The 72089-nt window shown below is 43.2% G+C and overlaps 1 protein-coding gene across 2 annotated transcripts; it reads right to left on the bottom strand.

Annotated features, from left to right (window-relative positions):
- Positions 1-45087: 45087 nt before the first annotated feature.
- Positions 45088-68639, bottom strand: HIVEP2 (HIVEP zinc finger 2). Of its 2 annotated transcripts, XM_009820848.2 has the most exons (7): positions 63350-68639; positions 62443-62597; positions 57585-57760; positions 54879-54980; positions 53424-54334; positions 49242-49247; positions 45088-46686 (listed from the first exon to the last, which is right to left on the bottom strand). In XM_009820848.2, exons 1-7 carry the CDS (start codon positions 68591-68593, stop codon positions 45868-45870), a joined length of 7413 nt encoding a protein of 2470 aa, XP_009819150.2. In that variant the 5' UTR covers positions 68594-68639; the 3' UTR covers positions 45088-45867. The 2 variants fall into 2 exon arrangements, with proteins under 2 accessions (XP_009819150.2, XP_009819149.2); XM_009820847.2 differs by lacking the exon at positions 49242-49247.
- Between the last annotated feature and the right edge of the window lie 3450 nt (positions 68640-72089).

Here is a 72089-nt window from a genome sequence, read left to right as displayed (position 1 = left end):
AAAAAGGAACTTGGAAGCCCTATTTTTCCCATTTTGATCCAATAGCAGCGAGGGTCGGTGCCTCCTATGTCAGCTTCTTATAATGAAGAGTTACTAAGAGGTTTTTCTACTTGTCAGCTTTCTGACAACTCTTGAATGTGGTAAAGGTGGGCTAAGAGATGATTAGTCACCACCTGCCTCTAACAAACAAGTTCTCTTGAGTAACTCATGTCAAATGTTTAACTATGAATAAACTAATTTAAAGCGCCAGCTCTCCCAAAGGCTATCTGACGGCAATCAGGCCCTGTTCCTCTTCCCAGGAGGTGTCTTGAGCACTGTTCCACAGAGCAGCTCTGCAGCCACATGCTCCAGTCCTGAGTGCCTCTGGATGCCAACGAGGAGAAAGCCAGGGGAAGAGGCATGCAGAGCAGTTTATGCTCAGTGCATAACAAGCATTTTGCATTTTGCTTCATGTCCCATGAGGCATATTTGGACAATACAAGGACACTGGGTGTAAGGACCTGGATACCTTTCCTTGGCCCGGAGCTGCTTCTCCCTGCAAGGGGAGCATGTGCATCCCGACTGCAGTATGACAGCCACAGCTGGGACACTGCCTGCAGCTGTCCTTCAGTGCTACTCCTTACTTCTTGAATGGTGCAAGGAGCTTCAGATGCCCTTCCTGCATGTTTTTGTGCCAGGTGTGTTTCATATATATATATTATGAATAGGAACAACAAAAATAATAATATGGTTTTTTTTATTACTTACTGTTTCCCTTTAATTCCTCCTGTCTTCTACCAACTTAATTGAGTTCCCAGCTTTGTACTTTGAGTCTACTACACTTCTTACCTTTTTTCTCCCATCTCCTTTATTTAGGCTCTTCAGTCCCACGGTATGTGTCAACATCAGCATGTATTTTGCCCCCAAAGCCTAACATTAAATTCATAGAGCACCTGCACATGTACTCACACACACATCTATATGGAAAGGCATAACAAAAAAAACCTTATATCTGAAGAAGACAATGCATGTCTTTAGACTTCACACTTTTCTGGCAGAAAATGGTTCCCTAATTTGTTACAATACTTGTCTAATAGTAGCAGGTAGTCCAAAAGCCAACCCACATAAAACAACACAGTCAGGGCTGCTGGTACCTAAACTAATTCTTATGCATATTGTGCCTTGGGCTGTATTCAAAACTGAGTTTGGCAGCATCCTTTATCATATAATTTGGAGTGTCTCATTCCTTTTCTCTGCTGGACTTGTCTTCTAACACATTTCCTAAATACACTGGACACCAAGGGAAAGTTGGCAATATTCATTCAAAAGATCTGCTTGAAGAGAGAGAGGAAGATGATAATTGATGCCTATGTAAGATGACGAAGAAAAGACCTGAAGAGCAAACATGATGATAAACAAAGGAGTAAGTGGAATTAGCTGTAAAACTCAGAGTTTAATTGCAGTGGTTGAGACATCTAAAGCTCAATGCACCACCCTGCACAGTGATGACATGACAGCTTCCATCCACATCCATCTAAGGATCGAGGTAAACAATACTCTTCCCCCTTTGCTGGCAGGTGGGCTCTGCTCTCTTTGGGGAGGGGGCTATGTTCCTTTCCACATCATCCTGAAGAGTGATTGTGGGCAGCTTGTTATGTTTCTACTTATCTGTTGAAAAATAGGGTTTGTGTAGTGTTTCCCTTTCTAAGGAGCTGTGGGATGAGCTAGCAGGCTGCTAGATAAACACCCAGATGCATACTTGAGAGATCTAAATGGAGGGAGAGACACTATTCTAATTCAGCCATTAAACCAAAGATTGTACACATAGCATTAGCTGTGACATTCTCCCAGGCAAGAGAAACAACTACCCAAGCATAGGTACCATTAAAGCAATTCACATAGTAAGGTAAAAGCAGCACAAGTTTCTGAAGAACACACAGACCAGAACCGACACTGGTGTTGTAATAGACACTCATATCCAGGTGAGTCACAGAGAGTTTTAGACCTTTTTAGAATAAGATATATTTTAGCAAGGCAGATCGACCCATCGAATGTAAGTTTGTTCATCTGACGCTGGGAATGAATGGGTCTGCCCTTTGTCACTCTGAATTTTGGTTCTCTCCCATTCAGTTCTCCCGTATTTTCCTACACGATGCTGAACAGAAAACCACCTTCAAGGTGTTCACATCACAGTTCCCGAGGATCATATGGTTTCATTTAGATAAAAAGGCTAGGTGATTTAGAAGGGACAAGCTAGTATCAAGCACGCTTGTTGCACCAATGCCAATTCCTTTTGAAGCCCAAAATCCCACAGCTGTTGTTCTAAGTTTCCACATCTGCTCCAGGCTGGAAGAGTGTTTTCAGATCATAAGGTAGAGTGAATCAGCTAAAGAATAGCAACTTGCATTCTTTGGTAAAGACTACAGGTGCAGGGTGGGTGGAAGCAGGTGGAAGAGGCAGAAAGTACCATACAAATTTCTCCATCAAGCCTGGGGAGAAGCCTGTTTTTATGCTAGCCCGGTCCCTGGAACACTTCCCCATGGCATCGAGTTTGCCATTCATTTTCTGGGGAGCACACTTCTTTGATTCCCACAGAGCTGTATGCTAAAAACTTGATGGTACAATTTTGCCTTCACATAAAATATCACCTCTCTATATAAAGAATATTTTCAGTACCTTCTGTATTCAGTTGTACTATGGAGTGGGGTCCCTGGCTGCTAAACTGGACTTCGCTGTCCGTGTGTAAATTCTGCAGGATGATTTATTTGTGAACAATCCATGTTGCATCTGTTTCATGCCATGTTGGGGCAATTATTCATTTAAAAGGCTTTTGTTCCAGTTTTGCCCCTAGATAAGCAGACACAGCTGCTATAGAACTGTAAGGGCACAGGAAAATCACATGATCCTGACACCCACTTCCCTGTAATCTAACCCCCGTCATCCGATACAGGACAGTCAAACAATTGTTAAGTCCACTCCAAGATTAATCCACTCTTCTTTTAACAGGGGGAATAGCCTGGGTAGCTTTTTCTGAGACTGGACTTTGTATTTTCTAATACAGGAAAAAGAAAATCCATTCTGTTTATAGAAAGCTGATCAAAGAGATGAAGAAATCTTCCTTGCACTGATTAAAACCTTTTGATCTGCTGATTTGCTGAAAGATTCACAAATACGCTAGATAACATCCAGGGTCATAGTAAGCGTCTACAGAACCATCTCTGAAAATATGCACGAAATAAAACAATGAGGTACCTTCAGTGCTGGTGAGGGAGTATAATTTGTGCTTCTGCAAGCAAGAATAGCTTGCAGAGTGAATGAGGAGCCCAAAGAGAGGAAGGAAGACGTAAATCAAGAAAATCTCAGCTGCACTGAATCCACAAAAGATGTGCAGTTTATGGATATATGATGATTGCTACAGAACTGACAATTATATTCACATTACCAATGATGCTTTCAACGATAAAGCCCTCACCTCAGTCCTGGTGTCAGTGAACTAATTATGACAGAAAGCAAGGAATTTTGTCAACACAAATACAAACTATCACATTCTCCTTCTCTACCAATGATTCCAAGAAACAGAAAAAAAAAACCACAAACAACAATCTGCATAGCATCTTTGCTCTCCTCTGTCACTAAGAGTGAAAACTTTATGGAAGACATAACAAGTCTGCAGGAAACCTTGAAAAATACATGAAATTTAGAATTTCTTTATATTCTGTACATTAATTGAACTAGCTGAAGAGGAAGAATAGATGAAAAGAGTGGGTTTTGTTGAAGGTAAAGGAAGGAAAAACCCTTGCTCTAAAGTAATTATAGTTTTCAGGTCTGAAGTCATCTTCATTTTGATGTTTCTGACCTGAATTGGTACAGCTGGGTTGGTTTACTGAAACCAGTACTACCTCAAGCAGAGCTACAGTCTATTATTATTGTTGTTAATTAATAACTCTTGGTTTAAAAAGTACTTAATGTATTTTCCCTGTTTCTTTACAGTTAGAATATCCAAAGGGATTTCATGTTTCCATTAGAAATTTAATTTTCTTCAAATGCTTTTCATATCTTAAAACGTATTGCAGGAACTTAAATGTAGCCACTAGATGAATCCAGGTGGCACAGCTAATATCTGTGAGCCTAACCCAAAGGCAGAGACTTCAGCAATTTTTGCATCAGGCTGTGTGAAAGGGCAGATCAGGATACAAAAACTCAATGAATATAACTGACTCTACACTTGTATTGCCATACTCAAAATAAAATAATAACGACAAATGTGCTGGAACTCAAAGGTCTCTTTATTCTTCAGCACCCCAATATGTTGTATGCAGTAGACAAAGGTAATGAATCCCTGGTCCTTGATATTAAATGTTTTCAATCTCAGCAGTTAGAAATAACATGCCCACATTAGAAGTGTGCTATTCACCTCAGCACCTCTGAAAATTGCCAGAAAACTGCCCAAAGGTGACAAACATGTAAAAGAGCTAATTTTCTTTTCGCAGAAAGTTTCTGCAAAGCTGATTCAAAGTGGTGTTCTCCTCCATAGGGCCAGTTTGCACAACAAAGTGATCCAAATTACATAATGTGCAATTCCTAAAGTATCCATGTTCCCAAAAGAAAGTTACTTTTTGCCTTTTCTGTTTGGTTGCAGGTATGTTCAGGACGGTGAGGGAAAGATTTCTTGTACCTGTACTAGGAGTAACTGGACCAGAGAAACAAGCCGATGTGTCTGTGCTATGATAAGGCATTTCCATGGTATTTCTTTCACTAAAGAAAGAAGAGGATGGAGAAAAAATATTTTCATTGAAGTATCAGGGTGTCCAAGCCAAGCCAGGTAAGTAGCGATAGACCAAGTGGCAAGCTCTCGGTGGCTTTTGAGAGAGCTTTAAAATCAGCTCAAATTATTATTGTGGACACAGCCTACGCAACTGTAGCAAAAGAGGCATTGTCAGCTCAAAAGCCAGTTTAATGACCCAGGAAAGATCCTTTTAGAGCTGAGTGGCAGGCTAGAGGGAACTGGGGAAAGGGGATTAGTGGAGAGGTCTGCTCTTCCTCCTTCCTTGCTATAGCTGTTTTGTGGATCAATGGAAAATCTGTTTCCAGTTTTGCCAGTTTGTCATTTGTCAACCTAAACAAATAGACCATTTAAAGAAACGTCATTGCATTGCAGGAGCCCAGGACTCATTCTGTTCTGTTAGCTCTTGCCAATGCCAAGATTAACACCTGCGGTAGGAAAAGTAACATAACTGCTAACGCTGCGTGTTGGCATTCTCACCAGCCCAGAACAGGCTCTCACTCAGTATAGCCAGTGCTCTCTCTTCCCCCCCATCTCCTTCTCCCCAGGAAGGAGAGATTTTTAGAGATTCAGAGGTAGATAAAGACCTTTGGCTAGTGCAAACTGGTGTAGCTTCTCTGACTTCTTACACAAGCTAAGGAACTGGTGCCAAGAGCAAAGAGTTATTTTCTGTAGGGAAGCAGGAGAATATAAATTTCATTCTCACACTCTGTTCCACTGAAGCTGGCATGAGCAGCCACTGCTGAGTGACTGCTGTTTACGTGTCCCACTTCCAGCTGGTTTTATGAGCATATGTTATATCTACAGGAGATCTGTGTAGGGAGCGGAAACAAAGACACTATGGAGTGATCTGTCTTCATCGACTGGAGAAATCCTTAAAAAAAGCACTTTTTGCACATGGAATCAGAATGGCGCCAGTGCTGAGGAATGAGTTTTACAGGCAAATGTGGGGACCAAGGGGGCACCACTAGCAGTGAAACTGGAGTAGTTCTTCTGCTAGGGGTGGTGGGGCAGACAATAGGGATGTCCTATCTCTGCCTTGTCAGGAGCCTAGGTCCTTCCGTGGAGATGTCCTCTCCATCACTTCACTAAGGGCAGAAAGGACCAGAAGGTGTGGAGGAGACCTTGAAGCTGCAGGATCTGCCAGGGTGGAGACCTACTACACCCTGTGGCTTGCTGTGGGAGCATGCTGCTCCCAAAGCCCACGCAAGCGTCAGAGCTCGGACAATGGCCTTACGCGACCTCCCTGTGTAGCTGCAGATGGGCCTGGGAGAAAAAGCACTTTCACAGTCTCTGTGATTGTGAGCAGCCAGAAAAGAGAAAGGTATTCTGCCCCTTTCCAAGGTCAAAGCTTGTCTGCAGAAAAAGTCCCAGTCAGATCCTCACGAGTCATATCAGCCATTTTTCTTTCCCAAGCATTTTGTTACACTTACTAATAACAGGATCACTTAACATTTCAAAATGTTTCATGCAGAAAGGAAAACTCTTTTTTTCAATGCTATTTGTCAGCAACCAGTTACTCTTTGCTGTGAGCGTTTGATTTATATTGTGACAGCATGAAGCACTCGATGGAAAATAGGTAACTCACTCAGGACTGGTCATTTTAGATACAAGAGATCCTGCACACCTTGATAAGTCTAGATCGGCAGTTCCCATATTTCTTCAGTTCTTATTCCCCTAAATCAGCTTCACAGGGACACAGAGATAAATCTTAAAGCAGAAAATGGTATTTATGTTGAATTCAAACAGTTGAAGACCACCACTGATAAGCTTTACTGGAATAAGGAGCAAGTCCTGCTATCTGATATCCAGCAGATTTTGGGAAGGAGCTTAGCGAACTTACTACCCCAATGACTGGCTTTAACATTTTTGAACAGGCATATAAAGCACATTTTCACCCCTTCTTCTCCCCCTTACCCCCAGCAGTGCAAATACTTTCAAGCATTTCTCACACAGAGCTAGTTAAGGATTTTGAGGAGAGCTAGTGAAATGATTCATTGGGCAAAAACTCATATGTAAATGCCTTACTTTAGGACAGATTTACAAATGCAGCCAGGGAACAGTATTCGAATTCCCAAATCAGTGCAGAAAAAGAGTGCAAGGCAAAGAGAAGAGGCAGTTGCTGTTTTCTGACCTTGCTTTCCACTTGGGGGAAAAAAAACCCAACGCTTCCAAAAGACATAGAACTCCCACTCTCTATTCAGATGATTAACGTAAGAACAGTTCCGACATATGTAGAGAAAACTTGCCAGATTTATCTTCTGTACCTTTCTAGTAATTGCTTCCAGTTATGTGGCATGGCTGCAGTATCTGGAAAATGAAGTCAAAAGTAGCGATCAATTCAACAAAAATCTTCTCTAGTTTAAATGGTTTGTTACAGAATCTTCTTGCATGAAGATTCACAGGTCCTTTAAAATCAACCAAGATAAATAAAAACCCTGACCTAGGACTTGCTCCAAAGACCTCTGAAATCCTATAGTCAGGCCCTTACAGTCTGAAATGCTTTCCCATACTCAGCGTCTTTTCCTTCTTCTTAGGAACAACTCCAACATTTCTGTCTACACCTGCAATTATCTGAAATAAAGTTCAACATGGAAAACTCATCTGGAGGGGAAGTATGTGTTTAAAATATCTAACTCAGGCCATTCAAACACCAAATTTATATTCTCTAATGTAATTATATAGTCACAGGGGACCAGACTTTTAAGCTACTTTTAGGCATTTACAGGTCAAAAGATCTTTTAGAAAACCCCACTTGGCATCCAAATGCTTCTAAGAATGAACTCTGGCACCTACTTTTCAGTGAGCATGGAGGTGATGCTTTTGCCAAGCAGATGGAGTAACCAGTGACCAAGGACTCGATTTTCTAGTGCCCGTAACTGACTTTTTCCAATGCAATGCATCTGAGCCAGAGGTTTGCAGTGACAGAAACCCGCTGTCCACCTCTGATACATCAGCATTAGACTGTAGCTCAGAAGAACTTAACTCTGAAAGGTGATATATCTGTTAAACATCTTGGCATTTCTGAAAATCAGCTTCTAGGTACTCGTCTGGAGGCTCTTTTAACAGCCTGGGCAGCACTCTGAATATAGCTCATCTTCAATGAGATATGCTCAGATATTCAGGGATCTAATGGCAAGATGTGGACCAAAGGAAAATAACATATCCTGAATTTCTCAGTAATTACTAAGAGGGAAATTTAATTACTTTGGAACTCTGTAGTGTTCATGTACTTCTTCCCTTTTCTTCTTTTTTTCACATACAGCTTGCATGTAAAAATGTGAGCTGATGTTCTCTCATGCTTCAGGATATGAATCACCTATTGATAGACTTGGAAAGAAAGTTCCTCTAACAACAGTTATATGTAAATATCCTCTGTTGGGTTTCTTGGGCTGGGATTCGATGGTCTTATTAAAAAAAGGTGAAGGGGAAAATTCAAATTGTAACTGCTCAGCAGCGGTAATTTGTGACCAAGGTACGATCTGGCATGGAGGGCAAGAAGGCCCAACTGCAGAATGGGTTAAACTGGCTGGAAGCAGGAATGCTAGAGGCAGTATGACTTCTTGTAGGGGACTGAGGTTTCCCTTGGTGCTGAGATAAGAAACAGCCACAGCTTGTCTTGTAGCAGTCCTGGAATGTGAGTGCCGAGGGGCCACCTTTGGGCAGCAGAGCTGGGCTAGGCGATGAATCGAAGGCCGGGCTGAGGCGCCCGTTGCTGATGCTTGCAGGATTGGTGCTGGTGCAAGGTGTCTACTGGTGACACATCTTTGCAGACTCCTTGTAGATCTGCTTATGGCGGTAGGACTCTATCAAATGCATTGTTCATCAAATCTTTGTATTTAAGCAAAAACTTGTGATGAGTTTTCCTCAAAGGAGACAATAGAAATTCCCCAATAGGTGGAGACAAGACTTGTCCAGTTTAACAGCTTACAACTTGCTAGTCAGCCGATGGCCCTCTGACCCAGCAGTGCCCTTCTCTTCACCACCTTGCATACTCTGATGAAAAACTCGTTTTATTTAATGTTTGCATACCTATCTATATTGAAATCATACTCCATTCCAAGTATTTTTATGGTTCTTAGTTTAAGCGTGTAACTGGGAAAAAACTTTCTTGATGAAAAATATGGGGAACTCATTAGGTTATGACCATCAACCCATTTGATTTTCCACACATAAACCACTATATTGCTCATTTCTCCAGAACAGAACTTGAGTTGAGAGCGCTTACATTGGTCACAAGCAACTCGTAGAAGACAGGTGAAATCCTGGTCCTGCAACCTAAGCAAAAACTTACACTGTGTCAGGGAGGCCAGAATGTTACCTATTATTTCAGCTTCCATAGAGCCACCAGTCAACAAGTCTTTCTTTTTGCTCTCTACTGGGGATTTTTAGCCTGGTTTTCAGGACTGTGCCTTTAAAGTTTAGGGCAGAAAATGATACCTAAATACAAGAGAATGAACTAAGTGGAATTTACACTACAATAAAGACTGTATACTCCTTCCCAATGTCACCGCTTTCAAACCCATCCCAGGATGAATTAAATACCACCTAGTTACATATCTCCAGTCTGTGGAAAAGAGCAAGAACCACAGAGGTATGTGTCAAAGAAACTGCACAAGCACCATAAAGGGAGCTACCTAGGATCAGTCAGTAGGAAGCACCAGGCAAGCCTGCTGGTAGAACTTAGGATATCTGAATGTGGCCTTTAGTAGCATTAAGCTAGAAGTTGCCTACTAAACTTTCAAAGGGAGTAAACAAGGGAGACCTAGACTCTAGAAAATTCACAGATCAGCTTGCTTATCTGAATTTTGTGACACAAACAGGCCCTTAGTCTTTCAGAGCTGGAACTAGTGAAACCTCTGTTACCCACGTAGTCACTCCCATCGTCTGTCTGCGCCAGAGTAAAAGGACTCAAATGCCATAATGTATTACATTACTGCAAGATTCCCATCTTGCTATCAAACTTACTATCAAAACTAGATGTACACAGATTGCTTTTGTTTGTCCTTCATTACAGGGAGCTGGGAGAGACCAAAATGAGAAAAGTGTATGTCTTTAGACAATATAAGCTAAAAGCTCAGACTTGCAGTAATTCAGTTGCTTGCAGTCATCTATCCAGGCTCTCGGGTATGATGAGACATTTTATTAAGCCAGGGAAACCCATTACAGTATGCTGGTCATTAAAACAAGTGTCCAGGATATACACTAATGTAATAAAAGACTTAATAACAATTTCATTTACTTTGCTGTACCTTAAATAGTCATTTAAAGAAAGGACACTCCACATCTGCTCTCTGGGTGTGCAGAAGAGCCGACAGGCAGGTGCGTCTGTCCCCAGTGGGACTACTGCTAGTGTAGTGCACATGCATTTTGGAGGTAACAGAAACACAGGTAGGTCAGTATGGTGTTAAAGAGATTTTTAAACACAGATGTATAAAGCCATAAATGAATGATTCAGAAGTGATTCAGGCCAAGTATCTCAAACCTTTGGAGAAGGCCATCCCCTGAGCATTTTCTGTATGTGAAAGTATAATTTTGATTGAATCCTTTACATGAAGGTAACATCTTAAGCCTATCACTTGCAACTATCTGCTGGTGACTCTGTTGCCTCTGTTGCCATGACCATATCTTCATTGCAGAATCAAACCATTTGCCTTGCAGTTAATGACTTTTGGGCTAGCCTGGCTGGAGTGAGAGCACACAGTGAAATAACACCTGTACTACACACACAGACTGGCTTGCCATGCACAGTGATTGGATTAGTAGGTGGGGAGCTGAGCTAATAAACTGTAGCTAATGTTCCCTTGCAAGCCCACTAATTTCAGTTAAAAATGCCACCCTGCTTGAATTAAGGGGCTTGTGTGTAGAAGGGATTTGCAATGGTAGCAACACACAGGTTATAACAGCACAAAATTCTGACAGTTACTATGACCTTTGAAGCTCTGAGAAAAAATATGATTAATAAATGATATAAGCTTATAAAATGACCTAAACTAGAGATGATGTGATATGCTTCTCTGAGTCACTCAGAGCCAAGGAGAAGTAAGGAGGAAGTATCTTTACACTGTTGTTAGACCTCTCCAGATGTGCAGCCGGCTTGGGAAAGAAAGGGGGCTTGGCAATCTCTGTCAGTGAGGCACATCCCCATCTGCACCAGCATCTCTGCCCCAAACACCACAGAGCTGTGGTGACAGCCACTGCTTCCTTCTTACATGCCTCAGACATGAGAAGCCTGAAGATGAGAGCCACAGGATTACCCTTCTGGCCTTTTCCTGCCTTAGAAACCCTACCCTTATACACAAGCACAAAGAGGCTTTTCCAAAAGCCTGTTTCAACATCGAAGTCTCCTTGTATGCAGCAAAGCCAATTTTTAATACTGTTCTCTATAAATGTGGCCAGAAATACTTCTGTCTTCCAGGACCAGAAGTGAATGCCAGAAGTCACTAAGAGTTGCACCTCTGGGATGCATTGACAATCCAAGTTTCGCTTTATGTTAAACCAGCAGACAAAGTCCCGTAGGACTAGTCAAGCCTACAGAGCACAATAATACACAGTATGTAGAGCCCTGAATTGGTGCCAACTGAGTCCACAACAGAAGTGGAACAGGGTACTTGTGGCAGCCAGCCCCAATCCCCAACTGACAGTGCAGTGCTGCACTAGCACAACAGCTTCCAGACCCAACCTAGCACTCGCCCCACCACTTCGGGCCAGGATCAGGGTGCAAAGGATGCAAAGGATGCAGGATCAAGCCCACTGTTTGGGCCACTTTCAGATTGCTGTACCTGAAATGTTTCTTATAATTTCTGAATAGATTGTTTTTTCTCCAGATATGGTATCTTGCTGACCTGGTATTGATACTGCATCTGCCTGCAGTTAGAGGGTATGGTGCAAAACTACAGGTTTTATAGAATTAAGCCATGTAGGGAATGCATTTATGATCTTGAGTGGGGCCTAAGTTGTTTCTATGTTATGATTAATGCACAAAACAGTCTAGGAACAGGAAAAAGGCCAGATATCTTGCTGTGTCTACCCTTCTTTCACTTAGATTTCTATTGCAATTACTTGTTTTTTGCCATATCCCTCACCTCATCTTTTGTCCAGAAATAAATCTAGGTGACTCTTAAGCTTGTTTATGCTCCTTGCTTCAATTTCCTTTCTTGGTAATTTATTCCAAATGTCAACTGAAATTTTTGAATTATAAAGTTCGCAACTTTTTGGAGCAATTTATAAATCCTAGGTGTGGCCACAGTAGTGGAAGTCTCACCTGAAAAATGAAAGCAGGATCTGATATCAAACCCTCAAAGTATGTTTTTCAATTTGCCCTGCTTCCCTTTTCTCCAACAAATGAAACTTTTTGTAGTAGCTATTGCCTATGATGAGCCTATGGCTTTTTTTAAAACCACATGACTCTTCAGAGGGAAAAAAAACAATTTGGTAATGAAAGATGTTATGTAGATACCAGCCTCACATTTGTCATTACAGGCGCAGTCTTGGGATATTGTCCATGTTTCCAAGAGTAAAATGTAGGTGCTGCTAACAGTTTCTCAAGGAACTGTATATTGTTAAATCAACATAATTTAGAGGCAGCTTCGTCTAAAGGGAATGCAAGATTAGCATTTGCAGATCTCCTCACTTTCCATGCCTCCAGGTCTAATCTCTTAAGGTAAAGTTGGCTTTTGGGTTCTCAATAAAGCTAATCCAAATATTTTCAGTCATATTTTTTATTTCCAGAATTGCGATTCTGCCAAACCTAGAATGTTTTGTTAATCAAAAAGGTTTCCTATAGTCTATCACAGAATAATGCAGAATAGCCAAAAGTGTTATTTATAAGGTCCTCACCTTACCAGGAGCAGCCGTTGTTTTCCCATATGCCAGGTTAATGCCAGGTTCATGCCAGGTTCATCTTTCTCTCTCCTGATTCTTCTCTGTTTGTTATTGCTAAAAGACTCTGAAATTCCCATTTTCATTCCACCACATGTGGACCAAAAACAACTTTCAAAACCTCAGAAATACTTACCAAAAGAAACTGCTGTTTTCTGGCCAGGGGTAATCAACAATCCTAAATACAAATACTCTTAGCACAATAACCCAATACAAAAGAAGGGGAAATCTCACGAGTGTAAACATTCTGATGCTTGCAAACCAGTCCCAAATGTATTTTCAAATACATTCCTTCATCATTGCTCGGGATGCTGCCTAATGAGTTGACAGTAAGCCAATGACAGTCTAGCACAGCAAAAGTTTAGTGCTTCCTTTTTTGGACATTCAAGTATTCCCTATTGTTTCGAAACTGGTTAGTAATGCTGTCTCTTTGCCTTTGCCGTCCAACAAGCCCTTCTCTAGCAGTGACTCATTCAGGTTCTGGCACTGTGTAGGATAACGGAGAAGTGTTAATAGAAAATGCTTGGTGACATAGATAGGAGGAGAAGGGGAGGAAAGATGCAAAGCAGAATTCTGGCTCTGTCACATTTTCTCTAATTTGTGGAGTTTTCCACTCTTTTTGGAAACTACAGATGCCGGGGCTCACCACACCGCATTCCCTGGATACACAGAACGCTGGAATCCCAAAGAGCATAAGTTAGCAAAGCCCCGTTATTGCATGTTGTTCCTATTAAAAAGATGATTTATTTAAATGGTTCGTGTTACTTTTGTTCTCTGTTATGCATCTTGGATTATTTTGCTGTTTCCTATACCATGAAGCTTCATAGTTATGGAGCCCTGTGGCTGCTGAACAACACCGCTCTACCAGGCGTCAACCAGCTAGTTACTAGTCCGTAGTGATTGCACCTGACTGGGATGAGCAAGAATGTTACTTTACAGATGAGGCGTGATCATTGCATCCCTAGCACCTATAATTTGTGTAAAAGCCTCTCACATGAAAGTCAAGAGGGAAAATCCTACTGTCTTTATCTGTGCCAGTATTTCACTCTGCAAATTTTATTTTTTAGAGCTCCACAGGGTAACTGACGTCTTTGTCCTCTGGAGTTCCAGAGCCTTCAGCAAGGTAGATGGGCATGACTAAGAACACAAACTGCCTTCAGCAGTTTACCTGCTTTTCTTTTCATGTTTTCTCGATGTAATCAAAGAATTTAGCCCGTTGTCTTCTGTTCCCACGTCAGCTTCACATGGGACTAACACTTCTATTTTAAAGAGATACTTCTAATCTGCAAGTTGAAAGAGTCCCCAAAGACAAAATTTTTCAGATAACGTGGACATGGTTCTCTTTCTTGATGTAGTGCCGACATTTTAATGGAGTCCTGTAGCTAATGGAGTAATATAACCGACATTAACAATCTAAAATTGATGCAAGAGGAGAGTCAGGTTCTGTTTATTTTATTAGCTCTTAAAATTAAAACAGTAAAAGTAGTTTTGAAAAGAGACAGAGAGGTGAAGAGGTCTGAATAAAACTGAGAAAAGACTAAGTTCAGTTTATTTCTCATGTATTTCTTGACTATATGTCACCTTGAACTCCTATGAAAAGCACGATTTTCTGTAGTATTGTAGTTTTCTCATTTCTGCTCTACAGTCTCTCAGAACACCCACTAAAAGCATGCCAAGGCGGGGGGGGGGGGGGGGGGGGGGGGTGTGGAACGGTGGGGGCTTAAATATTTTAAATCTATTAAATAAAACAACACTTTTGAGATATTAAAAAACATATGGAAATGTGTTTCCCCCCATATGGGAATTCAGCTGTTCCCAGGAACAGCCTGGGTGTCAGGAGACCAGAGCAACATATGAGGAATGTATTAAACAAATGATGGAGGGAGGATTGAATAGCTTGGGGAGCTGGAAAAATATTACATAACTTTTCATCTTGAGTCTACCCCGGACTGACAGTGCAAATGAAAATCATTAGACTCTGAAGACGGTTTGGTGGTCCATGTGGAATCACTTGGTGGTTTCTCTGGAGTTACTAATAGACAGCTTTCTACATCACAGAAACTTCCATATATTTATCACTCTTTTCAGCGATCTTAGTGGAAGCCAAGAACAAGGGTTTAAGAGAGAAAAACATTTAAGCATATGCTTAAAATTAAGCACCTGCTCCAGTACTTTGCTGGATAAGAACCTTAAAAACTGCACTGCTAATACATGTGGTAAAAATATGAAGAGCAGAAAGGAAAGCTGGACTCTTCACGCAGTACCTGTTCTGGAAAAGATTTTATTTTCATTAAATAACTTTTAGCAACATCACATTTTATTTAAAGAAAGGAAAAAAAGAAGAAGAATCAAGGCTATATTCCAAAGACTATCTGTAATGGACTATCAGAAAGGAGCAAGCAGACCAGCATCCTGTGCTCTCTCAACAGGTGCTGACCATGCTGAGTCCCCTCATGTGCTTGCATTTCAATGTAGATTCAATTAAGAGATCCCATCATATTTTCCATTTCCCTGCACTGGGCAATGTTACAAATACTGAAGCAACTTCCAGGTAAGTCAGCAGCAGTACAGAGCAAAGTGCCGTACCAGAGATCTCACTACTGGAGTCCTACCAACCAATACAATTGTGTTAGCACAGTGCAGACACATTGACATTGCTTCCAGTTTTGAAGCCAGCTGGAATATCACAGACTAGTGCTGCATTGCATGGGACAGATATAACCTCCTCTTCCCACAGTGCAGGGAATGGAGCTGCTCAGGGAGTGACTGTGCAGGGCCTCGCCATAAGTGACAGAAACAGAGTGCTCATCCATCCTGTTTTAAGAGACATTTCGTTTATTTAGCACATAACTGCAAGGAATGCATCAATCCAGCCTCAGCAGGGGAACGCTGAGCAATGTTGACCAAACCTGCTTCCAGTGCAGAATTTACACTAACACCAAACTGAAAAAAAAAAAAATCTAACAACAAATCAAACTAAAAAGGGTTACCCTTATCTCACCCAAAGACTGCACTTAATTACACTCCTGAAATAAAACTGAAGGGAAATAATTCATTGGCCCATGATTATATTTTGACTGCACTGAAACTGCATCAGGAGTATTTGAAAAAGTGTAAAAAGTGTTCTGTAGTAAAATGGGTTTAATTTTGCCAATAGATGTAAACTTCTTACTAGCAATGTTAATTGTGGCAGACCATTCTTCTACTTACACTCTCTTCTTTCTACAAATTAGAAAATGAGAAGATATATTTGCTTTCACCTGACTACTAAGTTCATATACTACATTATACAGCTAAATACATTGGTGATAAGACAATCTTTCATCCCCTTTCTTTACTTTCCCTGACAAAAGGTTTTGAGAATCACAGGAGCTACCACATTTTGTCAGTCTGAAATGCATGGAGATATTGAAGCATGTCTTGATCATCTGTGCCAGCTGTTAGAAATTACATTAATAGAAAAATCTCTGCTACAATTTTTGAATTCTTTAAGAATGGTAAAAATTGAGAAGATAAATCAAGAGAACTTGTTTATATTTCTTTTATAATGTGCTATTTTTTTATGATACCATTCTAAAATTAGTCTACTCCAGGACAGGTGAAATTTATGACCTAATGGATTAATTACATGGCAAAATAAGGAACTGATGGCAAATTCTCTGGCCATAAAATGTGATTCTTACTTAAAACTACATCATGATAAAGCAGAAAAAAACCACAAGGATTTGTTCAGGCGTATCTGTCATGGCTCACCTTCCTGACTTCACTTTTCACCCTACCTAATAAAGTTATCCTACTCCAATTCAGACAGATTCTCAAATATGAAAGAAGCTGAAAGCATGGTCTTGCATCTTGTCTTGAAGAACAGGTATGAAAGGCATTTGCAGGCAGTGGTGGGGTCACCACACAGTCCTCTCAAGTCCCAACCCAGCTCTGGAGGCTGGAGCGCGCTTGGGTGGGTGCACGCTCTTCTGTCTCTTTTCCATCCCAGCACAACCCCTGCAGCACAAGGCACATCAACTTTTTCCTCCTGCACTCTGTTTCCTGACCCCTTCCCGGCCCACTGCCATGGTCCACTCATCGGGTTTCTGAACCCAGTCCTCTTCCCAAGCCCCAGACAAGCCCAGCTCCAGAATAAGACTTTCTCTGTGATCCCCATCTAATCTCAGCCTTTCCACACCCTCCCTTCCTGGCTTCCCCTCCCAGTTTCTTTGCCAAGCTCCTGTGTCCCCACCCCAACGTCCCCAATGACATTCCTCCCTCCTTAGGTCAGCTTCCCACCTCCCCTGACTCCAACTACGCATTTCATTACTCTCGTGTCCTTATCTGCTCCTTTCCTCTCGACTTAAATCACATGGCTCCCTCCTGTCCCACTGCCCGAGCTGACCACAGCGGGGGAATACAGGGGCAGAGGGCAAATGCTCGGGGTTTTGCGTCCCACCCTCCTTGGTGTGACGCAGTGGGAAGCCGCCTTCACAAGGAAAACCCAGCTCCTTTGCTCAACTGCAGGCGAGACCTTTCCCGGCTGCTCTCTGCAGCTGTGGTGTGATCAGCCACAAGCACTGAGAGGCTCAGACCTGCTCGCTGCGGCTGCAGTTTTCAAAGCACTTGCTTGAATTTTAGAAGCCTGTAATGAGCAGGTATATAGAATATTTATTCCCCCAAATCTTGTAACTTCACTGATTTTCATGGGGATTTAACTTGGCATTGGGAAAGGGCACATCCCAGCCTTCTACCAATTTTCAGCTTGCTGTTTCAGAGCAAAAAAGCACCAAAGCAATCCAAAGGAGACAATTCTTATTTAACATAGGCAAAGGAGGTTTTATTTCTTGTACTGCAGGGATATCTGAACTACTTTGACAGAATTTTTCCTTGAGATTCATAGGACAGCACTTGGCATGGAAAACTTCGCCCTAGCTGTTACTGTGACAGGCTAGGAGCTACTGAGGAGGGAGTCATGTAGCAGTAGGTGATGCTACTGATAACCCATGGCCATTCCAGTTCAGCTAGTTGTACTTTCTGCTTGAAAAATGTTGCCTGAGTCTAGGGGAACTCTACCAACCTGCCTGCTGCTACATGGGTTCATGTGTTCAAGTGTCCAAGCAGGTACATAGCCCCAGTCCCCATCAGCTTGCAGTTTATCAAGGAGATACCTAGAATGGAAATTGTAAGAGGATCATCATCATCTTCCACAAACACTGTAACACAAGCTTTATAGATTTAATTATAAAGCCTGAAACAAACCATATAATGCTTAGCCACTGCAGGCTACTGTGGAGGGACAAGCGTGATTAGCTGAAGATGGGAATTTGCAAGTTTAGGGTAGCATGATGAAAAGTGTAAGAATGTTAAAAACCACCTGGATTGTCAGCCTCAGTCCTCCTGATTCACTGGAACTACTCCCCATTTACTCCTGCGTAGTGAGGCGGAAATCAGAGTCTTGCAGCATGAGGCTTCTCTTGGCAGGCGCTACAGGGCATGCAAGTGTGCTATGGGCTTGGCAAGAGAGCCAGGAATTTGCAGCACTGCTCTCTCTGCTATGAGTACCATACGCATGTGACCAATAGGTCTTTCCTCTCCAAGGGTTAATAGATACCACCCTCATTTTTATTGGGACTGTTCAGTACAGGGAGGTACGTATGCCAACTCCTACCTTTTCTGTTCCGGCTCTATTTTATGTTAATCTTTGCTGACCTGAACCAGCAGAGCTTCCTGAAACTGGACTAGAGTTTTCAGGAGGAAGATGGTGAAAACAATAAGGAAAAGATTTTAATCAACAGACAGCTGACACGGTCAGATGCCCACCCTCTCTTTCCTTGCTCCAGGTCTTGCCTAAGGGGACAAAGAGGCAGGGCAAGTCCCAAGTGAATCAGTTACGAAATATCTTCCAGCAATCTGGCATTTGCTTCAGGGACAACAACCCTGAAGGAGTGAGGAACAGGGAGCAGGAGTCAGTGAGGAGGCAGAGACCCTGGCCTCCACAGCCCCCCAAGGAAACCAAAGCCCTGGCAGACTCTGACAGCTCCAGCAGGGAAAAGACACATTCCCAGAGAGGAAGAAATACAGCCCTTTGGGCTATTTTGTTCCAGTCATGCCTTTCTGGCCCTGCAGAAATACAGGATGGACTTTGAGAAATTACAGACTGTTCAGGAAGGAGTTAAACACCAAATACAAGAGTGCCCCTATTTTCACCCAGGACACCATGATTTTATTACACTCTTCTCTGAAAGTTGACAGGCTGCATGCCAAGCACTTTTTAATTCCTTTTTTTTTTTTTTTTTTACTTTCTCACACGCAGAAATTCTCCTCAAAACCTCTTACTTTTAAGCTAAGTGCCAAAAAATGCTCAAGTGCCAGCCAATGACTCATCTTTTAAAAGCCTGGCTGTTGGAAGGTGGTTTTCATTTCAGGAACTTGGGATTGCTTCCTGGATACTAAACATTGTGGGATCAATAATTAGACTAGAAAAATGTCGAAAAAGGAGGAGTTTAAATATTTAAACATCAGTCATCTTTGGGGGTTCTGTTAACTAGAGATACGTGGGAGTTCCAAGAGAAGTGAAAAACAGGAAGGCCAAGAGTTTGGCTGATGACTCAAAATGGCCAACATCCACTTCAATTTTTTTTTTAATACTGAAACATATTTTAAATCATTTTAATCTCTTTTTAATAATGGAACCAGACACATACATCACATTGACTTGGAAAGAGTAGAAACACTATCTTTTTTTTTTTACGTGGGTGCAAATGGAAAGCATATGATGACATTCCATCTCTTCCTCCCCTGCGCTATGCTTCACCCATTTCTCAACACACAACGCAGACATACGGCCTTTATTAGTGCTGTAGTTACATGTCATCATTTTGCCATCATGCAAGCCAAACTTTTGAAGTGCTCTTTTGCTTCTAGGGATTTCCTTGTTTACACACCACATAAAACCTTACTTGCACCACGATAAAGGCGTGTGGGAGCACAGAAGCCTGTACACAGGTGAGGGCATCTATGAGCAGGCAGGGAGGAAGAAGGGCACAGATCTGCTTTTAAGCCTGACACAACCATGGAGTGTTTCTGTTTGGAGGCAATGCTGTTTATCAGCCCTAGCAGGACAGTGGCTAGACAACTCAAAGAGCAGATTTTCAGAGGAAATAAACAAAGTGGTAGAAGACAATTTAGAAAGCAGAGGAAAAAAAATGAGGTATTTATTAAGTCAGAAACTAAACATGAATTACCTCTTCCTATGTTTGATGCAGGTTGTCCACCATAGTATTCAGGGTAACTGCCTTTTTTAAAAATTTTGCTGAGACCGTTTATTCTTTATATATCCAGGCTAGCAATTATGACTCCCAAAAGTTGCTTATAAACACAGTTCACATCTTATGCATAGGACACTCTGACAGTGTGCAGGTGCCCTTGTCCATGGGTGTTCTGGGTGAAATATATATAGCGCTCTGGTTATTCTGGGACTGGTAACATCCTGGACTGACATTGCAACCTGTTCAGAAGCAATTTTGAATGAGTCCAATGACATGGTATAGATTTTCCGGGAGTATGAAGGGCTGTCAGAATTCTCTCCCACCTAGTCTGCTCTTCTGTATCAAAGAGAAACTAGCACCAAATGTTTCAAAGTAAGATCAAGAGTCTTTGATTTAGCTAGTTACAGCACTAACTGACCCTAGAGAAAATTATTCCTAACCACTCCGCTGAAGCATATGTATGTTTAGCAATTAGACAGCACACCACAACTTTCAGCCCTTTTTATCCTTTGGTGTGTTTTGGCGCAACAACTAATGGAACCATAGCTTTTTTTTTCTCCTCACACAAATCAGCCACAAAACAGAAATTTCTCCTATCCTGTCAAAAGAAACAACCAACCAAACAAACACTATATCCACAAACCAGTTTTAGTTCCCAGAAATGAAGACTTTCAAACCATGTTACTAAGAGTCATAACGCAAACATCCCATGCTATTTTTTTCCCCAGTGTGTTGACAGCTGCACGTTAGGTAACATTATTCTTCTGCACTTAGAATACATAAAAACATAGGTCACACAGTTCTCTCTAAAAATGTCTCAGTGTGCCACATTGCAAACACAGCCAGCAACAAGCGTCACCTACTGCCATGGTGCTGGAGGCAGGTTTCCATCTGCACTGGTGAGCTGGTTCATACAGGCAGGCTTCAGACCTCTACTTAATTTCCTGCTTAATCACCCTTGTTTGCAGAGTCCGGTCTCGCAGGATGCGCAGGTCCCAGGAGCAGGAGACCTGCTTAGCTTCCTACACTAGGTGGCATGGAAGGACTAAGTTTCACCACCCCCACCACCGGCCGATGGCAAACAAGGCTGCTGTTCTGTGTCTTACAATCTCTTTTGCTTGTGTTCTGCAGAAGTATTTATTTTTTAATTTAATCACCTGGCAGAATTTTATCGGGATAAATGCTGAAGCTCTTCTTTGAGGGGTTCCCTTATGACTTTTCCATTCCAACTGAGCGGTGAGCTCTTCAATGTCCTTGGTGACTTTCCCTCTTGACTTTCCAACATTGACTTTCTGCAGCCAGATGTTATACACTCTAAGTCTGTACATTACCCAGTTAAATCTCAGGTTTCCCATTAGTCCTCCTCGTTTCCCCATTACTCTATGTTCATATATGCCAAGAAACGGCCCTGACATCTTTGAACTTTTACAATTCACAGAGCAGGAACTTGGAAGTCTGTGTCTGAAAACACTTCCAACTCCTCAGAACCACAGCACTTTAGATGTCTGAAACAGCCAGACTTCTTGAAGAGGTCAATTTGCTACTTACCTTGCTCAACTACTAAGCTGATTACTGCAAATTATTGACCCTATAAAGCAACCAGGCTGGATCCATCAGGGCTGTCATTGGGAAGGGCAGCGTTGCTCAATACTGCGATTGCACTAACAGCACAGCATGTGCACTACTACAGCCCTGCTGCAGCCCTTCTAGTCCTTACCCCTACCGTACAGCAGATACAGATGTGCAATGAAGGTTATCTCAGTCAAGTCAGGACGTCCATCTGGCCCTAAATCATTTGGATGCAAAAACTTAGAGCACAGTTATTACCTTGTATTATTGTCTCTCCATTGTCACCACAAAGCACCTCATTTCTAACTGGCAGTTTCCAATACTATAAGCATGCAACGCCATTCCCATTACCTCACCTTCTCCCAACATGCTACTTATTTGCTTTCCAGCAAATAAACCCTGCCCATGCACACACCCCCCCACACACACACCGGCCCCCCAGCCCATGTAAGTAATCTGCCTTCCTCTGCCTGGGGGAACAACAGGGGTTAGGTTATCTCCTGAGGTGCTTGCCATCCTTGTTTTCTATGATTCCCTGGGGACAGGCTTATCTCTGAGGTAAGATCTTGCAGGACTCCAGGGTTACACTGGTGAACATGTTAAGGCCAGAAACAGGGAGGGAGATGTTTAGCATTAATGGCAGAGGCCTGACTTTTCAAAGTGGAAGATTTTCTCACCATGTGAATGGGGCTGAGTCATTCAGGTTTTGTCAGCTGGAGGTTCTGGACAAGAGATGGCCCAAGACCTTTTACTGTAGTTTTTAATCTGATCTTGCAGTCCCAGCTATTTAACTCTGTCTTGCCCTACTTTCTGCTCACTTGTCCTTACTGAGGTGATTTTCTTTCCCTCTTCCTCACTGCCGTACTGAGCTGGTACCTTCTCCCTTCCCTTCTGCCTGGCTGGACCCTCCATGGCCATGCAAGGGTACAAGGAGAACCAGAGAGACCACCTGCTGAAGCCAAGGAAGGCTAGAGTCAGGCACAAAGCTCAAGAGTATGTTTAACCCTAGTTTTGGTTCAAGGAGATGTCTAGTGATTATACTCTATGGCCATTTTAAATGCCTGTATTTCATCACTTGTTATACAGTGATAAGCACCACTAGTACTTTTCAGTTTCCATGGTATCTACAGAAGTATACTTCCTGGAGGAAAATAGTTCCTATGAGGAGCTATAGACTACGGCACTGTCACCACTTGGCACTGGGGAGACCACTGTGCAGCACGAAAGGGAGAAGGCAGTGCTACCACAGAGCTCCCTCCTGGCTGCGTACTGCCCTGTGTTTCAAAACAGAGTGAAAAAACTCCAAGAAACTTCAGGGAAGACCTGGGAACAAACAAAATGAAATCATGCCTCTTGGGTGACCGTATGGCAACACATGCTGTCCTCAGTTTCACCAGTGCAGGTGTAAACAAGAGCTAAAAATTACACATAGGGCACAAACAAACACACCACAATGTGAAACACTATAAAGTTTTAATTGCCAGTGAAGATTAAGTCCTTCATAGCTCTCTGCTGGTGAGTCTTGAGCAATGTGGTCATTCCATCCTTGGGCTCATAAAAATTTACTGCACGCCTTCACGTGTTCTCCCTATATAGCTCCATTTTATTTCACTGGCAAAATACGGCCAGCTGGAGTTGCAGCTCTGATTAACTGAATGCTTGAGATGCAGAATGCAGTCCCCAGAATACATCATATTCATGGTAATATTCTGACTGTAAAAAAGGCTTGACTTTTTAAGCTGCTCCAGAGATGCAGATAAATGTAATGTGTCAGAAATAGGGACCACCTACACATCAGATCACACTTACAAGTATAATGTATGCAGGCGTGTAAAATTGCCAAGGAACGCAAAGCCACCCAGAAAGGGGTACTTCCCCAGGCTACTGACTGGTTTATTCCACGTTTCACGGACTTTATAAGGCAGCCAAATGACATTTGGTTTCAGAATAGTCACCTGAAGGGATGAAAGTGCACTGTTCTTGGACGGTCAGCACCAGGGACATTATGATTTTAAAACACCTTGCCAAAAGACAAAGCCATGAGCAAACAGCATTGCAAATCAGAACCTTCTTACTTCAAAATCATAAACAAAACCAATAAATAAAAGCTTCCTAGTAAAGACAGTGAAACAGCTCCATTAATTTTTAAGGTTCCAGTTCTTAAGATTGCCAAAGCATTCTTAGGGGGAGGGAATTGAAACATTTTTCCGATATTTCTAAAAAAAAAGAAAAGGGGAAGAAAAGAAGGAAGAAACGCGGTTCTGTGACTCAGAGGTGCAACTGAAATAAAAATCTAAATGTTGCCACAAGTGGGATCACTGAAGCCCAAAGCAAAACTCCACGTCTTGGAAATTTCCAGAGGATCTTGGAAAAATTCAGTGCTTTTAGACAGACAACAACAAAACTAAAAGAATGTCAAAGAAGAGAACTTGAGGATGAAACAAAATGGAGTAGTTAAAGCTAAATCTTTACTATTTCTACAGTCCAGAGAGCACTAAATATTGCTTGATACATAGCTTGGTATTGTAAACTTGTATTTCATGCTTACTGCACTTATTCTACATATCTGAGGAGCAGAAGACAGGAAGAGTACGGTTCTTCCCATCATCAATGTGCTGATGCCTCCAATTTTGCACTTTTCTCAATAAATATGAACACTGTTCTTGTTTGGTTTCCCAGAGTCTATCTGAAGAGCCCTCAAACAAAAGCAGCTGGTTTTGCTTAATCCAGATATGATCCTGTAGTAAGCCTTTGGAAGAAACAGGAGGAATGAAAAAGGTGTAGCAGCAACCCAGCTCCCACCTTAGACACACAGGTCCATCACCATGGACTGTTTCATCCAGATGCTCCATGTTGTCAAATGTATACCCCATGGTTATGCCGGTGATTGAAACTTTGGATAGTCCAAGAGTGTCATGCTTCAGCCCTGCACGCACCACTGTGTCCCTGCACTTCCCAGGTGAGTGCTCCAGACCCCTGGGGATCGTTCCCACTCTTGCTTTCAGCACCTGCGAGAGGAAGGCTTGCAAGGAGCTGCCTGAGGCACGCTGCTGCCTAGTGGCTCAGACACTGTGCTGGGGAGCACTGGGTGCCCACTCAAAGCTCTGGTGCATTCTTTAGAGGCAGTTCTGAATCTAGCTCTTCCACCTTGCAGATGAATGTCCTACAAATCCCTGTCCAGTTACTCTAAACTTAGCTGGGTCTCCTTAGATACTCCATTTGAAGCCAGTCTGCTTGGAATAAAATATTTCTAACAGGCACTGAAGCAGAAGACAAATGTGAAAATGATTCACACGTCTGGGAAGTGGATGTTTGGCTTCTAGAGCATGTTGCAGTGAATGTAAAATGCTGCACATGGAGTGGATGTCTCATCAGGAGAGACCAAGTAGCAATGCTCCAAGCCTTGCATAGACACAACCAACTTGCAGGCAGTTAGTAAAAACGTTGTCCTGTGTGGCACATGCTCTCAGATTTCTTCAGAGAAGGAAACTGAACTAGGTCTCCTAAGGCTTGATGCATGCTCCAGGCTACTGGGTAATATATCCTCCCACGGCAGCTTTTGTGAATCTAGCATTTATTTCTTTGTTCTGCAAGGACCCAAATCAAAATCTTTTGAACACATTAGATGTTCTGAGATTTTGCTTCACCAAGAAACCGAATTTTTTGAATTTTTTTAAAAGGTTTTTTTGTCTTAGAATGAGGGCGTGAATTGGCATCTGAGCCAAAAAAATCAGTTAAATGCACAGCTCTTCTGGTGGCAGATTGTTCCCTGTAGGAGGTCTCTGGTTGTTCTTCACGTCCCATGGGTGTTACAGAAGTAGTTCTCAGGGAACTATAAAAAAGGAGAAAGGAAGGTTGTTTGGCATATTCAGAATAGAGTGTTCATGTAATCAGAAGAAAATATTGCATTGAGTTCTGTGAATGGTACACAGATACTATGGGCAATTGGAGCCTTATACATTTATATAACTCGTAATTACTTAATTCAATTATTCAAAGAAAATTACTTCACACCCCCACAAAATACCCTGTATCTTACTAAGGAGACAGATATGCCTGGTTTTACACTCAAGCGATGTCACCTCCAGCAAAAGCTCATTTATTAAAATACCAGAACACTGCCGTATGATGCCTATCGTAACACCCACCTCCCACACACGCAGGGCAGCATGCGTCTTATAACAAAGGAGGCATTCATAGCTATTATCTTGAACGGTAGTAGGGGTGATAAATGCATTAAAGGGACCAGAGAAATGTTCACTTCACCGAAGAAAAGCTGAAATAGCTTAGGAGTGTTTTTACTGGAAGCTGAGGTGCCTCCACGCTTGCTATCCCAGGCCCAACTTCCCCTCACATTGTCAAAAACTTCACTGTAGCTTTGAATTTCACCTGAGCTGTACAGCTGCCAAGAACCCCAAATCCAAACACTTCACCCTGTGCTCCCAAAAGGTCCAAAACTAAATTTGGATCTCAGCTCTTTGTCTAAGTTGCTTTGCAGCTTCTCCCAGACGGGTAACCACTGGGACACCTGCCGCCAGTTCGAGCTCTGTTGCAGGAGCCGCAACAGGGCTCCCGAGAGCCCCTTTGGTTTGGGTCAGACAGTTTTGGTGACTGGATTCACTGCTCCCCTGCAGCAGGGTGCTAGCTGCAACTCATTTTGGTTTTATTATCACTACAACAGCTCTCAGTCTATTAATATGCCTTTTGTGCAAAAACCAGTCTGGCACTTTCAAGAAGGAAAAGGTGGTAATGAAGAGACTCTCAAGCTCCTAAACTCACTCCAAACTATTAGAAAAAATTACTGAGAGCTATAAATTCTTGGGACAGAATTAAAGAAAAAAAATGAAAAAGCAAAACCCAGCCTCAGTACTGCCAGGCCACTCTATGCAAAGTGACTTCTCTGATTTATTCCTTCGCCATAGCTTTTGTTGAATATTTTAAAAAGATAACATTTCCAGTGAAGTACCTTGACAAATGACGCTTTAAATTAGAGGTCAGCCCACCACATTGGCCATGTGAAGTTGGCAACAACCTGTTTGTCCAGTTGGTAGCTGAAGGTGATCAGCAGGTTTAACTGCAATGATGACAGCTTTGCTTTCTCAGCTCCGATTGTGTTATTCAGAGTAACCTGCCACATCTCTGGTGTCGAAACTCGCAAAGCCCCTTGAGACCCAACCCGGGCACAAACTGCTTCCAAACCGGAACAGCCAGATTTGGGGATTCTTACATTAGCCGCAGGACAGAGATCAGCAGTCATGAGGTTCATGGAGGTTAGACCTTCCCCTTTCCTTCGTCGAGTTTAACTCCTGAACCATAGCAGATGCACGCTTCGCCTCAATGCCATGTCCCAGCCGGTGCACGCAGGAGGCAGGAAAACTTAACGCATGCTATATAAAGCAGCAGAACCGCACACATTGTGTAACAAATGTCTGTTGAAAGGAGATAAAGAGACAGCCTGATTTATTTTCCTTTTTTGTTTGCCTGTGTCCTCATTCCCCTCCGCCCGCCTGCCTTGCTGTCTGGGGGAGGTTTCACATTGCATTAGCATTACCGCCCGTGCCTCAGCCGGCCGTCGCAGAGGCTTCGCCGCCAAGCCACCGCTGCTGGCTGCCTGGCAGCTGGTGCGGGGACAGCCTCTGACAGGCAGGACAGGGACCTCTCTGCAGTGACAGACCTTGAGCCTGAGGGGCAGGAAAGGGTCTAGAGGCAGATCTGCTGCCAAGTGGAGCAGCGACGCGGCGTCTCGGCTCTTCCCATCGCTAGCCACCGCTTCCAGCTGCCCTAGGTAGGGTAGATTTAGTAGCTCTCAAAGCCTACTGTCTTAATGGTGATGAACCTTAGTTAGACCTCGACTCTCAGCAGTGAAAAGATATCTCTTTTTTTTTTCCCCAGGGAACTCCATGGTACTGCACAATGCTTCTGGTATCTAACCTCATTAAAGGAGCTCATCTACCTCCACCATACTGAGGAAACTCTCACCTCCCTCAAAGGCAATGACTCAAGATACTAATCAGTGCAATGAGGATGTCTGAGGGTTTTTCCATCCATTACTTCAGTCTTTTCGTTCCCCCATTACTGCAGCCACAAACACGGAGCTCACGTTGCAGAGCAAGGCATCCAGCCACCTCTTGTGCGGACTGCCTCGGGTATATTCAGATTGAAGCCATGTGCCAGATAATTAAAAGTGGCCCTGAGCACACCCAGAAGAGACTATTTTCTGCCTTTCCATACTCCTCCCTCTTTACTGCTCTCTGTTACTGTTTTCTTTGGTTTCTGTCATCATTTTACCTTTGCAGCCTTCTGGGGTTCGAGCAGAGGAAGACACCCCTTCTGAAGAAGACCCTTAAAGAAGATATGGCTCCTACATTTGACCCTGAAACATAGTCACAGCTGCTGACCATTGCGGCTTTATCCCTGGCTGTTGAAGAGATGAGATAGGATCACCCTCAGGATTGAGAAACATGTCTTAATAAGGCCTGACTTAACAACATCACCCCGGTTAAAGTCGCTCTGTCCACATCTCTGGAGGTGAAGTTGGGAAGTTCTGACCTTCTGGAAGTTATGAATAGTGAAGAGACTGACAGCAGCCACACACGGACTATGGGGATTTTCTGAAAAAAACTGGGACACCCCCACTCCCGGTTACTTTCCCTGATGGTGCATGCCCTGGTCCTTCAGGCCTGTACAGCGAATCCTCATCAGGACTTACTGCCGACAACACTGAGACACCTCCAAAAGGTTATTATTAAAAGTCATTCATTACATTAATTTGCAACCCTCATTTAACGTCAGCAGACCTTTATCTTTCAGCCTGGGGGCTATGCTAGCTCCTGCAAGCCAAAGCCCAATCATAACAAGTGTCTCAGGTTGTAATTACAGGGTGATTTCCAATGATACCAACTGCCTATTTTGCCTCCATACATTTTCAAGGCCAAAGGTTGCCTCCCTATTACGATTCCTGTGTGTCTACACAGGGAAAAAATATCCTTTAATAAACGGATACATTATTGGAAAGAATATATTATGAATAAATTAACTGGACCGCCTATGTCTGTGCTCGATGCGGGAGGAGAGGCGATGGGGGCTGGCTGTGGCGGGAGCAGAGCGTGCTCTCAGCAGGCAAGGCGAACGCTTGAGCAACTGGCTGCTCTCTCTTTCATTAGGAGGGGAAAGGAGCGGCGCAATTTCGTTCCTCATTTCTTTGAGGCTGATGAGTTGAAATCAGTTCAGATTCCTCCCACATTTCTCATCCTCCACCACCACGGTGCGTAAACTTTCTTGACTCAAAAAATGAAGCCTGCTCAGCCCCATCCTGCACCCTTCCGCTGAGGGAGAAGCTAGCTCAGTGAGCCACTTACTTAGGCAGGTGTTTAGGGTTAAATACGCAGCTAAGTGCTTGGCTGGGTCAGGGCCCTCCTAGTTTGGAAAAACATGCTTTTGCAAGGGGTGTTTCAAGAGATTTAGGATGCTGTCTTGACCAAGTTCCTTCATAACTCTCTAGCACAGGGCTAGAATCTCTCAAAATACCGTTGTTAGGCTCCTTCTTTTTTCTTCCAAAAATAAATCAAGGTGAAATTATATTTCAAGAAGCAAGCAGAGGAGGCATATTTATATTCTGATTTACATAACAGTTAAAGATAAGCAACATAATGAAATCCTAGATTAATGGACGGGGGGAGAGTTATGAATATAAGCACTGCTGAAACATTTTTGATATATGTTTTCTGGTCGGGATAAACAGTTATGTTTAACCTGAGCCAAATTTCAGGAATGCAATAATTTCCATTGAAAATAACATTGTGTTTCACATTATTTTTTTATAGTTATGCAAGTATTTGATAAATACACTGCCGATGGACTACAAGATAGACAACATTTTACCTAGAGAAGGTGTGTGCTGAGCCTAAAACACAACAAGGGACAATGAATGATTATGCAGATAGTAATTAATTTTATTGGTTGTATACTAAGAATTATTATTTTTTCTACAACCTACCACATATAATCCTGTATTCATATCAATTACAAGATAAATAACTTTTTTTTTAATCCAAGCTGTAAGAAAAAAAATTAAAATGAGAGTAGAGCCTAGAAAGTGGAAATAATCACAAGAAATTTTTGTTAAGTTAACTATAGGCATAAGGAATTTGGTCAGATGTTAGAAACACATCCAACAAGATGATCCCAGCCTATTTAAAGGTTGCGGAATGCATCTTTCCCTTCAACAACGCAATTGTTGACAAGCTGCCAAAACTGAATTGCAAATCTTCCAACCATGAATAAATCAAAGAAAATTCCAAGAAATAACTAAGGCAGCTTAAATGACTTATTTTGCTATAGTAACTGCAAATTCTCCATGAGATATATGGGATCTGCCACAACAAGTCAAACGTATTTAAGCCACCCTCAGTGGGTATTATGACTCTCCTGGTAAAGACATGTTGTATATAATCCGAGCCTCTCTGCAAGGACCTGATCTGGTTCCTGCCGAAGACAGTGAATTTTGCTGTAGACTCAATAAGCTAATTAGAGTGAAATGGCCAGTAGGCTGCACTGTTGATCTGGGAACACCGTGTGCTTTTATTTCAGGGGGTATTTATGTGGCTGGGAAAAATCTTTTCCTCCTAGGGAAAGGACCTCAGGGGAGTGCACTCAAGGAAATGCATTACTTCGAGTAGCACACTTATTTTGCAGGCTCTGGCAAGTCAACCTGCCTGCTACCATCCCTGGCCCTACTTTGCCTGAGGAGATAGCAGTGTGGGCCATGCAGACGGCTTCCATTAGGATGGCTGGCTGGCAGAAGGGATGTGTTTCTTGGGCATTGGCTGCTTTATTTACAAAGAAGGTGCAAAGACCTGTTTCCCTTAACAGGGAGGAAACAATCAGGAAACAATCAACCCATGAGAAGTGGGATATGCCCAGTCCCAGAGGCACAGTGCTTCACTGTGAAGAGAGCCAAGCCCCAAAGAACTCTTCCCCCATCCTGTGGGACACTCAAGTGGGTGGACTGCTGATCCCTCAACTCTTGTAAACTCACTAAATAAATTTAGGTTCAAAATCATCTCTGTACATGACTTTACCAGATCTGGTCAAGAATTGTATTACTCTTAGAGTCTCTTGACTCCTTCCTGGAGAAACTTCCAACCATTTTGTAAGGTAGTTGTCTGCTGACAGCAAATATTGATCGCCTACTTCTGCCTCAAGCAAAGGCTTACACACATCAAAACCAAAACAAAACAAAGCAAAACCATGATCCATTGATGATCCCATGAGATACAGCTGCACAAGGGCTGCTCTTGTTTTACACGCATCCTTTTCTGTAACACAAGCATCATCTCTCCTGTGCCAGTGCTCTTTACTCTGCCTGCATTTTATGCAGTTCTTTATGTGAAGGGAAATCACTGAATGACTGCATCAAGTTTTCTGCCATTGGGGTTTTTTTAACCAGAATGATGAGGGAAGCTGAAGGACGGGGTGACGTTATGCCACTTCCTACATTGAAGGAGAACATTTTGAACTTTACAGCTTTCTTATAAATGATCATTTATGAAATCTTCTGGCTCACTTTTTCTTTTGGGGCTGTCATAGTTCTCTTTTATAAAATGAGCAAAATGTTTGCAGGGATCAGAAGTATTGCACAAACAGGTAAGAATCCATAACCTGTGAGACATCTGATAGCTAAAACATAACATTCATCTCTAAACCTGAAGTTCAAAACCAGACTCAGCTGATGACTGCTTTTTTCTTTTTCCACTCTTTGCTAGAACACTATTGCAAGATGCAATTTATTACGTCTTTTGCTTTGTGAGGCAGGCCTACTTTACCACAGCAAACCATTTGCCTACAAACTATTTGCTTGATCTGTTCATGTAAAAGTCCTCTTTCCTACCATTTATGACAAACTTAACAGCAAAGAAATCCACTGTCCTAGCTATTCAGAGATTATTTTTCAAACCTCACAAGTCCATTTTCCAAATTTCCGTAATTTCCCCAGATGTGAACAGTTGCACAACTCCACGTTACATTCTCCACCTGAGACTAATACAAGGCTTATTTTGGGTCCCTTATTCTCTAGCATTGCTCTGCATGACCCATCTAGCTACAGTCATGTCATGTGTGAGTCAGCACCCATATTCCTGTGCAATCCCCAGGTGCTACTGCATTTCAGTCCTGAAATTCTCATTCTCATTTTAGACTGCCTCATGTCTTCTTCCTTTGCCCATTGTATTGGTGTACAATTCCCTAAAGTGGCCAAGTGGCCTTTACTAAGCTTTTAGGATGATTTGTTGCAAACAGTTTCAACCTTATGGAAACCTTTCACAATCTTTTTTATTTTTCTCACTGCACCCAATTGATCCAGTCGCCTCAAGTTTCTGTATCATTACCAATTTCCATGGGTTTACCCAGAAATATAGCACTTTTTGAAAGTCTTCCAAAACATCACAGACCAGTTTTCCATCCTCCTTTCCCTCATGTATAATCAACAGAAGATTGCCCTTGCCAAGCTTGCGATGACGGGCTGCTGTCCAACCAGGGGCTGCTTCCACTTCTGCTGGGTTCCTGCAGGAATTCATCAGTTCATTGCACATACCCTGGCACCTCCTCTTACCCTCTTCCCACTGCCTTTGCTCTGAAACGCAAAATCTAGCTCAACACTTAATAGTTGTCCAGAGTCTGTTTATCCTGCAAATCCTTGCTGAAACGAAGGTGTGCTCTCTCTCTCTCATGTGCTCGTGTGTGTGTTCCCTCGCTCTCTCTGAAGGCTGCAAGGGTAAGATGAGACCTAGTCCCTTGGGAGAGGATTTCCTGGGATGACAAGGATCTTGCTCCCCAGAGAAGATCAGTAGCTTCTCATAATTGTTTTAAGTCAAGCGTATCTAGCATGCACATCAGTCTCACTGTGTCTGGAGCTGCTGTTGCAACATCTGGCTGAGCGCACCTTGTCAGCTGCACAATAGATTGAGTCATCTGCAACACCAAATCCTTGCGTGTCTTAAGCCTTTGGGGGGTAAGCAAGAGTCCTGTCTCAGGGGTCTGTAAACAAATTGTTGGGGAGTAGATCCTCCCCCTAGCCCCATTACCTGAGGAGCGAGACCCGCAGGAAATCTACCTGATCCTGGGGTCCAGACAGGGCTCCCAGAGTTTCATTTTCCCAGAGTTTTAAGGGAAAAGCAAACCTTCTGGTTTATGTATTAACTCTTCAAGAACACAAATAAAGTATGTAAACAAATGTGAGAAAATGAGTAGATACATGCACGTATTTTTTTCTGGGGTTTTATTTGCCCTTTTTTTTTTAAGCTTTAATTGAATTCCAAGGACAAACGTCTTCACTGGACAGCTTTTATCCCTAGCCCCTTGGCTCATCCACCTTCTTGGGTGTCCTTGGTAATTCATGTGCATTCAAGAGTACTGGGATATCCCTGTCTTAAGGATTTCCTCCTGCAGGCTGTTCCTCAGCTATATAAGCTGATCGAGGTTTAAAATTATTCAAGAGGGTACATTCTCCGTCCTCTGTCAGATCAGTTTCTGATTCACCCCATCTGATGACGACAGTACCCTTGCCAGCTGACAGCATTGCCAAACTAAGTTATGCAGTGATGAACCAGTTTGACTTGACAGGAGAGAGATTATTGCTTGGAATGAGTGCATTGCAATGGTATCGCTAACTATCATTGCGAGCCCTGTGCCAGGTCCTCCTAGAAACGTTAGTCCGAATCAGAGGGTGAAAGGTAGTAGGAACACAAAGATCAGCCTTCTGATAAAACGGAGTTTTCCACATTACACAAATGTACAGGATCCATAACCCGTAAACTGTTCTTAGACAGATTCCCCAAATCATCACGTCTGCCGTAGACACCAGCTGCCTCCAGCATAACAAAATATTATAGTACTTATTCTCTTGTATGTCCTGACTAATATACCTCATTTGGCTCACTAGAGTGCACTGGATATTAATGTACCACAAGTACAATGCAGAGAAGAATCCAGCAAAATGAATGTTCAGTAGCATGGAAGCAACCTATCCTCTCATGATATCAAGCAGCATTTAATAAGAGAGCAACGACTTACATCTGTTACCCATGACACTGGTGCTTTAGGATATTGTTCTAAATTAACGCATCTTCTCACTCAGAACACAGAAAAATAGAGGCAGAATTTTCTACTTTACTCCTATTGCACATATCTCATTTTATACTTGATATTTGAATTCTTCCCCTTGTGAGTTAGTCTCTTAAATGAAATATTCTAAACAAAGGCTTGGATGTTCACTTGCTTTTGAGCAGTTGACTTCTCTGTCTATCAGGAACATTCAATAAACCCAAAGCTTCCAAAAAGCAATTCACTACAAGTTAAAAGTCAGTTTCAAATATTTTACCTGGCCCCATTCTCAGCAGCAGCCAGTTCCTCACGTACAGCTCTTTGTTAGAATATCTCTTCACAAGTTTGGATATTTGAGCTTGGTCTCACACATAGACCTGCTGTAACTTCATTGTTCCTGTGAGGGACTGATACCTGAATGGCAACATCATAAAAAGATCATGTAATAGGAAATATAACCTGGTATAAGAAGAGATCCTTGCAGCATTTCTAGGGGGGGGGGTCTGGTTTGTTTGTTGTTATCTCCCCCTCTTGCACTTTAAAAAGACCAGTGTCCCATCCCTGACTCTTGGGAAACTGTGAGTTTTGCCCTTTTTTCAGAGCCGCCTTCTGGCCTGGGCGTTTGTAGTCTGGGTCTCGGTTCCCCTGGGCCTCCCTGAATGGCCTCCAGACTTCTGTGCTGATGGGAACAAACACTCTAAAGCTTGCAGTTTTTCCTTGTACCTTATTGTCAGCTGTCATTAAACTGTCACTAGGCTGGTGATGAAGGGCAACCACGAAAAATTGTACCACTGGGGCAACAGGAAAATGTTTAAAAAACTTAAGTTAGCTGTGACACCGTGAGTTTGCAGCACTGAGTGTTATGATAGCAATCATCATCACAAAGTCATATTCGGTGAGGTGGAAAAAAATAGATTTTTAAATACAACTGTGTATGGTTTGTTGAAGCCATGTATAGTCTAAGGAGAGATGTATTTGGTCCACAAAAGTACAGATCTGGTTTTGGCTGCCGTTAATACGTTTTGTACTCACCTGGAAACCTCAGAAAGTCAAAGCAAAACTGAGCTCCAGGCAGCTTTTTTCATCCAGCCACTCATCAAAATCACACAAAATTAAAAGCCAAATCCTCTGTTGAATTAAATCGCAATAGCTCTGTTATAAGATCTACACCAGCAGAGATGAGGTGCTCTGGAGGGCTGCGGAGGAGCGGAACACTCCCAAGCTCCCCTGTGTACTAGGGACAGGCTCATGTCTCCTCCAGGGGCCAGGAAGCACGCTCCGCAAGGAAATTTGGCCTCCAGCATATGGTAGAGGGTTATCTAACCCAGGAGCGTGGAAACAACTGCTGGGTTTCCTTACTATAGAAATAGGGTTACCCGTTACACTGCCACAAGTGTTGTGCTTGGAAGGATGCACTGTCTGAAACAAAATCTTGGCCAAAGAGGCAGACAAAATCTGTGACTAAAAGAGCTTACAAGTTAAGGCACAGACCATACGATGATTTTAAATATGTTTAGTCAATGGGGCCTCTCCGGGTGTGTTAAGTTAAGCACATACCTCCAGCTTTGTAGGACCAAACCCCCCTGAAATTTCTCTCTGTGGGAGTTTGGTACAGACACGCAGTTTTTCCATCCTGTCGGTCTTTTCGTCTTACGGAGCATTTGCACACAAAACCTCCCACAGTTCTTCTTGAGGTAGGAAGCCTTTGGAGGGTATGCTCGAGAGCTCAGTTTTTCCTTCGCAACAAGCAAGGCAAGTGCAATTAATGCACAGAAAGTAAAGCCCTTCCCCCAGGAGCTGGAGGCTCCTTTTCTGGCACTCCCAGCTCTTCTTAGCAAGCACCAAGCATTAGTCATGAACTCCCCAGCCCCCAGCCCAACTGGGGTACTTTTAATGCTACATAGCACAGCCCTTATTCATGTTAATAAACACCCGCTCACTTAAGTAATCCCATTGATGTCATCAGCATAGGCAAGAATTGCAAAATCTAGCTGCTTTTAAGTAGCATTGTGTGTTATAGGGTTGTTTTTAGTGCAGGTATAAATTTTTATCCATTCAGCTTACACAACCTGTCTCATCGTCCAGCCAAGCTCTGGGTTCCCCACCAAGGTGACAGATTCTTGTTCATCCCAGAAGCCATGCAGCTTCCTGAGCTTCTCTCTGCCCTCCCAGAGGATTTCTGTGGATACAAAGCAACAGCCTCAATAGCAACTCCCTCCTTAGCTTCAGTCCCTGGTATCACTTTCAAAATTACTGACAGACAACTCTCCTCTGTCATTAGGATCCCAGATGCCCGCAGAAACCAGGTGCAAAAGAAGGCAATAACATTGCCAACTCAGATATGCAATCTGAATTCCTGAAGTGCAAAGGAGTGCATGTATGCTGTAATGCAAACCCTGGCAGGTAATGTTTGCCTGTAGTTGGACTTTTCGCTAAGATAATGAGAGAGTAAGTATACATCTGAGTTATGAGCTGAGCCGGTTCCCCCTCTTCAGCTGAGCCAGCCTGCTCCTATGTCAGAGTAGTTTGTAACTGGGCGGTAGCTTAAACTGCAGTGAGAGAGGCAGGAGCTGATACGACTGTGGCTGGACATTCTGGGCAGGCTATAGCCATGTACACTGACTCCAAACACATTTCCACTGACAGAGGCAGGTGACTTTCTAAGCTTTGTGGATCAAACAAAATGAGATGCTGTGGGATCACATAACCACTCCATTAATACAATAGCCTTTTTCTAAGTATTAAAAAAGCCTGCCAAGAAAAAGGCAATGGTTCAAGCTGCAGTTTAAGCACTGAGTTTTCCAGGTTGAGAACATGAACAAGGCCCTGGGCAGCTCTTGTACATCCTGCTGGAAAAGGGCACAGCATAAAGCAGATACCTCACAAGTTCTCCAAGGAGCTTGCCCACCACCAAGCAGGGCTTCACCTCCGAGGAGATGTGGCAGGGCTGAGCCACATGACAGCCCTGGACTGTGCAAACAGCCCCACACCAGAGGAGCCTTGGCAGTGGCACACAGGGATAGCCAGAGCTGGGAGGACACATGCAGCACAGGGCACCACGTTCCAGTGGGGTGTTCACTGTTTGCTCATCATCTGGTGTCCGCCACTGGCTGAAGGAGATTGATTTATGGCCTACCCTATCAACTGGTGTTTGCACCTGCACTGCTTGCGTTGGGTGGATTGTGACACTGCTCGAGGATACCTGACCATTTTCCTCTACAGGATGTGAGCGTGTAAGACATTATTTCCTCTGAGACCAGGGCTAGCTAGGCTTTGCCCAGCAGAGAGCCCCAGAGGATCTGTCTTACCTGCAGTAAGAGGGGATTTTACGTGGGAAGGAAGAGGATCTTGCCGACTTAAACTCTGACAAAGTTCTTGACATCCTGCATGGTAAACGGGTAGTGAAGGGCTGGAGGAGTTAGGAGAGAGAAATAACAGGAAAAGGGTGAAACACGGACACAAGGCTCTGGTGAAAAGAAGAGGATAGCTACAGCTCAGGAGCCAAACTTTTAGAAACTTATGGGCCTCGGCTAAAAGCATGCCTATGCTGTGGGTGCAGAGCACACCAATGGGTGCACAGGCACGTAGCTCTTTATGTGGTTGCAGAGAGCCCTCGGCAGGCAGCAATGCCAGCAGCCCGCAGGCAAAGAGCTGACGGCCCTGCTAATGGTGCCGAAATGCCCCCAGTCTGCCCACAGCCCCTGCGGTTCACCAGCTCCAGTCCTCCCCTGTTTATCCGTTGCCTCGCTACAGGCACTCAAAGCTCTTGGCAGAAGGCGGCCCCTGATGGCTCCTCTCCCCAGGTCGGTTGTCATTTTCTTGGCACTTGGGTTGGCTTGTGTGTGTACAGGCACATGCACGCACGCCCTCCGCTCAGATATGCACAGGGTGCGGTTACGAAGCATCCACAGGGTTTCTTCCTCGGCAAGGACATACTTCTACCATCCTGTATTTACATAGGACTTGGAGAACAAACTAAAGGCCAACCCTGTATATGTTAAGAAACACCATGAAACCAGGAGAGAAACAAGCAGCCCTGGGTATCATGTTTTAATAAGTCGCAAGAAGAAAATAGCTTGTGTGAGGTATGAACCAGCTGTATGAGCAGACTGAGTGGACCTATGCCATTGAAGGGCTTTGAAAGAGCCAGTGCGTGCTGGAAAAAAATGTTCACTAATATGCACATGTACATTTTTCACGATGAGGTGGAAACATCAGAAATAACAATATCGGCATCTGCCTGAGGACAGTTGCTACCTTCTTATAACCATTTTTTTTTTGCATCTGGTTCCATTTATGACTCATACTTCCCAAACAAGCCATATGTTGCTGCAGAAGGCCTTTAACTTTCCTTGATTCGTATTGAGCTGTATTCCTGGCTGTCAGCCAAGTAAATGTAATAAAACCACTTTTTCCATCAAAAAATAAAAATGAAATCCCATTTGCAGTGAGATTTAATTAGCAGCCAGTAAGTCATTTTGGTGTTGAAAGCATGCACACTTGTGTTTTGTTATAGCCTGATTTGCACCTTCAAACTCCATTGTAGCATTTCATTCGTTATAATACAGAAAGGTTTCCTCTGCCCACCCTCAGCCTTCATTTCATTGCAGATCCTGTAGCATTTGAATGATGGTAAATTTTTGGAAAATGTTACACCCTCTGAGCTCTTCTCTTTGGATGTCACATTTTGCATCACCTATTTAGAACATTGTGACATTGATGATTTTAACACCCCGAACACCGAGCTGACAACAGTAATTTCTGCTGAAATAGGCAGTCTATCAAGAAACTTGTGTATAAAATCAGGAGCTGGCATCCCATTAAAGCCCACAGAATACAGATGACTAAATCAGCGTCACTGCTGATGTTTCTGAAACTAACAGGCCGCAGGGGGGTAGGGGGAAGAATCTACCCTACCTATTTGAAACAGAGACTTTCTTCTTTACTGCCCTTTTTAATTTAATGAAATTCTCAGGTAATGTGCATTGTGACAACACATTTTTGGCTCCTCTCTCATGTTCCATTTGCATTATTCTGAATACCTTAATTTTAAGAAAAAACAGCAAACCGAACCGTTGGAGGGTTTAGCTTGTCCCCTTTCCTGGAAAATCAGACTGCAGGAGCCAGGAAACTTTGCAAGCTCCAGGATACAGAATTTCCAAGTACTTTTCGGGAGCTCACGGGGCATAGTCCGGCCAGAGCAGCCTGGAGCGGTGCATCTCCCAGGAACGGGCGCCCCGGAGCGCCCCGCCAGCCCCCCTGCCCTGCCCCACCTGGCTGAGCTCCCCAGCCAGCGCTGCCCCACCAGTGGTTTTCCTGGCACTGGCCGAGGCAGGGCAGTAGCAGCTAGAGAGCAAGCCCAGCCAAAGTTTAGGCTGCTTAAAGCAGCATTAACTCTCACTTGGATTTCTGCATGGAAATCCAGCGGGTTAGCGCAGGGCAACGCTCTAGACAGTGGCTGATCCTTTGCTCTCGCAGCCTGGCGGGGATCCAGCTCTGCAGAGAGCCAGCAAAAACGTTTCACGGCATCCCGCGGAGCAGGGGCGACACCACAGGGGTGTTATCCCCCTCAGCTTCTTCCTGCTGCCTGTGCTCGTTGATGGAGCAGGCAGCAGAGCTCGGCTTAGAATATCACCCAGCCCCCCCGTCACCCCCCACCCTGAGAGATCAGCTGGTTCTGAACCCCTTCCGCTCACAGTAGGACCAGAGGAAATACAGATGGAAAAAACTATTAGACTATTTAGCTCATCTTCTGCCAGAGAAAGGCTGCTCCCTACAGTGCACCATGCCTTTGCCTTTTCGCTTTTTTTTTCACTTTCAGCGTTAAAAGCTCCCCTCTCTACTGAATGTCCAAAGAAAACTTCTGAAAGATTTAAGATGAGTCCAAAATGTCTCTCCGTACCAGTCCCGTGAGTTAAAATGTCATCAAGAAATATGAAATGGAGAGGAAAAACTTTGTCACAAAACTGGTCAAAGCCCCTGCTTTATCATTTTCATTTTTCCTGGCAGTAAAAGGAACAGGCTATTTCAGCCATGAATGTTTGCTCGTTGTTTCATTCATTTGGTTTTGTTCTTTCTTTCTTTCTGGCTAAATATGGATGTTGTGGAGGGAGGAAAGATTGTGAGAAATAACAAATGGAAGTGTGAGACGTCATTAAGTTAGTCATTAAGAAGTTTTAAGGGCCAGATTTTCGCATGTGCCCAGAATCCAGCAGTTTCTGCCGAGAACAAGTGCTCAGCACTTTTGAGAACTCTGACCACTTCATCTAAGTGCCTCAGTCAAAGAGCCCTGCTCTTCAGAAAATCCGGCTTTTGAAATAGTCACCCTTTCGAAGTAACCCTTTGGAGATTATGAGTATGTATCTATTTAGAAAGAATAAGCACACAGGTCCTCTCCCAAGCCTTCATTTGCCTTGCGGACTACACGATGCCACTGTTTGGAGGGCCAATGCTAATACGCCCAGAGGATTCAGGGCATTTACATCAGCCCTCAGGATATTCAGGGACCAGCTTCTTCCACGGCCTGGAGCTGCCCCCCATGGCCCCCCTGCCCCGGCAGAGCACGGCTGAACCAGGCAAAGACCTTTGCTTCTCCAGGAGCAGATGGGAAGGAAAGAAGTTAAAACGGCAAAATGCCAAGTACTCTGACATCCCTGCAACTTTAGCAGTGAAATTTCTCATCACCTCATGGAAACAAGCCTTCAGAGACTGCATCTCCTGCTGTTCAAATGAATGTGGAAACTCCATTAGTTTCTATGGCACAGTGTCAGCCTCTTCTTATATTCTGGCAGGGGAGAGGGAAAGGAAATGCTGTTCTCCAGCGCGGAGCGGGATCTGCCTCCACTGGCTTTCTCCACCTTGCTGGGTGTTCATGGGGCTGTGCGTGCCGCCATGCATATTCATCCTGACTGCTTTGCTTAGCAATACTCCTGTCAGTTAAGAGATGTCACTCATCAGGAAAGAATGCGAAAAGGCAGTTTATGTGGTAATATTGGTTTTGTTTTTGATTAAGCCTGCTGCTGATCAAGCTCCCCTCGTCATGTCAGCTTCAGAATGAATATTCATACAATGCAGAAAAGCAGGGAAACTCACTAGAGCAGAAATTGTTACCGGTTTTCAAAAAACTGTTGTTTTCTTCTACCACTGCTCCCACCAGCCTGCAGTCCAGCCTTCAAGCAGCCAAGCTCATGCAGGTTATTTGTATGCTTGAACAGACCTCAGAGGCGTTAGGGTCCCAGAGTCCCTTGACTGCTCTACAGCAGAGGTGCACTGGCACCAGTGGAGCTGGCTTGATGTGTGTTGGCTGAGGAGCCTGCCTGTAGCTTTGATGTGACTGGAGATGATTTTACAATGTGCAACCATGTACAGCGCAATAGGAGGCCATCCCTGTTTCTTAAAGCGGCCGGGAAAATGACACTGAGGCACCATGTACAACCAGTTGCCAGCACAGAGACCCAGCAGTCCCCGAATGCCAGCTCATGATCTATGGAGATTCCAGTGGTTCATGGTCATTGCAGTGTTCTGCTCCCAAGGACGTTTAATCTAGCTCTGCCTCCACAGTGGTCCAGCTCAAGATTATCCTGTGTAAAAAGATAGAGACATTTCTCTTTTGCTTAAATTCAATCACATGCCTAATAAAGCCCTACACATATGAATCCTATGTACAGGGCACCTCTATACTCACAAATTAAAGAAACTCTTAAAAACAGTTTTCCTCACCAAGCACAATCATTTGGAAAAGACTTACGTACACGCAACAAATCAGCTTATTATAGCTCATGTAGGCATCACATAGGGGCAAAAGCCAAGTATTTCACAGTGAAAGCTGTTTCCCACATTCCTGGTGCTGTCGGTGGTACCAAATCCAGTTAAAAGCAGGCATATTAAAGATAGCGCAAACACACGTGACAGATGTAGCATATGCAAAGCCCCCAAGAATAATTACAGAACAAGTCAAACTATCCAGCACTTTCATCTTAAATTGAGCCTACAGTGAGCATATGTTCAGGGTCTGTGTTTAGTGTATGTAATCTGTATACTAGAAAAGGGCACAGGGACATCGTCACAGTAATAAACTCAATTGGTACACAGACTGTTGTGTAGGCAGGCAATTTAACTGAAAAAGAAACCCTCAAATAGTGGCCAGACTAAAATATATGATGTGCTGTGCAGGTTTTGCATTGAATATGCTGGATTTACTTTAAGGACATCCTTTAGAGAATATTGATTGGCATTTTCGGGGGTGGATAAATGACTTAAAAGGATAGCTCCCATTGACTTGTTCCACTGTGCAATGGAATAAATCAATAAGGCTTGTTCACCCTCAGCTCTTCAGGGCAAAACCCAATAAAGGATTCAGGCATTGCAGCACCTAACTTTTGGGGTTGGCCCTTACTCTGAAACCCAGGACTGTTAGTCTGTCATCTGCACCCCCCCTCCATTGGACATGGGAGAGTCAATCACCTCAGAAAGGAGCTGGATGCTAAGTAGGAAGTTTGTTTGAAACCATGCTCTCCAAGCTGTCTAGAAGGCTGCAGGCAGGGAACTGCTTGAGCTCAGTTCCTGTCCTTCAAAGTCTCTGTCACACGACTCTACACTCTGGCCTTCCAGACGGCTCTCTCCCTACTGAGCAGGGCATTCTTGGATTGAAATTTTTGTACTTAAGTCGCTTGACTCCATTGGGGTCTGTTATAGCTAACAAAGTCCTTTACTGGTGCTAATTCTTATCTGCTGCTGACAATGTGTCCTGCAGCAGGGAAGTCCACATAAAGGTATTTAACATGTGATGGAGTTACTACCCTGAGTCAGAATCTGAAGCTTCATAAGAGGATTGTGCAGGCAGTTATATGAGACCAATACGCTCTCTGTTTTGCTGGTGCAAATAAATCTTGAAGTGACTCTGGTGACAGTATTCTGCAAGAAGGGAATAAAGAGAGCTTGCCAGAGCATCTGTAGTTCCCTTGTGCTTTACAGAAAAGACATATGAATCTTCACAGAAAATTATAACCTCCTTGAACAATATAATAGGTAATTATATTCCTGACTTAGAAATTCTATAGCACACTGCATATAAAAGTCCTCATTCGGTTCTGCAGTTTTCTGGAGTGCCCTGTTAAATTTCTCCGTTTCATCCCTTTTAAAGACGCAGAACTTTTACATCAGGGACCTGAGAGGTACTCTTCTTGGTCCCATCAGACCTATGTGCACCCACCGCATCAAGTATTTTGGAGGAACCCCCTCCCCATCACCCTCAGAGGGCCTTTCAGCATACACAGAGCCACCAGTCTTGCCGGGAGACCAACAGCCCCAGCCAGGAGCCGTGCAGCTGCATTCCCGCAGCACCGAGGCCAAGCCCAGAGGCTCGAGGCGCAGTGTGCTAGCTCAGCGCAGCAGGCCACAAAGGCAGCCCCACGCCGTCGTTACCACTGACGGCTCAGCGCGGGCTGCACCGGGAAGAGCAGGCAGAGCACTCGTGAAATTATCTGCCCCTGGTCCTGGTTGCTGTATCCACTATGTTGGTTCTGAAAATTGCTCATGCCTGGGAAAATTTTGTTGGGCGTGTTTGCCTTCCTCCTCCACACCCCTTCCGAAGTGTGAAAAGTGGTCTTCAGTGATGCCTAGACCTTGTATGAGGATATGTTTTTTCCAAAGCACTGTATAAACGTTAACTCATTAAGAAAATACAATTAAGATTATAAGTACCTGAAACCTCTTTAGGGTTGCTCCATTGTAACCCAAAAATATCATGTATAATTTCAGTTATACTTGCTCAATGATTATTAAAAAAAAAAAAAATGCCCCAAGGCTGAAAAGGTGGATGGTAAATTGCAGCTGCAAATTAATTAAAATAATCAAACAAGCCAGAGGTAACTCCCACAGTAAGGGGGCTGCTTATAAAGGCAATGTTAATAGAGCATTTACCATCGGGGGTTGCCTGGTTCCCTTTTAATAAAATATCTGTGATTATCTGATTAGCTGATCATTGTGCAGAGCATTTTGTTCTCAATACAGCCATGCAGCCAAGGAGGAGAAGAGAGAGGCTTTTATCAGGTAAGGCTTGTTTATTTAAAATGTATGATTGACTTCTCCTTTTTTTATGGAAACATGATCCAACAAGCTGCTCACCTCCAACTACATATACTGCTTCTCCTCTCTCCAGTCTGAGATGAGCCAGTTTTCTGGCATGCGCTTATCTTGGCAAGGTTATCATAATGATCTGGAATAAAGGTAGGAACACTGCAATGGATATGTGAAACTAACCTTTAATGGTTAGAAGCAGTCACCGTCCATTATGGTATTACACTAGCCATATCCCATAGTGCTAGAATTATGGCAACGTACCAGCTGTGGTTCTTCACCCACATGGTATTATTGGAGAAATAAACTGGTTTAGTTTGATGAGATCTGAGAAGGCCGAAATATGATCCACATTTTTTGCTGCCGCTCGCATTTGTAAGGGCGCTCCTTGTGCAGGAAAGCAGTGCTTGGGAATAAAAGGTTCTGACAATATACTGGAATGCCAATAAACTTGGAAAATTCAAAGAACACATGAAAACTAGAGACCTCATGCATGTAACTGTATATTTATTTCTTTTTAAAGAACACTCCTTAAATGTATTGTAAGTCAATATACAAACTTGGTTTCACAGATTTATAATCCACTAAATAGCACAAAATATAATCCAGGTCGTTGGTTTCTTTCATCTGAGTGTGTGTGCGCGTGTGTGTGTTTGAATGTGTGTGTGTGCGCGCGCGTGCATGCACGCATGCTGCTGGTGGTAGCGGTAACCCACCACACGTGTTCAAACACAAGCCTGGGCTCCTCCTGACTTCCCTCTGGAGCAAATCTCACCCAGACAGAGACCCTGCTCTGCAAGACTGTGACTTTCTTGCCTGTGACTTTCTTGCCCACTCCTTGAAGAGGCCGGGGTGGCGATGCTCTCTGCCTCGCCGGCAGGGCCACGCTCCTCCGTTCACGGGATGGGACGGGAGCCTCCCCTGAAGCTGACCCGGGTACCGCAGCAGGGGCTGACCAGCTGCGGTGTTCGAGTGCAGGGGAACACCTTTTCTCCCCACTCCAAACCCCTCTCTGACACTTCGGGGCACCTCTGCTTGACACCTACGCCCCATGGTCAGCCCTCGCGAGCAGGGGACTGCCGGGGCTCGGCGGGGTGCCGCTTGTCCAGCCAGCGGTCCGGCTCCTCGCCCAGCCCCGCATGGCCGTAGGGGCCTCGCCACCCTGCTGCTGGAGCCAGGGGAGCGGGTCAAGCCGTGGTCGGGCTCTGCCTCCCGGCAGCCAGCGGTGCCCCGGCTCCCCGCCGGCGCAGCACAGCAGACCTCGCCTGTCCCGGTGAGTTACACAGACGGCACCAGTGATGCACTCGCACTTATTTACATGGGGTGGAATGTTTTCCCATAACTTTTTAAAGGAGCATATAGATCAACATGTTCACATAAGACCAAATACTTTTAATATATTTATAACTGTTTTATAAAGCTTTGAAAAAACTCACAATAGCACATTGTTTTACTTTAATGCTTTACGGTACTATCAGTTTAAAATCACAATCAGCACTTAAGTTATAGTCAATCCGGCAAACAAGAGACAAAAAAAAATTACAAGAGTTAAGAACTGACTGATACATCCTTTATCTTTTTCTTTTAACTAATGCATAAGTGCAGAATAAGATAAGATACTCTAGTTTAAATATCTTGTTTTACAATATACATTTTGTTCTAATTACGCAACAGTAAATCCCATGCTTCACATAGAAAAGCAATCCACAACATTAAGAAAAAAATTTACAATTTATGAAACAAAGTAAATAAATATTAGTATTACAGAATCAGAGCTGTACATAAAAGCTGTTCAGTTTTAATCATATAAAAATATGTTTTAGTGCAACCTCACATATATTGATGCTGTTTTGCTTTACATCATTTAGATCCAAGTGTCCAAAAAAGGAAAGAAATTACATTTATTACAAAGCAGATACACAAATTCTAAAATATGTACAAATTACTGCTAAAAAAATGCTTATAAGAATATAAGCAAAGTAAAGAAAAGGCACAAACATCTGTACAATTTAAAAGTACCAGACCCAATAAGAATTTCAAATTTAGTTTTGGTCAGGCTCATGATGACTTGTTATTTTATCTAATTCTTTTGATATAACAAAAGTATATATAATAGCAAACTACTGTAACTTAGAACAGGCATGCTGTAAAGTTGAATACTTCTTCTATCTCTAGAAAAAAAAAAGTGGGGTAAATGTATGGGTGAAAGTCTCCATGCATCTCAGATCAATGTGGCTTGCTCTTCTCAGATGATGGATCTTTTCTTTCCTGTGTGCTTGATGGGGGGTCGCTCCTGCTGTGAAAGCCCAACTGCTGGACATCCACAAAGCTCTTGCTGTAAAAGGTGGGATGGGCTAACGCAGTCTGTGATGTACTAAAACTGTCCTGTTCACCACCGTGCAAGTCAGGATGGGTGGCTGAGGCACAGGTCTGGCCTGGCTCAGATCCACTAAAGTGTTTAATGCTAAAATGTGCACTTTCTAAGGGATTCTGGTGAGGCTCAGAAGGCCTCTGCAGCTGCTCCGCCCCATGCAGAACGGCTTCTTCTGTGGCGATTCGCAGAGAGGCTATGGCTTTTGTACAAGTCTGTATGTTCTCCTCCTGCTCCCTCTCGGTAGCTACGACACTGTCCTCTGACATGCTCTGTGTCAGCAACAGCAACGGAGAGGAGGGTGCGCTGGAGGGAGCGGCGGGGTGCAAGCTGTGCGGAGAGGTACGTTTCTCGTGGTGCTTAGAAATACTGTACGATTCTTTTGTAAGGATTTCCGCAGTTCCTCTTTGCTTCTCCTCAGAGGCCTCCCTCTGCAGGGTCAGAGTGGACGGAGGATATAAACCTGAAAGAGCCACCGGTACTGAATGGACCATCTGGATACCCCCGATAGGCATCATGGGGATGGGTGCTCGGATCTGTTGCTGGGAGTGTAGTGGAAGATGACTGAAGACGTAGTCGCTCGGACCTTCAGGGAACGGGCTAGACCCGCGGTGCTCCATACCTCCTTTTTCTCCATATACGTTGAAGTAAGGCCCCTGAGACAACCCCCTTCTCTGTAACCAGAAAAAACAAAAGAAATGTCAGCACTGCTACTAGCAAAATTCTTGTCCAGCTGCCAAACCACCTATCTGCTTTCCTGTCTAGCACAACCTCCCATTCACGCAGCACCTTTCATCCAGATGGATCCCAAAGCATTTGGAAAACTCCACTAATTGCTTATCCAAACAACAGAGGAGGTTTTGCTTAGCTCAGCCCCACAGGGCTCATGCCTCTGAGGTGAAAGGCAGCCGCTAGTTAACAGTGTTCAGCAACAAAATGCAGCAATTTAGGTCAGGAAGTGTAGAGTATTATATTCAACTGAAACTTCGGAGAGAATTTGGGGTGGATAGAGTTTCATTCCCCAGGAGAAATTTGGCCATGAGCTCCATCTTACCCTCTCTTTTGGCAGACCATGCAAACTGTGCGGGTATTGGCAGTCCACACTGGGTATCAAGGCTTTGTTGCAGAGAAATACACATCCAAACACTCCCTGCTCACCACCACTGCTTGGCAGTATGGGAAAAATCTGACTGCATGTACGTATTTTCTGCCTGCTGAAAGATCCTGCTCTGGAGCCCCAGAGAAGGCACTTGCTCCTCCTACCCTACACCGTGAGCTTTACCCAGTTCTTGATGAAAGGGGATGGGTATTTCCATGGAGGTTCAAGTGCCTCTGTGCAATGAAGACCCAAATTTTTGTAGTCATTAAGAAAATGGAGCACCACTCTGGCCTATCTGCAGTGTAAACAATAAATAATAACAAAAGCACAGGCATTAGCTGGGAGTGAAAGTGACGATTCTGTCACAGGGAGACTCACACACTCATAGTGGGATTGAGAATAATGAGGGATTTTGTAACAGCTAATAAAAACCAATCTTGCAATGTTGACATTTTCAGTGCCTTCCCATTAGCTCCTGCCTTGGAAGAATGAATAGCTCCATCTCAGTATTAAATATGCCCTGGGCTTTTGGGTTTCTCTTTTTTTCATTCTTAACTTTTAAAATTTGTTTTCCATCTGATGATTAAGTATCATTTATTGCTGACCAGAGGAATAATGATGACAGAAATGCAGGATGACATTTTCATAATTGCGTGTGGGATTTGGCCACACAACTCTCGGGGACTCCCACAGGAAATTAAATGAATGAAAATGCTCATCTCTGCTCTGCAAATTGACCAAACACCTATCAATTGCCCCAGAGCTGTACTGCTACCACAGTCTTGTTGTGGCAGCCTGAGGACTGCGCTGCTAAATGCCAATGCATTAAAGTGGCAGCACTTCACTGCTGGGAAATCCTAGCTCTCAAGGCATTAAGCAACCTCTTGATCCCATCCCAGGGAACTGGTTTAGGGGGCAATTAAAGATTCACTTTCTGTGTAACCCAGGGGCTCAATCTCACTGTGCTCAGATGCTTTGTCCTGTTCGATATAAATCAATGTCGAGACAGGAAGGGTGACCCATAATCATCAGACTCGAACTTAAGTGATGTTATTATTCAGAGACTAATCTATGTTGGGAGTTTTCCTGTTCAGAAAGTGAGACACTTGAGTCTCATAAAAGAGAAACTGTCATAAGAAAGCACAGTGACAGCACGTTATATTGCTGAATGGGGAAAAATTTACAGAATAAACTGCAGTTGCCAAGCCACAAGACAGAGTTTACCTACCCTGCCAGTCCTTCCTATCACCAGCCTCACCTCTGCACAGCTGCTTGCCTCCTTTTTTTTTCCCTCTTTGGTCTGTCAACCCATTTCTCAGTCATACTGTCCTCTTGGCTGTTTCCTAAGCCATGACATTTATCACTATTGCATCTGATGTGAACTTGGGCTAAGGGAAATAGAGCAAAAGCAACCAAAAAAAGGAGTAAAATCTCGTCGAAGAACAAGCACTAATCTCTTACTGAGAAAGACACTGGCTTCATGTTGTACCCTGCCACAGCTTCAAAAGGGAATAGAGCAACAGTCTGTCCTTGTTGGTGAGAGGTGGCTAACGTGATAGAAACTGCTACACGCTTGAAGATCAGCAGGATCATCCAATATATGTCTCGTGTAATTTTTACATAGACAGTGACAGTGTGTGCATGTCTGCTGGATGCGTTCCAAGCTCCACTGAGCACATATCAGATTATCTTTCTCTAGCTCTGGCAGATAAGTTTGGAAACGGACAAAATAAATGGTTACAGGCATTAATAATTGTTCATACCTCTTACTCAGCCTTTATTTCCTTTACCAATATCTAGCATTTTCATACCTACAAGCAGACACACATATACATATTCACGGGGAAAGACTGAATATTAGAGGAGCTGTCTTCTTTTAACAAACATCTTGAAAATCCAAAGACTTTATTCTGTTGACAGGGCGAGTGTTAGATCCTATCACTGAGCACAGTGCAGAAAGCCACGGTAGCTTTTTGTGGTGCAGTCAGAATGGGTTGGTGCCAGCACAGTGAGATGAGCTCCTCTCTTTGTCAGGTGATGGGAACCCAGTTTGTTTCCTATTCATTCTCATTTGTTACAGTTTAGCACATTTCCCTCCAACTCCCGGTGACATATAATTTCCCAAGCAACAATATTCTGTAGGAACTTTTCACTCAACTCTCTGACCTGGTCATAAAGCCAGACTGCCACACCACACCCCTGAGCAAAGCCATACCCAGCTTCACAGGCCCCCCATTATGCCACAGGGATGAGATAGGGTTTAGCCTGTATCTGGTACATCACCCAAAACAGGCTATGGGGGATTAAGAGGAAAATTGCATTTTAAAGCCAAGCATCCTTCACAGACATCCTCCTGGCAGCCTCAGACCACAGCTTGCAAAAAGATGGCGGGTGGAGAACAATCTCTTTGATTACCATATTGTAATGTACTTGAGGCTTTTTAACATTGAAAACCAGAAAATGTTGAACTCTACTGTGAAATTCAATTCAACAGAGCATACTACCAATGTGCTTTCTAAAATACGTGGTGCTTAATAAAGTGACTAAATCTGTTTCAGGATCAGCTCGATTTGCAGTACTGCTGAGAATGCGCCATAGCAGCCCACATACGCCAGTGGACCTATATACAGTTTACCTGTACTTTAGAAGTTTTATGCTGGCTCTTTGTACAGGAATGCATTTCACTCAAAGTGATAAAGTATTGAGTGCTTGGGAAGTGATTTAATTTCCATACATCTGGGATGATCAAGGGACCTTAAGTCCTATCGACTTTCAAGTGGATATAGAGGTGCCTAACTCCCTTCAGCCCTTCTGAATATATCAAGACAAGGCTTCAGACTTCAAAATGAATGAGAGGTGCAACAAAACAGCAACACAAGCAAAATCCACTACCTCCTAGAAGCTAAAACTGTTGCTAGGGTCAAGTTTGCACTGCTCACAGCAAGGTATATTCACAGTCTCATTGTGTCTAGCCATGGGACTGGATGAAGAGGCAAAAGCTCTGGTCCACAATAGGAAGTAGCAGGAGTTGGGACAAGCAGGAACAGAGTGAAACTGTTGGTGCTGGATCCCATGTTCACAATGTAAGTGTTGTGAGGTTGGAGGGGAAGGTTGCTTCGGACTAACCCTGTGTGGTCTCTTCTCTCTCACTTCAATGCTCACTCACAGTTTAAGTGCACCTGCTGCACTCCTGGTGCACATTTTCTGGCTTAATTCCATCCGAAAATAATCCAGGTCACTTACTCCAAGACTGCTCTGCAATGTGAGTCAAAGCACAACAAATGTGACAACAAAAACATATGCCTGATCCAAACTAAAATGCTAACAGAGATGCACTCAGGGTGCATAAAAGCAGCCTTCCCATCTCTCCTCTTTCTCTCAGGACTGGCATAAAAAGACTGGGGAGAAGAATCAGAGCCCTTCAATAATGGCACCAGCCTCCTCAGAAAGGACAGAAACCTCTGGCATTGACAGAAGAGAAGATCCCGAATGTATTTAGAGAGCAATGGGGATCTGCCTTTAAATTCAAAGATGGGCATTTAACTTGCCAAAGCCAAATGTGCACCAGCATCAACCAGAGCCTTAGGCTACTTTGGAGAGAGTATCCTGTTGCAAGAGTATATCCTGTTACTAACTGCCAAAGAAAAAAAGTATGTTTTTCTATATTTTTGTGCTATCTACAAAAATAATTACTTTTCCCATGCTCTTTTCCACTTCCTAAAGAAATAATTTCAATTGCTTTCTATGTGGTGCTTTCAATACCAGAGCACTTTACAAGCTCTTTGCACAGGACCACCAAAGTGCATGAACATTCAAGGGAAGCAACACGAAGGGGAACTAGACCAGCACTGGCCAAACAGACTAGACCAAATACATCCATTTCAGTGGAGAAGAAAGAAAACTGGCCTCTTCTGGGAACTGCAGGCAGCAGAAGCACAAGACCCCTCTTATTCCTGCAAGGACTGGGAACCCAATGCAGCTCTGAAAGAGGAAGCAGGATTGTAAGCTGGCATCAGCATCACTGATGCAGTTGCTAATAATGTTCTGATTTGCTGGATTTCACTTCTCTGAAAGTAAAAAACAGCCTTTATTCCTTTTTCTTCTGACAGCTTTCATTTATAGCAAGCTCAGCTGTTATTTGTCTTCCCACACACTGAGTGTAATAACTTGTGTTTCACCTAAACTCAACTACTGTTTGGCTAAAGTATGTCTTCCAGAAAAGCATCAAGAGGTGAGGAATCCATCTTTCCTTCTTTGCAGTCATTTGTTGAGATAGGCAATCATCCTCACTTGTCATTTCCTCGCTTAAATTTGCCTGGGGTCAGCTTCCAGTGATGCCTGTGTTCAGGTTCCAGTGACTCTATTGAGGTCTGGGCTTATCTCTCAAAAAACTCAATATGCCACTGAGTTACCAATGCTTTCTGTAGGACAAATGATCTTTTACATTGTGTTTTTCACTGCCTAACTGAAAAATAAGGTAAGCGTTGAAAGCCCATCTGGCATGCTGGACTTTCCAAAAGAAGTAGCTAAGGGTGCTAAAAGAGTCCTTACAATGTGCTAAACGCCTTGCTGGAAGGTGCGCATAACACACAAGGCAAACATTACAGCAAGAACTGTCAGATGGCCAAGGGTGACTGTTACATACCCTTTTGCCAGCATCATCACACATCCAGAATCTCTACTACAGGATGCCAGTGGAAGTGTCTCATGCAGAACATTAGGGACTTGGGCTCCCTGCACAATGTCAGCTGTAGCGTCTCATATAATCCCTTCCATTTAACACTAAGACATCATGACTGTTAAGCTGGAGGCTCTTTATCCTCCTTTTGTGCTTCCTTACTTTGTCAGTAGGACTGCTGGCTGGATTTGTATCCTCTCTCAGATACGCAGTGATCACCCCTATGAGAGTGCAGCAGGGTTTCAACATGCCCTTCCTCAAAGACCGCTTAGTCAGCCACCCTGCTCCGCTGCTCTCCCCAGAAACTTGCCAGGCCACGGGGCCATGTCTAAGATGGAGGAGAAGTACCTGTGTTGCTCTGTCCTACACATATGGCCACTCATGCTGCAGCTTTCCCTTATGCGCCTAAAAGCTGGGAAGCCACTTTTGGATCTGCCAGGCTGGCAGCATCTCAGCTCTGTTCGGTCCATCCCTGCTCCAGGCACTTTTGCCCAACTGCATCCCTCGCTCCATTCCCAGATGCAGGTAACACATCAGCCTGGCTCCACAGAGAAATTCACCCCAGAGTTCTGGAAATGCTGATTTTATGAGCTCAGGGGTCAATTCTTGTTCTCTACAGAGAAGAACCACAAAGCTTACACAAAAAGCTGAGAAGACTGGCAGTGGGGAAGCAGGGAGGAGAGCCATGCCGGGAAGAGGGCAGGGAGGCAGGAGTCCTGAGGCAGCAGGAGCCTGTCACAACTTGCCAGGGTTGAACCCACACATGCAGGCTGATGAGGCAGGCAGTGAGAGGGCAGCAGCAACATCAAATGTGGCGAGGGAAGCATACTAAATAAATAAATAAATGCATACATAGTGAGGCTGTTCCTTAACTCTAAAGACCAAATTTATTTGTGAATGCTAGAGCCTGTCAAAAGTGCCAAGTCAGCAGTTTCTGAGAGCTGATTTACCGACAGGGAACAGCACAGACAGCAGCTGTGCAAGTTTTGCGTATTTTCATTTCCACCCAGACAGTTGTGTCCCTGTCAAAACAGCCAGTTGTGATGGAGCTTTCTGCGGGGCAGACAGCTGCCTGCTCCTGTCACACAGTAATATCCTTTAAACTCCAGTCATAGGTCCTGATTTCGATAGGCACCCTGCTTTTCTGAGAGTTTCCATTTATTTTAGTGCTTTTATTGCATTAAACAATACATGGGTGATGGGCACCGTACTGCAGTATCAGGGCCTTAAGCCCTGATCTGGGCTCGACCCCATCTGACAGTCTGGGAGGTAAAAGGTTTTACAGTGCTGTACCAAGCCCCACATGCCATGTAAGCTTCCTGGGCCATTTTAAAATAAAAAAGGGGCAGTTAATATAAGCTAGCCTAATTTCATTGAAGTTAATGGAGCAACTCAGGGTTGTACCAAGTGAAGATTTGACCCTTAGGCTGACTCTATGGCATCTAACCGAATCAACATCTCGACTTGGTCTCTGTCTATTCCAAATTTTTTGCATTTGTTCCAGGACTTCTCACCGAGGCTCAGAGCTTACGCCTTCTTCTTCTACAAAGCTGCAAAGTTTTTTAAAATACTATGCACAGATTAGATAAGAGCACTGGTTTTGACAACAGGAATGAAAATACTTCCATACTTACTGAATGCCCCACTGGAATAGATTCAGACTGTAAATATTGACCCATGGACAATGCTGGATTATGGTATAAACCCCTCCGGGGAGATGCTGCTCTAACAGAGGCCATATATCTCCTCTCTCGCCTAGGAGACAAATCTCTTCGAACAGACGCATCTTTTCCTGGTGACATTGGTCTCCTTGGTGATAGGTGACGTCTTGGTGACACATCCCGTCTTGGCGATAACTCTCTCCTCAGCACAGCCTCCTTTCGCGGGGAAAGGTGCCTCATGGGTGAAATATCTCTTCGGGGTGACAGATGCCTTCTGGGTGACAAATCCCCTTTTGGCATTAAATACCTCTTTGGTGAGTTATCTCTATAGGGTGAAGAATCATAGCCGGGTGACGACTGTCGACTGGAAGGTGAGAGGTCCCTCGGAGATGAACTGGGGTCTAACGAAAGCACATAATCCTCATCCATGCAGCTAGGTATGTCTAACCTGTCTTTCTCAGGCTCTGAATCGGTACTCTTGCTCTGGAAAAACCTCTGATATTCTGTCATCTGTGAGTCTTCACAGGAGTCGCTCGGTGTTATAAGCTGAGTAACCTGAATGCTAGGTAAGGTGACCAAGTAACTGATGAGGGAGGAGTGTCCCACAGAAAGGGAGCCCTCGGGGGAAGCCCCCTGAGACGCCCCAGCCGAGTTCACTGACAGGGAGGAGAACCGAGGGGGCTGCGGGCTGGTGCTTCTTGATCTGGTTTTTGGTGTCGAGTCTCCCTGAGTATCATCAAAATCATCCTCATCTTCATCATCATCATCATTGTCGTCACCATCCTCGCCATCTGACTCCTCCGCGTCAGAAAACTGGTGCTCTGCTGACAGGCCTGCCACGTTGCTACTCTTCTCTGCCTCCTGCTGCATGTCCTCCATGTTTTCTGAAACAGCCATGGCAAGTCAAAGTGGTGAGCACACACCCCACCTCTCATGCCTCCCGACACATTCATTCCCCACCCAGCACACCCATTGCCATTGCTGGATGCTCTTCACCTGGGGTGGCTGCATAAAGCCATTCTTCATAGTCTCAAACCATAATTTGTCATAGTAATACCTTGAAACTCTATACTTGAAAGGAAGTATAAAAAGCAAATTCACCCTACCCCACCAACTTCGCTCAATGTTGCCATCTCTCACATCTAAATTGAAAAGATTGGGAACTTTGTATGAGACAGACGACAACAGGTCATACTTTTATCTTTTATTTCTAGCTCCTCCTCATGTATCTTAATAAAAAATGTAACTCAGACAAATGGATCAGATTTATTTTTTATACTTCCTGTTTATTAAAAAGATGCCTCTTAATTAAAAAATGCCCCAAATACTCTTAATATATTTTCCCATGCCAGCCACTGTGCTAAAGTGCAATGAGTCATTTGCATACTCCAGAGGCCGTTCCAGATAAATTAAATGATTCTGACATACCTGCTTCTTCAGTTTCAGCATCATCTACGGATGTCATTGATACTCCAAGCTCCAGGCATTTTTTCATGTGTGCTTTAGACTTCATATGTTTTGTCAGATTTCCTATAGATCAGAGATTAATCTAATTAATGGACGACAGCAAAGATCACTCTCCAAGTCAGGTTTTGGTGTATCTTAACTCCATTATCTTGCAGATGGGGGTTTTTAGTTTAAAAAAACCCACAACAGACAGGGCTGACTCATCCAGCTCATTGCCCTCAGAGCCTGTTTTAATGAGAGTGGGTTTTCATATCTTCCAAAAAAAAAAAAAAAAATTCAAATAAACTTAAACTGGGGGCCTGAGAGGTATATAGGCGTCTCTCCAATTTTCCGCATGACATTTAGGCACCTCAGCAAGCTAAAAAATTCATTTTTGGATGTTATCTATCCCTGGGCTCAGTGTTCGTGATATGTACAGATTGCCCAGACACCAAAGTAACTCCAACGCCATGCCAGCCGTTCAGGGCTCACACTCCTAGTTTCACAGTGGTACTTTCAAGCTAAGGGCTCTCCCATTTACTTCATGTGTAGGCTCCAAATGTTCTGTGTGTTCAAAGCATTTTGAAGCAACAGTACCCCACGAAAAAGACATTTATGGGAGACTTCTCTATGTAAGCTTACCATCTAGCTGCAATCTCTGAACTGAGGGGAGCTGTACTTACAGCATTCACCTGGGATGTGGGAAATCCAGGTTCAGCTCCCTGCTTTGGAGTACAGATCTGAACCAGACACAGCAGTGATTTGAAATCAGATCTCCCATTCCCCTGAGGGAGCAATCTAACACTAGACTATTGACTTTCTGGAGTGCCTGTCTTGGTCTGTTTTTTCACAGATAAACTGCGTTGAGACTGGCCCCAAGAGACATTTCATGGCAAAGAATCTTGAGCACAAAGCACAGGCTGGAGAAACAAGAATATCGCTCTAATCCTTTAGCCACTTCAGTCACATTTGCAACATTCAACGGGCAAAGCATGGCATGAGCAAACCCAACTCACTACCGAGAGACGGTGCTTCTTAGCTCAAGGAAAGCACTCTGTGAATGTACCGATGTTGCTTTTGGGACCCCAACCAGCGTCTCCAGATGGCACGTGTGGCACCACTGCACCACTCTGTTGGATAGTGGAGGTGTGCTTAGAAGCTCACAAGCCAGGCTTCTCTTCTCTGACTTTCAGTCCCAGCTAGTTCAAATAATTCCTTCCCCAGTAAGAGTTCATGCCTGTGTGCTGCATGGAAAGTCTAACTTGGCCACTGATGCCTCTGGATGGCTAAACATTCAGAGTGTACACTGAAAATCTAAGTACATCTGAAGGTCTGTCCCCTACTGTTCTCAGCAAAATAGCAACAATAGTTATGAGGCTGACAACTGCTCATAAGCAGTAATACATCAGTTAAACACTTCTTGTACTTCGAAGGCTAACTTAGTCTCTTCCTACTCATGCCCTTGTGCAATAGCATACCACCTCCTCCCTGTTTTTTCTTCTCTGCCAGAAATGCCAGCCTCAGCAAGCGATTTCACATTTCTTTCCATGCCATCTCTTCTGCCTGGAATGTCCTCTCTGAACACAGCTGCAAAACCACTATCCTCCTTCAAGTCCCTCCTCAAGACCCACTCCTCCAGCGATCAAATGTAAACAATGATCCAAGAACAGCTCACCAGATTGTCTATTGGGATTACAAATGAGCAGCTCCTTGTCTTTGTCTCTACACCCCCATGAAAGTTCTCATCTTAAATTAGGTTGATGGATCTACTACCATACACCAGCTATTCCCATCTTTGACAGAAGAAGTGGTGCTGGAGTCATGGAAACTATTACAATTCTCAATCCTCAAAACAGCCATGAAGCTGCACTGGGATCCTGGGAGAAATTTCCTTCAGCTTCCTCTCTCCCCCTTCAAGTAAGTTCACCGCTCTGGGACCAGAATCCATTTCCCTTGTCTGCCAAAGGGAAGCTAAGAAACTGAGAACGTAAGGCTCATTTGGGCTGTGCTACAAAGAAATGCTACTAAGAAAAGGATTTTTTTTTCTTTTAAGGAGATAGTTGCAACGCAAATCCGAATTCAAAAGAATATCATTATCTGTGGCCTCAGGGTGACAAATGGAAGCTTTTTTCTGTGCTGATAAATACATGTGAACACAAGCTATCAGATCTCTATTCATAATTAATGCCACAGCCGATGGAGTGGCCCATCTGGGAGACATACATTATTTATAAACTTGAAACTGACCCATTGTAAAGCCCGTGAAGGCATGTTTTCCTCAGCAGCTGATGCTCTGCTTCTACATTATGTCATAACAAGTGTACTCTCCTGGTAGCATTTAAGTGTTGCTGCAATTAAAATTTGCACCATGTAACAATTTTGGCAGAAAATATTATTTGTAAGGGCGGTTCTTACGCTACTACATTTTCTCTGCAGACAGATGGACCAGCCAAGAGCCTATAGCTCTTAATGAAGCTATTCAAGGAGCCTCAGAGTCTCACAAAATCCCCGGATCAATTAAACAGAAGAGAAAAACCTCTCTCATGAAGTCCCATATACATAAATACAGTAATTTTATTCTGAAGAAAATTCTCTCCTTGATTGCAAGGGGTACTTGGATCCCAGATGGCAAAACAGCTCAAGATTTGTTTGGGAAGTGGCAAGTGTTCAGCAAAAAGGGTCAAGTACCTTTAGTTTTGAAGGCAAAATTGCACAACTTGCATACATAAGGCCGGACATCAGTATGAGTGCGGATATGTTTTTTGAGCATGCTTGGCTTTTTGCAGCGAATTCCACATTCTTCACAAATGTACTTTCCTCGGCCACGACCTCTGACATAGACATAATCCTCATTTGATTTATACCTGTTGGAACAGAGCAAGGATTTAAATCATACAGACTCCAGGTCACATACGTGTACAAACATCACCTCTATGTATGTTATCCTGATCCTGTATATATCTCATCACAACAAATCCACAGAAGCACATAGGAACTACTGAATTTTCAGGCTGGAACTCACAAAATACTTGCCTTTCAGGGAATGCACTGGTCCCACTGTGTTTTAACAATATGAGACCAAAGGGTTGCAGTATGAGAACAGGATAAACACCTTGTCAGGAAACAGATTAGCTACCATTCCTATAGATATAGCACAACTCCAAATATGAGTCTGCAGGTTGGATTTATTTCAGCTAACTGTAGTCTTGTACAGCGCAGGCATCTACCACCACTGAAAACAGCGTTGTTTTGTGGCATGGTTCATTTAACTGTTTTAGTGTATTTATCCCTTGGGATCAGATAAATCACATGCTGGAAATGTCGTCTCTCCCCATTAAGCATAAAAGGAATGCAGTTGACTAGCAAGGATGTACACATTTACACTACAGTTGCCTGGAGTTCCCCAAGATGGATCCCTCCCTAATGGACACCAAGTTGAGTTCACTCAGGTATGCGGTGCTTTAGAAATAAAATGGGAAACTTCCAACCTGCATACTTAGCAGAAAGCTGTTAAAGGAATTTTTCATAGCACAGGCGTAAGCGTTCCATGCTATTTTTGCTGATTACATAGTGTGTAGTTAGACAATAAATAAGATGATAGGCAAATCTATGTAAAGCTCCCCATTGCCTTTACTATCATGATAAATTGTTAATACTGAAATCTAAAAGGGCCCAGGAGATCTGCTCAGGCTGTTCTCAGGTTTGAAGAGTGCTGGGCATTCTCTAGAGGGAGAATTTAATCCTCGTTCACCCAAAGTAAAATCCAGAAATTGCAAGAACTGAGAAACAATATTTTTTCTGCCCTCTGTCCTCCATTGTCCTCTCCCTAAGCACCACAAAGTACTTTCTGTCACCCTGCAGATGCGCACCCCACAAAATATCATTGGTACTGACAGTCAGTGCTTTAAATAAATAAGGGACTGTGTGAAAGATTCTGTTAATGTGATGATAACTCTACAAGAAGCAAGTGGCAATTTTTGGGCTACAGAGCTGAAATATTTTTCAAGTGTGCTTTTCTTAGATGAACACTTCTTCCATATGTTCAGCCATATCACTGGCAATATAAACACTGAAGCTAGTATCTTAGAAAGACATGAAACACTGTCCTGTTCTCATGTCCATCTTGTTACCTATTAAACACATCAGCTCCTCTTTCAAATGTGGATGCCCAAATTCAGTTTTTTTCATCTCCTTTCCAATAAAGTTGGCCCTCTCCCTTTTCCTTCATTGGCCCTGGCACCATGGGCAAAACTGGCATAGTCTAATGTAATTTAATATTTAGCCATCTCTCTAGCAGGTTTTTTTGTATAACATTTCTGAAATTCTGCTTTTCTGTCTGCCCCATTTCCCAGGTTCTCCTTCATACACACATGCCAACGACTCCTAGTCATCTCTCTATCCACTGCTTCATCAACTACCTCCAGGCTTTCTCCCACAGATGGAAAAAATGTCTATTATTGAGACTGCCATTTTATCTTCTCTTCATCTCTTCTTACAGTCTGATTTTGCTGGGATGGAGTCTACCATTATCACCCCTGATTGATACCGGTAAGATAAATGCTGTGTTATAACATGTGCTTTTCTTTTGCTCCATCTCTGCTGTTCCTCTGCCTGACCTCATTCCACCGGCTTCTGTCACCTGTCAGATCCCATTGGACACAAAAGCAATTAGACAAGATCTGTCTCTTCATCATTCATATGGCCAGTTCTTGGCCATAACTGACCTTGACTCTAAGTATGCTGCACCATAACAACAACTGTAAGAGAAATGACACAGACAAATTTGACATTTAAAGAAGGCCCGGTCCAAAAACTGAAACACCGCAGGAAGACTGAGTCTATGGTGATTATCTTTCTAGCCCCAGGAGTATTAGATCTTAGTATTAACTCATGCCTCTCTTGAAGCTTTCAGCAATTTCACCCTTCCCACTACGCAGCTTTCATATAAGGACTATGGTCACTGCTGCTCTGAGCTTGATTTGAATGGGGCTCTAGAGTTAAAAAGCATTAACAAGCTTCAGAGTCCTGCAATTTCTACCCAAAATGTAATTTTATTGGGGATTTTCAATTAGACCCTATTACTGATAGATATAAAAGAGCAAACATAAGCGAACTCTGAACTCTGGTTGTCAGCTGATAATGTCATTAAGCCAGATGTCAGGTGAGTGGCCATGTTTGCCCTGTCCCTCCTTTCTTTCCACTTCATGGTGTTAGAAACTAACTGTACTGCAGCAAGTACTGAACTTCAAATTGCTGCTTTTCTTTGAGGAACACTGCTTCATATCCCATCAGGGTTTTGCAGTCACAGATGATGGAAAGCAGATTTTGTGATTCCGATAATTTCATTTGAATCAAACCACCTGCCAGAGGTAATAATATGGTTGTTAGCTTCTTCCTTCAAAACCCGCTCTGCTGCGATGCTTACAAACTGTTCGTGACAGGCTTTGGTGCAGCGAGGTGATGATGTGCTGTGACATCTACTTTTCGGCTCAACTCCGTTCATTCTGTTCCTTCAGCTTCTCACTCATCCCCAGACCCAGCTATTTGCTTTTTGCCCACCTGCCGTACCAGCGCTCCACTCCCCTGTTAACCATGTTAACCCACCCATGTTAAAAACCAGCTTTCAGAAGTCATAAACAAAAACCTGAAGAAGAGGACCAATTCAATAGTCAGGACAGAAAACAATGAAAGACATGGTTATAATATGTAAAGAATATTAGACCCATTAAAAAAATAGCCAAACTAATGAAAAGAATGAATCTATCCTTCCACAAATAACTCCTATAAAATGTACGATAAAACTATGATGTATAAGAAAGGAGTGGACCCGTTAACACTACATCATCTCATTCACTGTAGCTTTGTAGGGTATATGCTCCTATTGGGGAAGTCCCGGTCTATTGCACAGACTATTTGTCCCCCCCATTCCAGAAATTAATGTGCACATCAAGGTTTCTTACGTTTTGTTCTACTCAAAGGATATCTAAACATAGCCAAATATTACTAGGAGACATTTCTAGGTGACATGTGAATTATATGTCTTTATACAAATAGTTTCATAGACCTTATTGGTGCCCAGGGAAACTTAAGATGGTGTAAGTAACATAAAAAATTTCTTGTTTAGATGGTAGAGGCAATATATAGAGTGATCTGTTGCAGCTCACACTGATCTGAATCCTCCTTTAAGTTGCTTTTCTTAACACGCTTTTACTCTTCTGACCTCTCATCACACAGCTTACATCAGTGCCAACTGTCTTCAGCTGGGTCATCCAAATTCAGAAATGATGCACAGTGGGAAGCAATTTTTGTACTCCAAAGTGGGTGTGAGTTGAAGCAACAGGTCTTTAAATTTCTTGTGAAGTTAGGCTCACCCCTGAATTTGGGTCACTCTTGTGCAGCCAGCCTACTGGCTTGAGTACTAGGACAATGTTCAACTACAGAGAACAGCCAGGATCAGGGTGTCTGGGCCAGCATACCTATCAAAATCTCCAAAATAACATTTTCAGTGTTTCAGGCAAAAAGTAGGCTATACTCCTTCAGTGTTGCAGACTACAGAGAAATGCCAACATTCATTTCATGGAGACTGTCCAAGCAGAGCCAAAACACATAATGTTAATGAAGGACAGCTGAGATTTTAAAGGGTACAAACTGACAGGAGAACGAAATGGATGCACTGATTTCTCACATCTCCATTCTGACCTATTTAGTTACCCCAATAAAACAGTGCTGTGAGACCATTTGAGTTTGGTAAGACTGAAAAACACGTCTTGTTCAGCCACCTGATTATTCACTACTAACAACTGGCAAATTAATTGCATCGTGTCAGAATTCTGTAAAAGAAATAAAACAGTATCTTCCATTTTAGAGTGTACTGCAGAGGCAGGCAAGTGTCCATTTAATTTGCTTTTTATAACAAGCTTCATAAGCCTCAAAACAATGCTAATGGGCTTTCAGGTCTCCTTCTTCCCTCTCTTTGTTATTTGTTTGTTATCACATGAGTAACAGCTGGCCATGGTAAAATTAAACATTGTTTTATCAACCATACATGACAGATCTATGGATTAGCCTTAGATACCAAAGATTTCATTGTCATCTTATATTTTATCTCCAAATTCCAATTTCAGTAAATAATAAAAAATTACAAGAATAAGAGTAAGCATGCCTAGCTAACCCGTCCAGTGAGTGGAGGTACATGGAGTCTAAAAATGGAAAGATATCCTCATGGAAGCCATTAAATACAAAGAAATGGTATAGAAAATACAAAAATGTTAACCGTTTATCCATTTCTTTATGACCTAAGGAGTGAGTGCTCTCACACAGACAGAAAATATAATTGTCCTAATAGCAAAGTAGAGCCAAGAGTAAGTATACAGGTACCCTGCAGTTTGTTTTAAGACTGACATATACACAAAAAAGAAGAGGCTTGGGAGCTACAAGACATGGCAGGAATACAGGAGACTGTTCACATCCTAATTCATTCATACTCATTTTCAAATTTCTTTAAAATGACAGGCTGAGCTTGAAATTTCCAGTTGCATTTTCTTACCCTCCTTCAAAGATTTTAATTCGTATCGGCTCAGTTTGTTTGGATGTAATGTCTTTATCTCCATGAATGTCTCCTTTTACTCTTTCTTTTATAATATTCCCCACTACTTTCTTTTCAAGCTTGCTGCCAAACAAGAAGAATGGCTCGTGTTTCATCTGTAGAACAAAGTCAAGGAAGGGTGTTACTGCTGGAGCACACAATAAACGCACACTTCATTTCAAGTACTTTTAACATTCCAGGTCAAAGCCAAACTCTCATTTTGGTGCTACTCTATAAGATGAATTAATTTGTCCCATTTAATTTGACGGAGAATAAGAGAGGGGGCAGCATGGACAAATTTTTACAAGAGTCTTCACATAAAAGACAGCACCATATCTTTCCTCAGAAAAAAATAATGGAAAATAGAGATGGAAAAGCCTTAGAAGGTAATTTATTGCCATTACAGAATTTTCCCTGGCACTGTTGTCTAATGCTTAGTCCATAAGGAAAAGTCAGTATGTAAAAGACATTAAATGGATCTGAAGATCCTTACTCAATTTTAACTTAATCTTTACTTACGAACGCGCGTGGATGTTTGTGTCTGGTACTGTTTGAATCGGGACATGGCAAGAACAAAGGACAAAATAAAAGGAGCTAATATATCAGGCTCTGGCACACATGAAGGGAGGGCTTTAAAAGCCTCACTTTTTACATCTGATTTTGAAAATGGAGACAGAAACAGCAGAAGTAGCAGAGCTTGCAGAAGGGTAAATTGCGGCTCAAAAGTTGTCATGGGAAGTTGTCAATGTTTGATTTCCCAATGGGGAATTTTTTTAAAAAAAAACCCATTAACTTAAATTTCATAGTTTACTAATATTTTCTGAAATAAAGACACACTAATTTAGTTTTATTAAAACCTCTTATTTACCTGAGCAAACTGCTTCCATGCACTTGATGATGTCAGTTTACCAGCTCCAGGCCTATGCATAGCAGCCAGAGTGTAGATTTCCGTGGTGGTTTTTTGCTTGGACCTTAAAAGTGCTAAAGTGGTCTTTGTACTTAGCCCAGATGGGTTTGGGTTACATGAACTTATACACCATGAAGCATAAACAGAAGATTTGAGGGTTGGTTGCTGAATGTAATTGGGTTTCGTATAGTTTAAGAAACACCAGCTCACAGTAGTAGTAGTGCGCAGACTTGGGAACTGAAGGATCTGCTGAAAATCTGCTACGTCTGTCAGAAGAATGGTTGAGCCTGTGACTTTCCCACAGGTATTGGATGACATCTGGACTAACATCCCAAGAGGCAATTTTTGATGTTTCAGTTGGTCTTCTGGCTGAATTTCTCCTGGTAGCAATGAAGACCTCTGTGGACTCATGCTCATATCCGAGGCTGTTTCATCCACATCCAGTTCTTCGGGTGAGTCTCTTCCTTCAGAAGGGCCACTGGACTTCTGCCCTGGTGACGTGGAATCAGAACTGGAAAGTTTCTCCCTGCTCAGTGGGAAAGCATCAGCTGTTGGCATGCTGACAGGTGGGAAATCTTGAGATGATGAGGACGACAGTGGTGAAGAGGATGACATGGATAGCAGACTTTCTTTTGGCTCGGTAGCACAGCTCTGCCTTACTAGTTGAGGCTTCTGCATTCTTGGAAAATCTTTCTTTATATCTGAGTTAGTTAACTCAACTGCACTTAGCTCCTCAACTATCTGCCCGTACATTTTTTCTTCTTTGACTCGTTTCTGCTGCTTGGTCTCCATGAAGAGCTCCAAGCTGCTGGCAGGCGAAAGCATTCGTTTGCTTCCTCCCAAGGTAGAAGCCATGTCAGAACTGGAAGGCAAACACAGGGGAATTGGTGGCTCCAGTCCGATTGGTAGCGTCTGCGGCACTTTCCACAAAGGATATTTTTCTAGCCCTCCATGCTGACCCAGCATCTGAGCTATGTTAAATCCAATTCCTTGCATGGTTGCATTAGTTGCCAATGTTCTTTGAGAAACAGTCTCATCAACTTTACAAATTACAATCGCAGGACTGTTGCTCTGTCCAAGGATCTGGGAAATGCTTGTGTACATGACACTACCGTAAGATGGCACATGGGTTTGAATCCTGACAGGAACAACTGTTCCTGGCAAAGACTGTACAGATCCATCATTTGGCGAGTCAAAATCTGTCTGAAGATGCTGCTCAGAGGAGGAATCTGTCGGTTTAATGCTATGGTCTGACTGGTACTTAGCAAGAGTATTTTTTGAATACTGCCCAGATGTTCCTGAGTAATGCTGGTATGCTTGCTCTTTAGCGTGCACGTAATCAGCTGGTTTCTTTCCAATAAGCTCTGGCGCATGTTCCAGGTGATAACTTGGAGGAGCATCTGTTTGGAAAGGCTGTTTGATGTAAGATTTCGGCAGCTGTTGTACAAAATTATGCTGGAAGTGTGGAGGTTCTGTGCATGACTGCCACAAGACAGGCTGCTGAGATGGTGGTAAGTGAACCATGCAGACAGCTGGATATGGGAACTGAAACAAGGTGCTATGAATAGGGGGAAATGGGACTTTTTCCTGATGTGCAAATAGCTGCTGCTGCTCTGATGGATGTTTGTTAGGAATATAAGGTGCTTGTTGGATCAAGGGAGTCCTTAACATTTCTGGGCTGTCTGCAAGAAGAGCCTGTTGCTGGGCAAGGTGGGATGAGCTATTACTAAGCTGAGCACAAGAGCCAATAGCCTGTTTTCCAGAGTCATCTACCTGGATGGGCTGAAGTACAGAGGAAGGGGAGTGATGCCAGGCAAGCTGGGAGGAGCGAAGACCAGCCTGTGCATGTTCCATCTGCTCCTGCTTTATACTTTGTTCTGTGCTCTGATCAGTCTGAGAAATCTCTGGAAAACCACTGAAGGAAGCCTGGCGAACCAAGAAGCATTTCTTCCTTTCTCGGGATGGAGACAGCGCCGTAGTAGGTGTCCCAGCAGAAGAGGCATGAGACAGGTTCCCATAATCAAAGGATTTACTTCGGATCTCTGGGATTTCAGCAGCATGAGGACAGGGCATCTGTTCAGATGAGCAGCGTCTCATTTCCCTCTGATGGTGATGCCCAGGGACGGAAAGTGAGTAAGCACCAGCTGGAACTGTTAAAAACTCAGACTGTTTTCCAAACTCATCTTGTTTGGGAGGTGTGATGAACTTCATATTCTCTTCTCTTTCAAAGGACATTGAAAAACTTGAACTGTGGGACAAATTACTGTCTTGGCTAGGGCTGCGAGAGAGGCTTGTACCTGTGGACTCAAAGCTGGATTCTCCAGAGGAGTGCTCCATGTCAGCCAGTCGTAAACGCTTCTTTTTGGGTGGTAGCTTTTCCGCTGGAAGTTGAGAAAGGGTTTCACTTCTCTGGGGCCACTGGAATTCTTCAGTGGGTCTCTCCTGCTCTTTACTCTGCACTTCTTTATCTTTCTCAGGCTTATCTGGCTCCTCCGTGACACGAATTTCAGGTACCTGTATGTTGTGCTGGCGAACCAACCTGGGCTGCATATGATATGGCTGAGGCTGCTGGGACGGAGACGGCTTACTGGTGTCAGCATTTTCCGTCTGTGGAGCTCGGTCTGGGCTCATCGGGGACTCACAAATCTCGCTCTCACATGTTTCAGATGGTGAATAGATCTTTTCCTGCTGGCATGCAATATGTTCTGTAGATTCAGACCTTTCAAATGAGTTTGGCCTGCTCAACGAATTTGTGTGCTGAATGACAGAGATGACATTTCCAGGGGGCTTTCTAGCCAGTGATTCTGAAGTCTTTTCTTGCTCTGCAGTTATGGATGAGTCTTCCAGAGAAGCTGCTGGGCTTCCAGACTGCAAGTAAGGCCTGCAGATTTCAAAACGCTCCGCATGGCAATGGGCAGTATTGTCCAGGCCTTGCAGGGCAAATCCGCTCCTTGGCACTTCCTGAATTTGGGATTTGGAATCAAAGTCCAAAGGCTGAATTCCCCCAGTGGCGCCAGTCGTACTGCTGCAAAGCATGGGACTGTCCTCCTCATCTCCAACACTCTCCTCTTTCCTGCGCTTTCTGTTTTCAAAAGTTGTTCCAAGCATGGATGGCACTGCCTGAGATTGTCCAAGTGGATCAACAAAGTACTCTCCCCCCTTGTTCATCCCACCTAAGGATGGCGAGTCCCTGTAGTTCTGCTTCTGAGCTTCAAATTCTTCCCACTTTCTGTAGTGCTTTCCACTGGCATCATAGTCATAAAAGGTCTTGTCTCCTTTTTTCTCTTTTAAGGATGGTCCTTTGTCACCTGCTGTCTGTCTGCTGGAAGCAATAATGATATTTTTCCCTGGTCTTCCATGATAGTCTGAATCTGAGTGACCCTCCTGCACAGAGGGCAGTTCAAAGGCAGCCTGTCTTCTCAACATCCTTTGGTGGGATATTCCCACTGTCCCGGGATAAAATACATCATCTGAGCCAGTCATCTTCTCATCAAATGAGTGACTTCCTCTCAGAGAAGGGGGAATACTTAAGCTGTTTGCAGAAGAGGTTGGCATGGAGTTACTTCTAATAAGAGGAGAGGAATCTACTGGGGGTTCTAAAAGGATGGGCACATCACCCTGCTGACTGACTTGGTACAGATTGGATTCACTTTTGATGGATGATGTGGTGGTCTGGGATTGTCTAGATTCTGTATTGCTCCCTGGATAAACTTGCGTAGATTTAATAGTGCTCAAATTACTGGAGTCAATGAGTTCTTCTTTATTTGGAGTCAGCTGAGAAATATGTTCCTCGAGCATCTTGATATCTAATCTGTTATTTAAAAGAGGTAATGGCTCTGCTTTGCCCTTTCTACCCATTAAACTATGTTCCTGATTTGCTGTGGCTACTGTTAGTGCTGTCCTTTGATTAATCCTATAGAACTTCCCAAAGATGATTTCTTCGTAAGACTTTGCATTAGTATTTGGTGGGCTAATTTGCTGCTCAGCACTTTCTGAGCGGGAAAAATAACCAGAGTCAGTGCTTCCTTTACTGTGTGGGCTCAGGAGGTTTAACGACTGCTCAGAATCTTGCCCTTTTTTCTCTGACAGTCTTAGTGCAAGTCGCTGTTTAACTGTATGAGAGTCATCAGACTTAGTACTTAAGGATGGGTTTTGCAACATATCAGAGCCAATATATGGCGAACTCTCACTGGGTAACTGAATTCCACTTTTAGGGATAATCAAAATGGGCACTTTCATTGGCCCCACCAAGGACTCTTCCATGGAGGAGTGAAAACTGCTCCTGCTAGCAATGTCCAGGGGGAGCTGTGGGACAGGGCTCAGTTTGTCAGACCCTTCCACTAGGAGTGGGGTCTCCTCATCAGTGTCCGTGCTCTGCTCGCCATCTGAATGTATTTCAGCTTCCACATCAATGTAACCGGCATCTAGGTCCAATTTAGAGACTGCTGACTCTGTGAAAGGTACCAATCCTGCTTTAATTGCATGGGCATGTGACTTCCTGTGCTTGTAAAGGTTGCTCTTCGTCTTGAAGGAGAAACCACAAGGAACACAAGGGTATGGTCGCTCCCCAGTATGAGACCTAATATGCTTTTTAAGTACACTAGGTTTGGCACAAGCCCGATTACAGTAAGGACAAATGTACTTGCCAGGCTTTTTGGGTTTGTGCTCCTTTTTGTGAGCATCATCTGATTGTTCTAAAGATTTCTGTGAATATTGGCTGTATGCAGGGTTCAAACTTGAAATCTTCTTCCTGGAGAAACCTCCGCTATGGCTATGCATATGAAAAGGGAACAAGTCCTCTGAGGCAACTGATTGCAAGTGGCTAGGAAACTGCCACGGAGGACCTTCCAAGCTCTGATGTGGCTTTATGTTGTGCAAGAAGCCTTGTGGCAATGAATGCTGTGGGAAAGAAAGTGAATGTTGACATGAGTAAGGACTTGGACGATGTTGTGGATATTGCTTCTCTGTGACTTGCTGTGCAGCTTCATTCGATGATACCAGTTTCCCAGAACTAAAAAGTTGTGCTGATGCTGTGTTTCCAATTTGCTCGTGATCTATTTGTGGTTGTCTCTGTACTTCTTGATTGCCAAAAGTGCTCATCTTAATAACAGCTGAATGTTCTTGCCTCCATCTACTTGGTACTTTAGCAGTTTCTCCAGACCTTGAGGTAGCTTTTTGCCCTATAGCTGTATCCCCAGAGTCCATTTTGTTACACAAGGTCTTAAGTGCTAGTTCACTTGAAAGCTGTGCAGACACATGGAGTGTGTCCAAAGCTGTGCTTTTTAAAGTTTTGTTGCTCCCATTTTTCCAGGGCTGTTGCAAGTTCACAGACTTTTCTTTCTCTTTGGAACTTTCCACACAGTAGTCTATAGGCATTAGATTTGCGTCTGTACACTAATATGAGTATTATACAGTTCTGTTCATGGCAGGAACTTTCCTAAACAGTTTATTATACATTTGCAAAGACTTGTTATAGCATTTGGGCATTTTGCATTGTTATTAAATACTGAGATGCAGAATGACCCAGAGATATTTGTGATCTACTAGAGTAAAGTTCTCTTCATCCCTTCCATGGTGACACAGCTATCTGTAAGGAAAGAGCAAAAACAAAGAAACCACACACACCAATTAATACAGCCATGCGAAATAACATCGATGCAGTCAGTTGCACTTTCATTGAGCCTTTCATGAAAAATATCGAGGGACTTAAGTAAAGGTAACTACATTTCACAAAACCCCCTTTTGTCAGGAGACACAGTAAGGACTGGCTCCAGAGATTGCACACCAGTGTAATCACTACTGAATAAAAGCCTTAGGAACAGAAAACAGGGACCTAGACTTTCCAAGGAACAGAAAACAGGGACCTAGACTTTCCAAATTGAATAGAAGCTTTGGAAGGCTTTCTGGGGACAGTTTAAAGGCTTGATTCTCAGAAAGTCCACCACCTACTTCCAAAGCCCTTTCAGCAAATCGCTGCTGAAGATGGAGTCCTAACACCATAGGTGGGAATTACCTTATCCAGTATTACTCACCTACAGTTCGGACATGCACTTTAGTCACCTGGCCTTCCTCCAAAGTCAGAGGAGGGTGATCAGTACTTCCAGAGGAGAAATCTTTCCATATTGTGATGGGTACTTCAGCCATAGGGGATGTCTATGCACTTGGCCCTCCACTCTGGAGATGCCTGTTTCTCACTGTCAGCTAGGCAGAAATCCTAGATGACTGCCTTGGAGTAAATACCAAATTTTAAGATGGCTGAAGAGAGGTACTTCTCACCTTAGACCATCTAACTGGTTTTACAAGAAGATGTTGATCACCCTTTTAAACTACTTTTAAACAGTCAAAAAAAGAGACATCAAATAAGCATTCTGAACGCAACACTACTGGCACCTTTCCACATCTCCATCTTCCAATCACGATATTAAATTTTAGTGAGAATGTCTTACTAAAGGTAAAACACATATTAACGAAATGAGCTATGACTATGTTTATGTGCCTTTAGCATTTTAGATTTCAATGTCGACTTTTCCATCCAGCTATACATGTACTGTTTATGCTTAAATGCAATAGGTTTCCACAGTTCTATTATAGAGAAGAAAGTCTCAGAGGTATGATTTTCATAGACAAGTACAGCGTTTGAATTTGAAGAACAATGTAGGTTTCCTGCTTCCATATTATCCAAACACAGGATATTTTCTGGACACGACAGTGAGAATAATAAAGACAGCCATGATTTTACAATAGCAAGGAAAAGGGTAAAAAAAGCAGTATTAGAGATACTGTAATATTTTTCATTCCTACAGTGGAAAAACTGAATTGGGCTTGAAGAAACATTAGCAAAGTGCAGGAAAACACATAGTGAATGGGAATATATGATTTTTTTTTTCAGTATCAAACAATTACCTGCATCTTCTAGGAATCTAGGCATGACTATCTTCAAATTTCCTGCAGTAAAAAAATACAGTCATAAGAATTTAAGCATAATGCTGAAGAAAGTTTTCTATTCTTTACAGCAGAGGCCTGAAAATTTCATTTACCCATCCACCGGAAAAAATACACGTTGTGCTTTAGAGGTCTGAGCAACCACACTTTGAAGAATGATGAGTGAGAGTCTTTTTAAAGTATTTAGGTTTCTAGCATGTAGATGAATAACTGCAAGTTTGAAGGGATGCAGTCTCACCTTCGTGAATCGTTCAAAAGGGAGCTGCCAATGTCCCTTTTTATTCCTGTGCCTTTGCTAAGCCTGGATTATCCCTCAATCCCATTGGCAAATCCCATTTCAATGCCCCTCTACAGCTAATACTTTTAGGCTCCAGGCCTCTCACTAAGTGTTTCAGGGACCAGAATGAAATCCTGGCCAGGGTGTCACCACTCAGGTACAAGAAAATGTAGTGAAACGCAAGTAGGTTTCCCAATCAGTTAACACCAGTGGGATACTGCTCAAGAATATATGGCTGCCTTCTCAAAGAAGCAGCCTACAGACCAAGTATGTCGTTAAAAGACTTCTGCGACTGCCATGATTTGCCACCTCTCTGACCATCACTGGACTGTAGGCTACTCTCTGTATTGCAGAACAGACTGGCACAGAGAACACTTCTAAGAAAGGCAGCCTGAACATCATCTCCCTGGCCTAAAGAGCATTTCTCCTGTCAAAGGAAGACCCTCCCTTCCAGTTTTCAACAAATCTTATCTTGAAAACAGATTTTGGCTTTTGCTTCATTAAAAAGGATGCTTGTTCAATTGTGGTAATAAAAGCAACACTTATGGGTCTTCTTTATGTTTTTTATTTTGGACAAAATTCAAAGCATCTCTAAAGAACAGAACTTTAGAAATAGCTGGAGTATTAGCTGCAGAGTATGGGATATAAGCTACTGTAATGATTCTCAATTAGAAACTGTCAGAAAAACACCTAGAGCACTCATGCTTTCTTCATTGAATAAAACCAACAGATGATAAAATAGTAGTCTAGAAAAGAAAGAAATCATCATAAACTGAAAAATAATTTTTAAGTCTTTGTCATTAATAACACTTTCAAAGAAGAAATGGATGTTAGTAAAGCCCCATGACTCAACATAAGTAGAATCACTACTGTGCTACCAGTTACCAATTATTTATTTAACAGTACAAATAACATATCAGTAGTTAGGACAGCAATAGCTAATAGACTGCTGGTTTAGTCAAGTATCGGTAACACATTTTTAAATGGTAACTATAGAGAAATCCCATACAGTACAAAATAATAGCAAGCTATCAAATACAAACCAGAATATTTTAGGTCATAACGTCATTCATTAGCCCATCCATTGACGTGCTAATGGCTTTTTAAATAACTGTATTGTCTGATTCTCTAAAATAAAAAAGAAAGAAAGTAATCCAAGTAAAACTTTTTTAAATTTTCCTAATCCGCTTCCTCAAATAAAAAGTGTCACTACAAATGGAAAAAGAAATCCTCGTGTGTGATTTACAATATATCAGCAGTGGTTACTACCGAGCAGCTCTACAGTGCCTTACGAGGAAATGGCAGGTAAGTGGCAAACCATTTTCAGCAGCTGACCTAAACCGAATCTCAGGTGAGTAATGATGCCAATATACGAGCATGGATGTAAAGGAAGATGTGTGACTTGAGAAGCAGAAACAGGGACGAGAGGGAATGTTCCTCACTGAGAGACCATGAAGTTATTAGCTATCTTCAAAGAAAAAT

The sequence above is a fragment of the Gavia stellata genome, chromosome 2 (assembly GCF_030936135.1).
Source record: "Gavia stellata isolate bGavSte3 chromosome 2, bGavSte3.hap2, whole genome shotgun sequence".
Lineage (NCBI taxonomy): Eukaryota > Metazoa > Chordata > Aves > Gaviiformes > Gaviidae > Gavia > Gavia stellata.
This window is presented reverse-complemented; position numbering and strand designations above follow the sequence as displayed.

Excerpts from the sequence above, each read along its gene's own strand:
- HIVEP2 (XM_009820848.2), bottom strand. The coding sequence starts at position 68,593 with ATGGACTCTGGGGATACAGCTATAGGGCAAAAAGCTACCTCAAGGTCT. Across the intron at positions 57,761-62,442 it reads ATTAAAATCTTTGAAGGAGG|GTATAAATCAAATGAGGATT; the intron begins GTAAGAAAATGC and ends CTGTTCCAACAG. Across the intron at positions 54,335-54,878 it reads TGCTGAAACTGAAGAAGCAG|AAAACATGGAGGACATGCAG; the intron begins GTATGTCAGAAT and ends TGGCTGTTTCAG.